The sequence below is a fragment of the Cervus canadensis genome, chromosome 13 (genome assembly GCF_019320065.1).
Source record: "Cervus canadensis isolate Bull #8, Minnesota chromosome 13, ASM1932006v1, whole genome shotgun sequence".
NCBI lineage: Eukaryota > Metazoa > Chordata > Mammalia > Artiodactyla > Cervidae > Cervus > Cervus canadensis.
Window position 1 is genome coordinate 53455240 of NC_057398.1, and position 72089 is coordinate 53527328.

Consider the following 72089-nt stretch of genomic DNA (forward strand, 5'->3'; position numbering starts at 1 on the left):
TCTGGGCCTGTTGGCTCTGGGGGAAGTAAGATACGCTGATACTTGTAAACAGGATCTTGCCACACTATTTTCATTTCTTTAACCCTAGACATTTAGTAAAACCTTTCTTAAAAAGTGGACTTTGTCTCAGCTTTGCTCTGAAGACCATTAAGGGAAAAACACTTGTTTAATGACTGAAATGGAATGGCAGAAGAGAGGCCGGCTTCTGTGGGGGCAGGGATGATGACCAAAGGGGTGGCAGTTTCACCAAGGACTTGAGTGATGAAGGTACAGTGAGGTGGCCTGATAAGGAGGCTGACTCAGAAGCACCCTGGGGACCCTGCAGTACTCAGAATTACCTGTGTAGCCTGGGAAATGTGTGCTGATTTGAATGCACAGGATGATGAAGCTGGGTAAGTAAGTACACTGGCATATGACACCCCTTTCTAAGTTCATTCATTTATTTTATGTTGAGACCAACTATTTGTGTGGTTAACTGAATGTGGAATGGTTCACACTCAGGAATGTATATCAGTCAGTCAGTTCAGTTGCTCAGTCATGTCCAACTCTTTGCGACCCCATGGACTGCAGCACACCAGGCTTCCCTGTCCATCACCAACTCCTGGAGCCTATTCAAATTCACGTCCATTGAGTTGGTGATGCCATCCAACCATCTCATCCTCTGTTGTCCCCTTCTCCTCCTGCCTTCAATCTTTCCCAGAATCAGGGTCTTTTACAATGAGTCGGTTCTTTGCATCAGGTGGCCAAAGTATTGGAGTTTCAGCTTCAGCATCAGTCCTTCCAATGAATATTCAGGACGGATTTCCTTTAGGATGGACTGGTTGGATCTCCTTGCAGTCCAAGGGACTCTCAAGAGTCTTCTCCAACACCACAGTTCAAAAGTATCAATTCTTCAGTGCTCAGCTTTCTTTATAGTCCAACTCTCACATCCATACATGACTACTGGAAAACCTTAGCTTTGACTATATTCACAATAAAGTCCAAGTATTCTAAGTAGAGGAAGTATTCTCTTGGTCTTTGAGCCCAACCAGTAGGCTTTTCATACTGTTCATGTGGTTCTCAAGGTGAGAATACTGAAGTGGTTTGCCATTCCCTTCTCCAGTGGATCACATTTTGTCAGAACACTCCACCATGACCCATCCATCTTTGGTGGGCCTACATGGCATAACTCATGGTTTCATTTGAGTTAAACAAGGCTGTGGTCCATGTGATCAGTTTGATCAGTTTTCTGTGATTGTGGTTTTCATTCTGTTCGCCCTCTGATGGATGAGAATAAGAGGTTTATGGAAGCTTCCTGATGGGAGAGACGGACTGAGGGGGAAATGGTCTTGTTCTGATGGGCGGGGCCCTGCTCAGTAAATCTTTCATTCAATTTTCTGTTGATGGGTTGGGCTGTGTTCCCTCCCTGTTGTTTGACCTGAGGCCAAACTGTTGTGGAGGTAATGAAGATAATGGCAACCCCCTTCAAAAGGTCCCGTACATGCACTGCCTCACTCAGTGTCCCCGATCCTGCAGCAGGCCACCACCGACCCACAACTCTGCCAGAGACTCCTGGACACTTGTGGGCAAGTCTGGGTCAGTCTCTTGTGGGGCCACTGCTTCTTCCTCCTAGGTCCTTGTTTGTACACGGTTTTGTTTGTGCCCTCCAAGAGTCTGTTTCCCCAGTCCTGTGTAAGTTCTGGTGGCTCTATGGGTGGGATTAATGGTGACCTCCTGCAAGAGGGCTTATGCCACACCCAGGTCTGCTGCACCCAGAGCCCCTGCCCCTGTGGCCAGCCACTGCTGACCTGTACCTCCACAGGAGATGCTCAAACACTCGAAGGCAGGTCTGGCTCAGTCTCTGTGGAGTATCCTGGTGTGAACAAGGTTTTGTTTGAGCCCTTCAAGGGTCTCTGGTGGGTATAGGGTTTGATTCTAAACGTGATTTCACCCCTTCTACTGTCTTGCTGGGTCTTCTCCTTTGCCCTTGGACAGGGGGTACATTTTTTGGGTAGGATCCAACATTGTCCTGATAATGGTTGGTCAGCAGTGAGTTGTAATTTTGGAGTTCTTGCAGGAGAAGATGAGCTCACATCCTTCTACTCTGCCGTCTTAGATGTCCATCTATTCAAAGCTATGGTTTTACCAGTTGTCGTGTATGGGTATGAGAGTTGGACTATAAAGAAAGCTGAGCACTGAAGAATTGATGCTTTTGAACTATTGTCTTGGAGAAGACTCTTGAGAGTCTCTTGGACTGCAAGGAGATCCAACACTGTCTTGGTAACAAAGCATGGTGCCCCACCTGGCCATGGCCACCATGAAGCAAAGAGTCAAATTCAGGGACTGGTTGCAGAAATCAGCTCCTCTCAAGAGATGCTATGTCTGTCTCCTTTCAGTTTCAGGTCTGACTCATTATTAATGGCCCTGATTTATACACACTGCAAACATTCCAAGTATTGTGCAAACAGGATCAAAAAAAGGAAAAATGAATTCTTATCATCTGTACTAGTAGGAAATTGCAGCTCCTGGCATTCACTGGATAGCACTAATATTTTCTTTTAAAGTTCAGATTTTTTCCTTTGATTAGAAGCAGGAAATCTCAGCTGAGCCCAGAATGCCTGTGGTGTGTAAGTATGATTCTTTGAGTAGTTTTGATGTGTGAAAGATTATAAACAAAGAAGGGAAGTGAATGTTTCTAGAGTATCTCTAGAATCACAAAGGCCAATTAAATAGCGTCTCAAATTACTGATGGGAAAGCCTGTATCATCTTTCAGTCTGAGACAGAAGAATCAAATATAGTGGTGAATTTATAGAACTGTCACACTTGTGCAGATGTGTACATTCATGGAGCTGATGAGCTTGAACCTCTGCCATCAGGTGTGTATATGCTTGTATTGTGTGTGTTTGTGTGCTTGGTCGTTCAGTCATATCTGACTCTTTGCAACCCCGTGGACTGCTGGACTCCTCTGTCCATGGGGTTTTCCAAGCAAGAATACTGGAGTGGGTTGCCATTTCCTTCTCCTGGGGATCTTCCAGACCCAGGGATGGAACTTGAGTCTCTTGTGTCTCCTCTGTTGGCAAGCAGATTCTTTACCTTCACCACCTGGGAAGCCCTTGCTTGTGTTACAAGTGTGCACCATTCACACACAGTATGTGTTCTTAATTAATTAACTGATGGAGTAAGATAGTTATATTAAAACCATGGCAAGCTGAAGGCAGTAGCACTTTGGATCTGTGTACTTGCCTAGGGGAAGGAACTTATAGCTAATATTTATACATTAAAATAATCAGACACTCTTTTTCTGAATAGAGGACTTTATGGTAGACTTATTTTAAAAGGGGGAGGGGTGGGGAACCATCATGGAAAAGGTTTTAAAAGTATCTGTTTGCAGGTAATTCCTTTTTTTAAAAACCCATGCCTGGTAAAATTCCTATCTTTGCTGATACTGTTTATCAGACCATGTACCCTATGAAAATGTAACTCTCTCCTGGGCTGGTGAAATATATTCTATTAGTAATTTTGATACAGTTATGTAAAATACTTCTGCATACTACAAGTGATTTGAATGCATATAGGACGGGGCAAGGGGAAGTTTTGTTTTCTTGGTTGACACACTGTTGGGGACTGTGGAGTGGAGAGAGATGGGGTAAATTATAATACTGATGAATTGAAGACTGGTCATGTCATATTAAAAGAGTGAAACATCTCATTATTCAGCAGTATTGAGTTATGAACTGTTTCCATATAGCAATCTTCCATATAATTGAAGGTTGCCTCTGTTAATGCTAAAATATTCACTTTCTTACCCTTTCTGGCATAATTTCCATAGTGCATGGCACATCTCCTTGTCTTCTTAAATGTTAGTAGATGTCTGTGACATTTAGAGTACATACTCATTTGAGTAAATGTCATCTGATATCACTTTTCTCCATCGGGTGCCTGTACCCTAGCAGCAGTTGAAGGGGTGTGGACCCAGGCTCCCGTGTGTGTCAGAGGGGTGTTGTCCCCTCCAGTCACAAATGATGGAGCTAGGAATGTGCTCCTGACTCAGTCTAGTCCATTGGGAGAACTTCATTGTGAGAATTTATATTTAGGACACAGGACATTGAAACAGACAGGCAAGCAGGGGTGGGCTGGAATCCTACCAAGGCCAGACATGCCATCTGCAAGCTGAAGAAATGGGTGAATAAAGAGCAGAGGAGCCGGTATGATGGCAGGAGCCTGGGTCCAAACTAAGAGGCCGCCTCCAACCAGGGTTGCACGCTCCCATGACACAGGGCAGAACAACTTCTGCATGAAGCCTGTCCACAGATCTTTCCGCCCCCTCCACCATTTAAAAGAAACCCCCTAATTCCTAGTTCATCTACGGCTTTTCTTCCCCTAAACTCCATGTGCCATTTCTGACTTGCAGTCCATGTGCTCCCTAAGTTGATTTTTACATATGCTATTCCCTTTTCTCTTATCTTCTTTCATGTGTGTAATTCTGTTAATGCTTCAAAAACCAGATCAAAGAACATTTTCTTCAGAAAGATTTCCTTGGATCATTGAGCCAAGAGACCCTCATAGCAGCCCATGTTTCTGCCAATGGCTGTCTGGTTTCTGAGCTACCTACACATATCTTTTCTCTCTGGTAATTGACTATATGGGGGCAGATTTCTTTCTGATTCTCCATTGGATCTTCAAAGTACTTTACACAGAACATAGTACATAGTAGCTGTTCATTGTATTTGTTTAAATAAATGAAAAAAAATGAAGCTCTAATCAGCCACAGGGTTTCAGGATCAACATTTTTGGCTTATATTAAATCTCACTAGAATTTATGTAAAATCATGTGCTCAGACAAGCGTTTCTTCTCCATAGGCACCTGTCTTTAAGAGGCTTCCCTGGTGGCTCAGATGGTGAAGAATCTGCCTGCAATGCAGGAGACCCAGGTTGGATCCTTGGGTTGGGAAGATTCCCCTAGACCAAGGGAATGGAACCCACTCCAGTAATCTTGCCTGGAGAATCCCATGGACAGACAGAACCTGGTGGACTACAGTCCATGGGATCACAAAGAGTGGGACACAACTGAGCGACTGACACTTTCACTTTCATCCATCTTTAAAATAAACTCTATGTGGTTGGCCAACCATGATGGATAAACATTGTCCTTTTAGTTTTAGGTGGGAAGGGCAGTTATTATTTCATTGATAGAGTTATGGTTTGTGATGATGAAAAGATTTTGGAAACGGACACGCTAGTGGTTGTGCAACATTGTGAGTAAACAATACTATTACACTGCACACTTAAAATGGTAAAACAAAAAAGAAAATTTGAAAGAATCTTAACAGTGTCTGATTTTTGAGCTGGAGCTATTTTCCTGTTCCCAGAGTAATCAAACAAGTTACAGAGGAGCCCAGCACACATGCTTAAGAAACTCTTGGTTCTGGGACTGTGGCTGGAGGGGGATCATGGCAATGATGCAGATCTGTGTGTGATGACTTAGCTGGTATTTCCCATTGATCACCCAGGGCTCTGTTGATGAAAGCAACCCGCCCAAGCACCTTTGAAGTGGCAGCATTGCAGAGAGGGTGTGAAGACAGAAGAACTTTGATTCATTTCCCCCTCTTAATTGATTTTAAAAGCAGGAAAGGAGGAAGCAGGGGGGAACAAAGTCCCCAAGCTGCCGAGTTACAGACGTCCTCGCTTTCCAAGTGCATTCAGCGGTAGGCCAAGTGCGTAGTGAATGCGTAAGCAAGAATATTTAATATGCGTGATATAGTCATGTGGTGTTGGTTCACCGATTTCCTCACGTTACTCTGCACATCTCTCTCAAAGGAGTCATCCCGGTGAAATGAGATTTTAATAAAAGGAATCCATATGGTATATTGTTGAACATTCAGGACACTGACTGCCTTTCCCAGTGATGCTGGGCAGAGAACACAGTCCTATTTGAAAATACAATGTTTAGATACAAATGTAATTTGCCAGAGCAAAATCATTTCTGCCCAGGATCAGTTGAACACATGCATTTTATTAAGCTGTCCTTTTGATGGACTTTTTATTTTTTTATTTTTAGGGGAACCTTGTTCATCCACTTGAGTATTTTTTTTCCTCCCAAATGTTGCCTGGAAGCTGTATGTAATTACCTTGTGCTCCAAAGGCAAGTTGTTTTTGAAAATTCAGCAGTAAGTCATTGCTCTGGGTGCAGGACAGCTTACTGCAGCCTCCTCCTTGAGGCTTGCCAATCCCCAGGGATGCAGGAGCAGGTTCACAGGTTTGACATATCAGCTGCTATTGAAACCATTCTTCCTTGTTTGACATCAGAGTGGATTTTCAGAGCAAGGTGGGCCTCAGGGTGACTTCTGATTGATTTCTATTCTCCTTCTTTTCTGACTACAGGCCACAGTATGAAATTCATTGGCTGTAAAGGTGTAAACTGTTGCTAAGTCTCCTTAGAGTAACACGGGAGAGCATATGTTGACCTTTCACTAGCTCAGCAGTCCCTGAAGATATTAGTTGAAGGAATGCTCACATCCAGGTTTTGGAGAGGAGTACAAAGGAGTTGGATACCTCCGTATTCAGCAAAAGTGGGTCTCTATCTAGCCTTCCAGCAGCATCATCAAGTGATGGAAGTGTTCTGAGGTATCATCTCCCACACTTCGGTCCTCCCTACCTCCCTATCCCCACACAAGTTAAGGGAGTCTGTGTGCAAGAGAGAGAGAGAGAGAGAGAAAGGAGAGAGAGATACCCAGGTACAGAGGATAGAGTGGGAAAGATTGAAGACAGAAGAGACTGATGTTTTTTGTGTGTGAGTTCTGAAATCATGAGGTTAGGTCATAGTAAGTTTCTAGAAGTCCTAGGAAATGTGGACTAGTGCAAACAGGAAAGAGCACAGAATCTCAGGCCTGGAGAACTGCAGTTTAGCTTTCCTGTCTCCAATCCATTCTATAACAATCAGCGTTCTCCTTCTCCCCTTCCTGTCTCTGTTTTCATACCTGTCCTTGGGGACAACTGGAGCACGTGTCATTTGTCATTTATGGCCATGCTGGGGAGAATTGGGAAGAGCTCGTCTGCAGAAAAGGAGTAACCTCAGAGGGACCTGAGCCAGAAGACCAGAAGCTGGGAAAGTTAGAAAGGGAACACAAGTGATGCAGAGAGTGGTGTTAAAAACACAGGTGCAGAGAGGAGTCAAGGTGGACTCTGAGGTACAAGCAAAGAGAAGCCCAGAGTGATGCCCAGTGGTGAAGAACATGGCTAATCTTGCCTAGTAGATTCCAGAATAGAATCACAGGTCCTTTTCTGGTTTATCAGTTCTTTTGGACAATCTTGTACTGGAAACACTCCATCACAAAGCCCCGAGGCCTGGCAAGATCTAGGGTCTGACGGAAGATGGAGTGGAGCCACCACACTAACATTCTAGGACCAGTGGAGACCTCCTCAGTCACAATCCAGAATGGAGCTGATGAGGGAGATCAATAGGGCATCTGAACACGAGTCCCAAGAAATCTCACTGAGTGCACCTGAGTGGGATTCCACATAATGGATTCAGGAGTAGGCATTTGCTCTCAGAATTGGGCAAGGGTAATGGTGACCAGTTCAGTCAGTCAGTCAGTTCAGTTGCTCAGTTGTGTCTGACTCTTTGGGACCCCATGAATTGCAGCATGCCAGGCCTCCCTGTCCATCACAAACTCCCGGACCAAGACAAGGCAAGTGATGTTTGGAGGGTGGTGGGAACCGAGGTGATTTAGTAGAGCTGGGTGTTAGAAAACAAGATGGAGGCAGAGATGAAGCCCTAGAAATGGGGCCCCAGAGGAGTTAGAAGGTGTGATGTGGGGAATGACAGCAGGTGAGTCTATTTTAATATTTTAGTTTCAGATTTTGTTTGTTGTGTAAATCTCCTCTTTAGAATGTAAGCACCAAGGAGGCAAGGATTTTTGTGCTGTCAGCAGCTGTATTTTACTCCCTAGCATAATACCTGACATCTACAAATTCCTCTGTGAATATTTTTTGAGTAACTGACTTCAGAAAACCTGAAGGGTGTGTGTGTTGGGGGTGGGGGTGTGGGGAGCGTGTTGGTCGGGGAGTTGTCTGCATCTTTGTATGAAGAACTGTGGTTTCCTCTGAGGAGTAGGTCCTTCCATGGCTGGCAAGCCAAATTGAGTCAGACACCCAGTCTTTTCTGCCGTAGGCTTTGCTCTTCATTAAGTTGATTTCATCAGTTACTTCAAGAGTTGATACATGGTCACTATGGCTTTTGAATTAGTAACTGCTGAATAAAAGTAACATATATTCAGATAAGTATACAAAGGAGAAATCTGAGGTAGCAACAGGATTTCCATTTTTAGTTCACTTCCAGTTTTCTATCAGCGAGTAACATGGTAACTTCATGTCAATAACCAGGAGAAAGAAGCGAGAGACAGACTACAGCTCGGTCAATTTCCAAACTGGGTCATCTTCAGCCACTTAGATCATGAGAAGAAGGCCACATACTCAGTCCAGGTGTGTGTTCATCTCTCCTAAGAGAACTCCTGTTGGTGAAGGGTGAGTAGTGCTCTGGTGTCATAGGGCTCTTGCAATGTGCGGACAGCTCTGAACTAATAAACCCAGGTTTCAAAATTTTAAAACTAAAAAAAATCTCGGAGGACACTTGAGAAGAAGGTGGTGGCAGGAACCCTAGACCTAGGCATTGTCCTGACTCCTTGTCTAATTTGCTACTGGTCCTGGGGGATGTCACCCAATGGTCACATTGGGGAGGTCATCCAGGCCTCCATTTTCTTATCTTTAGGATGGAAATCTCTTTCTTTAGCAAATTTCCCTCACAGCCTCATTGTGAGGCTCTAGGGAGGAAACTCTGGAGGCCTTGTAAGACCATAAAGGATCATCAAGACATGGAAGCAACATAAATGTCCATTGACAGAAGAGTGCATAAAGAAGATGTGGTACCAATGAGGCACCATTACACGCCAGTCAGGATGGCTCCTATCCAAAAGTCTACAAGCAATAAATGCTGGAGAGGGTGTGGAGAAAAGGGAACCCTCTTACTGTTGGAGGGAATGCAAACTAGTACAGCCGCTATGGAGAACAGTGTGGAGATTCCTTAAAAAACTGGAAATAGAACTGCCATATGACCCAGCAATCCCACTTCTGGGCATACACACCAAGGAAACCAGATCTGAAAGAGACACATGCACCCCAGTGTTCATCGCAGCACTGTTTATAATAGCCAGGACATGGAAGCAACCTAGATGCCCATCAGCAGATGTATGGATAAGGAAGCTGTGGTACATATACACAATGGAATATTACTCAGCCATTAAAAAGAATTCATTTGAATCAGTTCTAATGAGATGGATGAAACTGGAGCCCATTATACAGAGTGAAGTAAGCCAGAAAGATAAAGACCAATACAGTATACTAGTACATATATATGGAATTTAGAAAGGTGATAACGATAACCCTATATGCAAAACAGAAAAAGAGACACAGATGTACAGAACAGACTTTTGGGCTCTGTGGGAGAAGGCAAGGGTGGGATGTTTCGAGAGAACAACATCGAAACATGTATATTATCAAGGGTGAAACAGATCACCAGCCCAGGTTGGATGCATGAGACAAGTGCTCAGGGCTGGTGCACTGGGAAGACCCAGAGGGATGGGGTGGGGAGGGAGGTGGGAGGGGGGATCGGGATGGGGAACACATGTAAATCCATGGCTGATTCATGTCAATGTATGGCAAAAACCACTACAATATTATAAAGTAATTAGCCTCCAACTAATAAAAATAAGTGGAAAAAAAATAAAATGTTAGTACTTATCAGAAAAAAAAAGATGTGGTACACATATACAATGGAATATTATGCAGTCATAAAAGGAATAAAATAATGCAGCAGCATGGATGGACCTAGATATTATCATACTCAGTGAAGTAAGCCAGATGAAGACAAATATCACATGATATTGCATATATGGAGAAACCAAAAAAAAATGATACAAATGAACTTGTATACGAAAGAGAAATAGACCTACAGACATAGAAAACAAACTTATGGTTGCCTATGGGGAAAGTGGGAGGAGAGATAAATTAGGAGTTTGAAATTAGCATATACTCACTACTATATATAAAATAGATGACCAATAAGAACCTCATGCATAGCCCAAGGAATTCTACTCAATGTTTTGTAATAACCTATAAGGGAAAATAATCTGAAAAACAGAATATGTATGCATAACTGAATCGCTTTGCTCTGTACCTGAAACTAGCACAACCTTGTAAATCAACTATACTTCAAGAAAAAGATAGGCTGAAGAATTGATGCTTTTGAACTATGGTGTTGGAGAAGACTCTTGAGAGTCCCTTGGACTGCAAGGAGATCCAACCAGTCCATCCTAAAGGAAATCAGTCCCAAATATTCATTGGAAGGACTGATGCTGAAGCTGAAACTCCAGTATTTTGGCCACCTGACACGAAGAACTGACTCATTGGAAAAGACCCTGATGCTGGCAAAGATTGAAGGCAGGGGGAGAAGGGGATGACAGAGGGTGAGATGGTTGGATGGCATCACTGACTCAGTGGACGTGAGTTTGAGTAAGATCCAGGAGTTGGTGATGGACAGGGAGGCCTGGCGCGCTGCAGTCCATGGGGTCGCAAAGAGTCAGACATGACTGAGCGACTGAAATGAGTTGAACGGATGCATCCCAAGTCTTATTAATGACTGGCAAATATTAATATATCTAAATGAATATTTGTCTGGCTTTAGTGTTGGGAGTATGTACAGAGGTGATACAGGTGAAGGAAACCCCTGGCACTGTCACCTGAAATTTGAAGTTGATGGAATCCAACGTGCATTATTAGCATCATTACTTGGTGGAGGAGGGGGAGGGGAGCTGGTTTCCTGGATGGTGGCCTCGGACTGGATATTTTAGGGAGCATCACGGATCCTGAGGGACTTGTTCCTGGGATTAACCACCACTCAGCTCACTGTGAACCCGACAGAACAGGAGGAACTGGGTAAACATGAAATGTCCTCGCCCCCATCAGCCCCACCATAGACTTTGGTCATGAGCAGAATGTTGCATGGCATCAAAGGCACTTAGTTTTCGAAAGCTAAACTTCAGCCTGGAGTTACTCTGCTAGATTCCCCAAGGAGAATTTTTTTCTTTCCTTACTCTGTGCCTCCCAAGGAGTCACAGAGCTCCCAATTGATAGAAATCCACTTAAGAGAAGCCCAAGGTGATAAATTTCTGAAGGACCAACTCACTTCCAGAAATGACCCTCCTCACACCCGCAGTATCGGCAGCTCCCTGCTCCCAGCTGTTCTATTGTCCTTCGGAGCTGGAGTTTTTGGCTCTTCCTATGTCACTCTATTTTTAAAGTTGTTACTATTTTGGATGTGACTGGTGATATTTTCTTAGAAAGTTACCTTTTTTTTTTTTTTTCTTGGCAGTATACATCATTTCTTTCCTTAAATGTCATCTCCTGACAGCCAGGGTCCAGAACTTTTCTTAGTCTAACTTCTCCCTAAGACTTACAGAGAAAATCAACAGGAAAAGGAGATTTGCTGCTCAATTGTTTTCTTTTACCCCTCCCCTCTGGAAGGTGGTTTCTTGCATCTTTTCTAATCTGTGTCCTGCAGCAAATATTTAAATGCTGGATCTTTCCACCTGCTTTCCTATCGTACACAAACACACAAAAGCTAATGGCAAGCTTTAGAGACTAGACGTTTTTTCACAAATGAGGGAATCAAATCTGTGTATGCTGAGTGACTTGTTTAATACAGTTGGTAAGCAAAGTGAGGTATTGAACCTGGGGTGTTTGGATGGAATGGTGGTGGTCGTGTATGTTTAATTGCACCACAAGATATCATGTAGTGAATGAGGAGGTGACATGGCCACCAGTTAAAACTGCAGGTCCTTGGAGACTGCCCAGCTATGACTTTAGGCACGTCATACATTTCTCTCTGCCTCAGTTTCCTCATGTATAAAAGAGGATAATAGCACTTCTAAAATGAGGATAGGGGACTTCCCTGGTGGTCCAGTGGTTAGGAATCCGTCTTCCAATGCAGTGGATGCGGCTCGATCCCTGGTTCAGGAACTAAGATCCCACATGTCGCAGGGCAACTAAGCCCATGCACCACAAGAGAGCCCACACGCTGCAACTAATACTCGATGCAGTCAAATAAATAAATTAAAAAAATAAAACGAGTATGTTAATAGCAGCCATCTCATACTTACATGTAAAATGCCTAAAACAGGGCATAACACATATTGCTGCTGCTGCTGCTAAGTTGCTTCAGTCGCGTCTGACTCTGTGCGACCCCATAGATGGCAGCCCCGCAGGCTCCCCCGACCCTGGGATTCTCCAGGCAAGAACACTGGAGTGGGTTGCCATTTCCTTCTCCAATGCATGAAAGTGAAAAGTGAAAGTGAAGTCGCGCAGTCGTGTCCAACTCTTAGCGACCCCATGGACTGCAGCCTACCAATAACACGTATTAAGCACTTAGTAATTCACTATTAATATTTAATGTTCTATTAATCAATAAACCATTTTAATTTATGTTTGAAATTTGACTTTTATTTTATCTTATTTCATCCCTTTATTTCTATTAGACATTTGATTTTGGCATTTTGAATTATAATGGTCTTATATGGATCAAAAATTCAGATTATCAAAATGTATATTCTTAAAATTTCTGTTTCATTCCTGTTTCCTGTTCTTCCCAGTGTCAACCTACTGTCCTCAAAGCAGCAGCAACTATTACTAATCTATTTTTTGTGTATCTGCCCAGAGATGTCCTTGGCATATATTTATTCCTCTGACACACAATTTTTTTATATGGACAGTAATTTACTCTGTATGTTATTCTTTGTTTCTGAAAGTTATTTCCATATTCATGTAGAGAGAATTTCTCACAATTTTTCTTTTCTTATTTGACAACTGCATTGCATTCTGTTGTATGAATGTACCCTCCTGATGGACAGGTAGAGTATTTCAAGTCTTTTGCTATTACATTTATGATGAAATGAATGACTTTGCACATATGCTATTTTGCATGAGCATATTCACAAGACGAATTGAATAGCTGTCATTCTCCAAGGAGTGTGTTTACTTCCAATTTTAATAGATACCATTAACCAAATTGCCTTCTATAAGGTTATTCTAATTTAAATTCCTGTCAGCAACGTGTAAGAGCATGAGTGCTTGCTTCCCCATAACTTTACCAACACAGGGAAAAATTACATTGCAATTTTAAATTGACTTAGGGAAATTGATATATTTTTTATGGTGAGTTTTCTTAAAAACATTGCTTGAAGTTGCTTGCTTTAGTCTTTATTTCTGTCATTAGAGAACATTTTACAATGCTGTATATTAATATATAGCCGTCGGACATTCCTCAGTCATATTTATTTCTAGAAATTTTATCACTTTTTGTTGATAGTATAAACGGACTTGTCCATTGTCTTCTCTAATTTATCGGTGTTTGCGTACATGAAGGTCATTCATTTCCATACATTAATCTTGTCCTCCATAATCTCACTAAATCCTCTCAGGTATATAATGTCTTTTCAGTTGATTCTCTTGGAACTTTTAGATAATGCTGGTATCTAAAATTAACAAATGCTAATAATTTTACTTTTCTCTCTCCAGGTTTTACACTTCTCTTGTCACTTACACTGGCTAGTTATTACAATGTTTTTTTAAGCAATAGTAGTGAAATGGCACGCTTTTTATTGTTGACATTGTAGGGAATACTTGCAGTGTTTTCCCATTAGGTATGAGCCATTGGGCTTATTTATAAATCTGGATTAGTTAGGGTTCTCCATAGATTTATTATGAAGAATTGGTTTATACAATTATGGAGGCTAACTCTCCCAATCTGCTGTCTGAAAGGTAGAGATCCAGGAAAGCCAGTGGTGGAATACATCTGAGGACTTGAGAACCAGGGGAGACAATGATGTATTAATTAGTCTAAGTCCATACGTGAGGGTTTCCTGGTGGCTTGGTGATAAATAATCTGTTTGCAATGCAGGAGACATGAATTTGATCCTGGGTCAGGAAGATTCCCCTGGAGAAGAAAATGGCTACCCACTCCAGTATTCTTGCCTGGAGAATTCCGTGGACGGAGTCCATACATATGCATTTTTTCCTGATAAATGCACACATACATGTAGTATCTGACTTTTTCTCCCTATTTTCAGTACCTTTTGTCAGTTAAATAATTTGAATAATGTCAAATATTTTTTCAACATCTGAGATGGTCGTTTGCCTTTTTAGATCTGTGATTATGATATATTTCCTTAATGGATTTCCAAATATTAAACTACTGGAACAAGGACAACTGAAATAGTTTTACTTTCTGGAGTAAGTCCCACTTGGTTATGGTGTATGATAATGTGCCACTGATATTTTTGTTGCTAATATTTTACTTAAGATTTTGCACCTTAATTAATACATATCACTCATATTGGTTATCTTTTTGCTGTACTGTTGGTTTTGTTATCAATGTTATGTTCAATTCTTAAACTGAATCAGGTTTCAAATTTTCCATGTAAGTTTATTTACATGGAACTAGCAAAAACATGAAGAAGGCAGTGGCAACCCACTCCAGTCCTCTTGCCTGGAAAATCCCATGGATGGAGGAGCCTGGTAGGCTGCAGCCCATGGGGTCTCGAAGAGTCAGACACAACTGAGCGACTTCACTTTCACTTTTCACTTTCATGCATTGCAGAAGGAAATGGCAACCCACTCCAGTGTTCTTGCCTGGAGAAACCAGGGATGGCAGAGATTGGTGGGCTGCCGTCTATGGGGTCACACAGAGTCAGGCATGACTGAAGCAAATTAGCAGCAGCAGCAGCAGCAAAAACATCTTTTGTGACTCTTATTTTCTTCAGTTCCTGTAATTATTTCCCACATACTAGTGTTATTTATTTTTTATGACCTCTCCAAATTTTTTTCTGATTAGGCAATCTAGTAATTTATCTAGTTTTTGCTTTTTGTTTGTTTCTCCCTAACATCCAGCTTTTGGATCTGTTTGTTGTGCTATAGCTTTTTTTTCTTCCAACTTACTAATTTCTGCTTTTATCTTTATTAATTCATTTCTTCTATTTCCCTTCAGGGTATTTGGTTTGTTCTTTTTCTAATTTCTTGAGTTGCATACTTAGTACTTTTAATTTGTTGTTACTTTCTGATATATCTATTCAAAGTTATCAATTTATAAGAATTAAAGGGTTTAAAAGTACACTTTGAAAGCATAACATGGTGTATAGACCAACATGGGTCTGTCCCCTGCCCTTTCTCATTAGCATCTTCTGCAGTGCCTTTCACAGTAGCAGGCATATACTGTGTTCTCAATAACTATTTGACTCAACAAATGCGAAGTAAATAGATGCATGGCAGAGGAAAGTGCCCTTTTCCTTGTCCTTCTACTCTGCAGTACAAGTTTCGTTGCATCATATTTATTAGTATACCCATGAGGTTTTGCTTCGGAAGAAGCATACACTGCTTTAGCCAAAATGATTCCCTTGCCAGCCAAGAGTCCTGAGGATTGGCTGCTCTATTTTTCAACAGACACATATTTTGATTAACTATTTGTGTTGGCATCAATGCTTTCACAGTTCTTGCCTAAGAGCACCAGGTTTCAGTCCATTTGCAGATCTGCACGATAATGACAGCTTGTATTTTTACAGGACCTATTTTAGAAGAATTTTGAATTTAGAAGAATCTGGTGTTTCTTATAGTATGGCTTTCACCCTGTTACCATCCCAGAGGCAACAGGAAGAACAATACTGACACAAGGAGAAACTGGAATTCAAAGTCTCTTGCCAAAGGTTTTTATGTCCTGTCGGTGATGAAGAGGACCAAGCTGTGTGTGGTCTATAATCCTTTCCACATGAATATGGTCATTTTAAATAATACATTTTATTTATGTTATATATTTTATATATTATTTATTATTATACATATGTAGGTATATTTTATGTGCACATATATTAATTGTGGTTAATATATAAAATCAGCTTTGGGTCATAATTTACACACAAGTCACAATTTTCAATGAGAGAGATTTAACAAATTTATACATAATTATATTTATAGTTATGTAAGCACCATGAGAATCCATTTTTATCATCCCCCAAACATTCCCAACATCTTAAAGAGATCTTTTGTGCCCCCTTGGAGTCAAAACAGTTCACTATATTCTTGGCAACTACTGAAGTACCTTCTTCCTGTGACTACAGTTTTACCTTTTTTAGAATTTCATAGAAATGGAATCGCAAGCTTTTGCATCTGCCTTCTTTCACTCAGCATAATTCTTTAAAGATTCATCCATGCTGTTGTGTCATCAGTAGTTTGTTACACTCTAATGCTAAGAACTATTTTATTATATGGATGTACCAGTTTGTATAAACATTCACCGGTTGATGGATGTTTGGATTCTTCACAGTTTTGGGTATTTAAAATAAAGCTACCATGTACATTCATGTAAGAATCTCTTTGTGAACATATGTTTTCGTTACTCTTGGATAGCCTAGGAATAGAATTGTGAGTCATGGTGCATGCATACTGAACTTTAAAAGAAACAAATCATTTCCCAAAGTGGCTGTACCATTTTTGCATTCCTGCCAGCAAAGAGTGTTCCAGTTCTTCCACATCCTCAGCAACACTTGGTTTTAGCTTTTCTAATGGGAATGGAGTGGTTTCTTATTGTGGATTTAATTTACATTTCCTTAATTTATAATGATGATGTGAATTATTTTTACATACTTTGCCATTTGTGTATCTTTGGTGAAGTGTCTATTCAAACCTTTTGTCAATTTTTAAATTGTTTGTCGTTTTATTACTAAATTTTAAGTATTCTTTATATATTCTGGATACCATATTTTGATTAAATGCATGTTTTGCAAATATTTTTCTCAGTCTGTAACTTGACTTTTTGTTTTATTAACAATAGTTTTCAAAAGCAAAAGTGTTTGAATTTGATCCCTAGGTGGGGAAGATTCCCTGAAGGAGGGCACAGCAACCCACTTCAGTATTCTGGCAAGGAGAATCCAAGGGACAGAGGAGCCTGGTGGGCTACAGTCCATAGGGTCACAAAGAGTTGGGTGCAACTGAAGTGACTTAGCACACACGCAATGTTTTATAGTGCATGTTTTATATATCTTATTTAATATATCTTTGACTAATCCAAGTGCACAAAGATTTCTCCTCTATTTTCTTCTAGAAGTTTTATAGTTTCAACTTTGTTTTTGTTTATGATCCATTTTGAGTTAATTTTTATATATTATTGAGGGAAAGACCAAAGTTTTTTCATTTTTTGAAAATATGTGGATAATTCAATTGTTCCAGCATCATTTGTTATAAAATTATCCATTTCCAATTTTTTTTTTTGAAAATCAATGATGATATATGTTGGATTCTTTGTGACTATCTATATAGATGATTATGTTATCTACAATACAGGCAAATTTTCTTCTTCATTTTCCAGCTGTGTACTCTTATTTGTCTCCCCTTATTAAACCGGTTGGGACCTCCAGTACAAAATTGAATAGAAATGATAAGGGTAAACATTTTTCCTTTATTCCCAAATTTAAGGGAAACATTCATCACTAAGAGAGATCTGTTGCCACAGAAGGACTTGAAGGATGTTTAGGGCAAGATGTTTCTGAGGAAGTCCAAACTTGCCTTTACTGAGAAAGAACACAGGACAAAAATCTAATTGCCATTTATGAGAAGAAATTCTCTGGCATTTTCATGTTCTTCTTACTACCAGATTTATGAAAATCTTGTCTTTCTTATTTTCCTAAGCTGATTCTCATCCAGAAGCTAGTTTATTATCCCAAGGTCACCTGTAATATAGTAATGGAATGAAGAACAGATACCAGACCTAGAGTTTCAGGCTCTTAAGTCTTGGGATTGGGTTGGGTCATCATGACAGCCTGTGAGTCCATGTGGGAGAGCCTCCTTTCTAGGGAGGTCCAGTCCTGCTCCCTGAGAGAACTTTCAGTGCATTTATCCTGCTTCATCCTTCCCCTTCCCCTGAGGTCCTTCTCTTGATACTGGTACTTCTCCCTGCTACTGTGGTGAGAGGTGGGGCTTCAAGGCTAAAACAGCTTTCCCCAGCCATGCTCTGGCCTTGGGTTTCAATTAAGAAAACTCAGAAACAGGTCCTGGGGCTGAAATCTTTGTCCTAGAGGGTTTTCTTTCTGGTTGGTTGGTGTTTGTTTTGAAAAGTTGTCAATCATAGCTTCCTCACACATGAAACATAGGCTGCCCCCACACCTTCTGGGGCCATTTGGGTGACAAATAATTCCACAGAGGGTGCTGATATGGAGGTCTGCATACTGAAGCAGAAAAAAAAGCACACAATCTAAATTATGTACCCCATTCCCAGAGGCTTGGATGTTATTTGGGACAATCTCTAAGGCTGACTAATAGGCCATTTGCATGTGCAGAAGAAATACCTTCTAACTCAACAGGGAAGAAAGGGATCTTGATGGTTTTCAGGCACATTTGGTTCTTTGTTAGTAGGAGCTCTCCCAACCTGGCAGAGGGATGGTTCATTAGGAAGGCAGAGGTCAGGAGCTGGTTTACTGGAACAGCAAATGCAAAGTGACAGATTTATTGCTCATCAGGAATCCTGAGGGTAGTATCTTGGTATTTAGCTTTTCCTTATATGGGTGAACTGAGACTGAGATTGCAAGTTATCACCATACTCCCAACCTTGCACCACCCTTTTTGGGATCTTGTTCAGTGCATAATAATGGTGTATTGGCTTGAGGTGGGGGGAGTTCTGTTCCCTGGGCCTCCAATGCTTGAAGACTTATGATCATCCAACTTCTTCTCTGTTGGCAAGGCCAAGAGGGATAAGAGAAAGCTAATGAAAACATCACAGTTCTGTTTCAATTAGTAAGTCAGCCTGGTCAACAAGAAAGATGCCTACAGATTTTAATTAGTCTCGGGGGAGGAGAACAGAATGTTCTAAGATGTCCTTGCTCACCCTCATATTGCATTATCTGGGCCACAGGGTAGATGCAAACTTTCCCCCAGGGCTCAGGATGTCTGCCTAGAAATAAAATTCAAATTCACTGTTAACCTTTTTACTACCATGTTGTTTCAAAACAGAAAATGTTCAATGGGATTAGCTTTAGAGATGCAAAGTCTGTCCAGTTTCTAAATACAGGTCAGTCTTATTCCTAGAACACTAACCTCAGAGGACACAAATGTTGGGGGAGGGGAAATTCCATCCAGGAAGAGTGGTCAGCAATAGCTAAGATGAAATCTAGGTCTGAGTTCCAATGCTGCTCTCACAAATAATTCTAGAAAACAATTCCTTCACTTCTCTATGCCTTGGATTCTCCACCCATATAATGGGGCTGATTGTGTCCCCATTTTGCTTGGGAATCCTCAAACCCATGGCACAAGTCCTGACTAACATGTTTCAGGATATGCAAAGATCTCACTACTAAATGATGCTGTCATGTTCCATGAGCTTTTCTCCTCCTTATATTTTCAACTTGTGAACTCACATCTGTTAGGGTAAGTTAAGTTTTTCTGTGACAGACACCTAACCTCCAAATCCCCAAGACTTATTTCTTACTTTCTTAACAGTCTGCTACAGGTCACCCTGCTTTCTTTGGTGGCCACCTTTCAACAGTGGTGAGAATCTGAGTTGCTTCCATCTTGCAGCTTTGCTATCTCAGTGGCCTTTGCTTCCAGCCACAGAGGCAGGAGAGAGCAGGTGTGGTGCTTCCATTCCCCCTTGACTGCCTCGGACAGCAAACACTATGTATCACTTTACTCACACTTATGCCCATGAGTGTCATATGACCCCATCTTAAGTGCAAGGGAGACTGGGAAATATGCAGGAGCTTGTGGAATATTTGGGGAGCACTAGTGTTTTTGTCACATCCCCATGAATGTCATTTGTTCTGTTAATGGGCAACCAACTTGCGAGTTGCTATGAACTAGAGATATAAAGATGCAGAAGACCCAGGTCCAACCTGAGGAATTCATAATTGGGAGATGGGTGTAGGGGAAGATGGAAAGAAGTCAACTATTGGGCTATCCACAATTTCTTGGAGGGATGAAATATGTAGGAGAGGCAGGAGTGATAAACTTTATGACAAGTAAGGCTCCATTGGACATGAAAGAGGTCCTTTGGTTCTTGAAGGAGGATCAGGTCTTTCCCAGGGGGTGTTGGGCTGAGTGGATCTCATGGTAGAGAAAAAGGAGCTTCAAGTCAGACTCCCTTTCTTTTTAAGCCGTAGTCAACAGGGGACGCTCTTGGCTCTATTTCTTAGGTCCCAACTAGTATTCAAAATATGCTTGCAATTTGCCCTAAATTTCAAAGAAGCATAGAACAATCTGTGGTCCTATTTTGGTTTGTTTTTCTGGAAAAAAACAAAGAAGACAGAGAACAGAAAATAGAATCCATATTAACTTAAAGAGGATATTCTGCAATATTGAATAGGGTTGAGGCTTGCACTTATAAAAATGAGTTAGTATAGGCTGAAGCCTCCATTTCACAGCTCCCCAGTTGAATGATTAAAATGAAAAGTCTTAAAGGGGGCAAGAAAATGGAATAAAATCTTTGAAGCTAGAACTGAGGCAAAGTGAAGTCGCTCAGTCATGTCCGACTCTATGCGATGCCACGGACTGTAAACTATCAGGCTCCTACGTCCATGGGATTTTCCAGCAAGAGTACTGGAGTGGGTTGCCATTTCCTTCTCCAGAGGGTCTTCCCGACCCAGGGATCGAACCCGGGTCTCCCACATTGTAAGCAGACGCTTTACCATCTGAACCACCTGTGAAGAACTGAGGCAGGGCCTCCCTAAATTACTCCCTGCCAGGCTCACTCAATAACATTGCAGGTGTCAGGAGTGGGCCTGTGTGCTGTGGTATTCAACTATTTTGCATAAAAGCTTTGATAGCTGCCTCTGCCAGAGAGTCCCTCCCTCTCACTGATTATTTACAACCACATCACCCTGGAAGACTAGCATCATGACTTAAGAAATCAGGATCCAAGCCTAAAATCACCATTTCCAGAAAACAACAGGATATTACAGCAGAACCCTCTGGATGGTACTGTTTTCAGAGGCTCAGACAGCCACTTTTGATGTGGGTGCTTTCAGAAAAGTCATTGGTCAGAATACCTTGTATCTGTACTTGTTTTTCAGTCACTAAGTCATGTCAGAATCTTTGCAACATCATGGACTGCAGCACGCCAGGTTCCTCTGTCCTCCATTATCTCCTGGAGTTTGCTCAGATTCATATCCCTTGAGTCACAGATGCTATCTAACCATCATATGCTCTGTCATCCTATCTCATATTGCCTTCAATCTTTCCCAGCATCAGGGTCTTTTCCAATGAGTCGACTGTTTGCAACATGTGGCCAAAGTATTGGAGTTTCAACTTCAGCATCAGTTCTTTCAATGAATATTCACAGTTGATTTCCTTTAGGATTAACTCCTAAAGGTTTTATCTCCTTGCTGTCCAACAGACTCTCAAGAGTATTCTCTATCACCACAATTTGAAAGCATCAATTCTTCAGCATATTTGTATAGTATGTAATTATTTGCAAAGCACCTTTACATATCCATTGAGTCAGTTAAAAAATAAAGACCAGTGTCCAGGAGGGTGTGCGAAATGAACACTTTACATTATTACGAGAAAACATAAATTTCTGCAGCCTTTTTGGAGGCAGTTTGATAGTGTCTGCCTTTTATTTCTTTAGATTTTTTGGCTGCACTGTGTGGCATGTGGGATCTAGTTCCCTGTTGTTGTTCAGTCGCCCAATCGTGTCTGATTCTTTGTGACCCCATGGACTGCAGCACACCAGGCCTCCTTGTCCCTCACCATCTCCCAAAGTTTGCCCAAGTTTGTGTCCATTGCATCAGTGATGCCATCCAGCCATCTCATCTTCTGACGCCTTCTTCTTCTGCCTGCTGTTTCTCCCAGCATCAGGGACTTTTCCAGTGAATCAAGTGTTCATATCAGATGACCAAAATTCTGGAGCTTCAGCTTCAACGTCAGTCTTTTCAACAAGTGTTCAGGGTTGATTTCCCTTAAGATCGACTGGTTTGTTCTCCTTGATGTCCAAGGGACTTTTAGGAGTCTTCTCCAGCACCACAGTCCAAAGGCATCAACTCTTTGGCATTATGCCTTCTTTACGATCCAGCTCTCACAACTGTACGTGACCACTGGGAAGACCATCGCCTTGACTATACGAAACTTTGTCGGCAGAGTAATGTCTCTGCTTTTCAACACACTTGTCTAGGTTTGTTATCACTTTCCTGCCAAGAAGCAATCATCTGATTTCATGGCTGCAGTCACTATCTCCAGTGATTTTGGAGCCCAAGAAGAGGAAATCTGTCACTACTTCCACCTTTTCCCCTTCTATTTCCCATGAAGTAATGGGGCCAGATGCCATGATCTTAGTTTTTTTTAATATTGAGTTTAAAGCTGGCCCTTTCACTCTCCTCCTTCACCCTCATCAAGAGGCTCTTTAGTTCCTCTTTGCTTTCTGCCATTAGAGTGGTATCATCTGCAAATATGAGGTTGGTGTTTCTCCCACCTATCTTGATTCCAGCTTGTATCTCATCCAGCCTGGCATTTCTCATGATGTGCTCAGCACTCAGTAAACAGGTTAAACAGACAGAGTGACAGCGGACAGTCCTGTTGTACTCCTTTCTCAGTCTTGAACCGACAAGTTGTTCCAAACAGTATTCTAACCATTGTTTCTTGATCTGCAACAGGTTTCTCAGAAGACAGGCAAGATGGTCTGGTATTCCCATCCTTGAGAACTTTCCACAGTTTGTTATATCCACACAGTCAAAGGTTTCAGTGTAGTAGATGAAACAGAAGTAGATGTTTTTCTGGAATTCCCTTGGTTTCTCTATGATCCAGCGAATGTTGGCAATTTAATCTCTGATTCCTCTTCTTTTTCTAAATATAGCTTGGACATCTGGAAGTTCTTGGTTCGCATAATGCTGAAACCTAGCATGCAAAATTTTAAGCGTGACCTTACTAGCATGGGAGATGAGTGCAATTGTCTGATGGTTAGCACATTCTTTAGTCCTACCCTTCTTGGGAATTGGGATGAGGATTGACTTTTCTGGTCCTGTGGCCACTGCTGGATCTTCCAGATTTGCTGACATATTGAATGCAACACCTTGGTGGCATCACTGAATTTCACCGCATCCAGTTTTATTAAGAGTAGTGCTTCCTAAGTCCCATTTGACTTTGCACTACAGAATGTCTGACTCTGGGTGACTGACCACACCATCGTAGTAATCGGTTCATTAAGATCTTTTATTGTACAGTTCTTCTGTGTATTCTTTCTATCTCTCCTGGATCTCTTTAGTGTCTACCAGGTTTCTACCAATTCTGTCATTTACTGTGCCCATCTTTGGGCAAAATGTTCCCTTGATATCTCCAGTTTTCCTGAAGACATCTCTAGTCTTTCCCCATCTGTTGTTTTCTTCCAGTTTTATGCACTGTTCACTGAAGAAGGCCTTCTTGTCTCTCCATGCTGTTCTTTGGAAATTTGCATTTAGTTGGATATACCTTTCCCTTTCTCCCTTGCTTTTTGCTTCTCTTCTTTCTTCAGCTATTTGTAAAGCCTTCTCAGATAACCACTTTGCCTTCTCACTTTTCTCTGGGATGGTTTTGTTCACTGCCTCCTGGACAGTATTATGGACCTCTGTCCATAGTTCTTCAGGCACACTGTTAACTAGATCTAATCTCTTGAATCTATTCATTACCTGTACTGCATATTCATAGGGGATTTGATTTAAGTCGTACCTGGCTGGCCTAGTGGTTTTCCCTGCTCTCTTTAGTTTTAGCCTGAATTTTGCTATAAGAAGTTGATGATCTGAGCCACAGTCAGCTCCAGGTCTTGTTTTTGCTGACTGCATATAACTTCTCCATCTTCAGCTACAAAGGATGAAATCAATTTGATTTTGGTATTGACCATTTGGTGATGTCCTTGTGAAAGTCATCTCTTGTGTTGTTGAAAAAGAGTATTTGCTATGACCAGTGCATTCTCTTTGCAGTTCTCTGATCTGGGATCAAACCTGTGCCCCCAGCACTGAAAGTTTAGAATCTTCACCACTGGACCACCAGGGAAGTCCCCAGCAGTGTCAGTTTTTTAAACCTAGAAGTCACACTTCTAAGAATTTATCCTTCAATGGTGTTTGCTCAAAAGCTAAACATGCAAGTGAGTTTATTGCAGTGTTCTTTGAAACAGTAAAAAGCAAGGGAAAACTTACTGTCTACTGGGGAATGTCCAAATAACCCATGATATACAGGAACAATAAAACTCAGATTTTATTAAACATGAGATAAACCTGATGTCCTGATACGGTAGGATGGCTATGATAAAGTTATCGGTGAAAGTCCAAGTGCACTAGTGTGCATGCATGTATTATATATGCGTGTGTATGTGCGTGTTATGTGTGCCTCTGTGTAATCTGTATAAGCGTAGACATTACATCTAACATATCACAGGTCACCTCTTGGGAGTGGGTTTGAGATGAAGAGAAACATTAAAGTAGGTACTGTACCTATTTCCTTACTAAAAAAAAAAAGCAAAACTGACCTCTTTTCCTGCTTTATAAGTGTGTGTTTATCAGAGGGAAAGCAAACACCAATGAACACACTCGGGGTCACCCTACCCCTATCTGGTACCCAACTAAACAAGATCCTAAGCCAGTTGCTGTAGGCTCCTAATTCCTTACAAAACAGCTTTATCTGGACCTTGACTATGGTGGATATCTTTCTATAACTTTGCACATATGCTAGTCATTTGTGAAAACTGCTTCTTTCTAAGCATAAATGCATAGATTGCTATCTGTGTCTTTACATACTTATGGTATATGTAATTTTAAAACATTTGGTGAGCTATCTTTTCAGAATAGTAGTTCCCAAACAAGCTTGCACATTGGAATCATGTGGAGAGCTTCAAAAACTGTTTGTGGGTTCTACTTCTCCAAAATTTGGTTTCATCAGTCTAGCTAGGCAGAGCAGCAAGTTTTTTTTTTTTTTTTAATTCCCAAGAAATTCTAATACATAACCAAGGTTGAGGGCCTCTGTTCTAAAATTTAGACTAACTTATGAAACTTTTTTGCAAGTAAATGCTTTTTATTTTTTAAATGATACTTTTGTCTTGAAATCTTTCTTAATTACCTTTTGGGGGGCAAATTATTTACAGAAGTCATATATTATTTTATAACTACAGGAAAAGAGGGAATTCCCAGGCTGTCTAGTGGTTAAGACTCTGTGCTTCCTATGCAGGGGTCACAGGTTCAATCCCTGGTTGGAGAACTATGATCCCACATGCTGTGCAGCACAGACAAAGTCAAAAGATAAAAAGAAAAAGAATAAAGAAAAATGTTATCTATGTAAAATATAATCATATTGTTAACTTGATTTTGAAAAGTAGATTTTTTCAGCACTATGAAATAGGTGACAATGAATTCATCATCTCTATTTATCAGTGAAGAACTTGGAGCTGATGGATTTTCACAAGCTCTACAACTCCTAAATGGCAGAGCTAGATTCAAACCTGGTCATCTCACCTTAAGTCCTAGAATCTTTGTGGTTATCTCACTGCCAGCACCACAGGGCTAGGATCTGGCCACGAATGCAATTTCTTGCTAACCAGTTGTAGGAAGTTGGGAAAAGCAAAAAAAAAAAAAGAAAAAAATCCAGTGGAAATAGCTCTTGGTTAAGATTGACAAAATTCAGGCTTCAAACCTTGCTCATCTACTCTCAGCTGTGTGACTGTCTCCTGACCTCTCTGGTTGCCAGCCTTTGTCAGCTTCCTGATTCATATCTGCTTGAACTCCCCACTGTTCTGCTCGATATAGGGCAGCCACTAGCCATGTATGTCTATTATGACTGAATTTTTAGTTTGATTTAAATTTAAATTGTGTGGGTGCACACCCCACGGACTGTACCCTGCTAGGCTTCTCTGTCCAGGAAATTTTCCAGACAAGAATATTGGAATGGGTTGCCATTTCCTCCTCTAGCGGATCTTCCCGGCCTGGGGATGAAACCTGAGTCTCTTGTGTCTCCTGCAGTAGCAGGTGGATTCTTTACTACTGTGCCACCTTTAGATTAAAACTTACATAGCTACATATAGCTAGTGGATCTATCTTGGCAATGCAGGTCAGAGTGATTTTACAGGACACCCCACCCACCCTGAGATTTGTTTCATAACAGGAAACATGTATTTGATGACACTTTGCTTATAAATAGTTTAAGAAGTAAGTCTGATGGAGAAAGACAAATATCATATGATATCACTTAGATGTGGAATCTTAATAAACAGATACATTTATAAAATGGAAAAAGACTTAAAGACAGAGGAAACAAACCTTTGGTTACCAGAGGGGAGGGTGGAGCAGGGAGGGATAAATTAGGAGTTCGGGATTAACAGATACATACTATTGTATATGAAAGAGGTAAACAAGGACCTCCTATTTAACACAGGGAACTATATTCAATACCTTGTAATAATCTATAATGGAAAAGATCTGAAAAAATATATATCCATACATGTACATATAACTGAATCACTTTGCTGTACATTCAAAGCTAACATTTTGTAAATCAACTATACTTCACTTAAAAGTAAATTGCTCGAGCACCATTACATACAGCATGAAGTAAAACACGTTCAGCACGGCATTTCCAAGCCAGCTGCTCTATCTCTGCAGTTACAGTCCAGCGGTACCAACATAATCATCACGCTCCGAAAGACCATCATTTTTCTCATTCTCTTCCGTCTGCGCCCAAAGCCCGCCAGCATTCTCTTTTTGGGGATTCTGCCCATCCTTCAAGGCACAGCTGAATACACCTCAATTAAGAATTCCTCCCACCCCGACACTTCCACTGCTCACTCCTCAGCTCCCCAGTGAAATGAATCACTTCCGCTAGCGCTTCCAGCATCCATCTTATTACACGATGGTTAGTGATTCAGGTCTGATAGGGAGAGAGACAGAGACAGTTCAGTGAAGCTGGGTCGGTGCTCTGATGGAGAGAGGCCAGGATGCCCTGGAGAAGGGACGATGGTAGCCATGCTGGAGAGACTGGATCCTCTGAGGACAGATGTGAAGACAGGGTACATGAACAAGAGCATTTATTAGGGGCAATGCCTGAGAGAGAAAACAGGATGGGGAGCTGGAAGTGGCTGAAAGGACTGTCAGACCACACCACAGACATGCCACGGATTTCAGAGCAGCATCTGGCTGTGAGCCAAATGTGCCCCGTCGTCAAAGGATTCGAGGTGCATTTACACTAACCATAGAATGTGACACATGAAGTAAAATACCTGTGATTGAGCACTGTACAAATCACGGTTGTTTTTATCGTAAACCTCCAGAAACGATTATAATGGTAACATCGGGAGAATATCTCAGAGTTAACAAGGAGACCAACAGATGGAAATTAACCAATTACACTACAGATGTTGTTTTGGAAATTGAATAAGAGACGGCATGCAAAATGAAGGCTCTAGTTTTGCTATCAAAATCTCCTAAGTGAATTTAGACCTTGGATTTGGTAACTGGTGAGGCTATGAAACTCCTTTCCCCCTGGGTCTTCAACAGTGTAAACAACCACGCAGTAAGAGTTGAGTAAGTATCTGCCACGTACTTATCCGTGTGCTAGATGCTGTGGGAAATTAGGACCGTAAGAGGAGGCTTGTGCTGTGTAGGAGCACATTGAGGAGGTGAGCCCATACTCATCCGTGACATAAAGATCAAGGAACAAGACTGGATATAATGTTGAGAGACAAAGCATCACCTGCTCAGACAGAGGAAATGGAGCCTGTCCTTAACCAGGAAACCAGGCAGGACGTGCCATAAGACTGTGTTATGTCACTCTCATTAGGGATAAATATTTGAAAGACCTTAGAAATGACAAAAACCAAATAAAGATGGGAGTGAAATCAGTGAGATGGAATGCATGCAAATCTGCAATGAAGATGTTGTCATTAGTGGCTGAGTAGGATCTTCCTTGGGGTTCTGAACATTGAGCCCCGGCAATCACCCAAGCTTCTGGAATAAAGTCATGTTTCATTCTGAGATTCTGAGCCACTGACCTGAGCTTTACTCACCCTGTCCTTCAAGCTTCCCAGGTGAGGGGCAGTTTCTCTGCTCTTGCGGCCAAAGATGGGTCTAATCCACACTCCCACCCCCAGCCCTGGCCTCAGGTTCCCTTTGCAGAGAGAGGGAGGCTCCGGCTGAGTCATCCCAGTGATAAATGCTGTAGTCACTCTAGGGAGGTGTCCCCAGCTGCCCCTGCTGGAGGACAACCAAGTGAGTAACCCGGTCCGCGTCACGTGGTCCTGGAATGAGGCTGGCTCCGGACCATGCCAGGTCCGTGCAATGAGCGAGGCTGCTTACAACACACACGCTGACCCTGACAGCTCCCTTGAAGAAACAGGAGGCTTATCTGGGGGTCTCTCAGACTTAACAATTGAAACCGCAGATGAAAGGCTCGTGAGCCAGTGGACAGGCAACCAAAGCTGATGCAAGTGAGTTCTTAGAGAAGAAAGTTCTTGGAGAAATGTTGCCTGGCAGCCTCTGGGAGGAGATTTCTGGGAATTATCTTCTGCTTTCTTGCACATTCTGTCACCCTCCCCAACACAGCCCTTATGGCTGTTACAAAAGCATCAGCAGCTTGCTTGCCCAGGGGAGAGAAGAGAGAGAAATAATTTCCAAGGTTCAGGATGATGGAAAGGCTAAAAGGCCACCATCAGAATCAGAGTCTGGAAACCACATGACCTAAACTCCTCTCCTTGGTGTTGGCCACAGTGACTGGAGTTTTGGGGAGCCGATACCACAGATCGAACCCAGACTTTGTGTAGTCTCACCCCAAGGAAATTTTATCCCAAGATCTTTGTATCACTATGGGTGGAGTTTGAATATTTGCTCTGGGCTTTAGCAAGTCCTTCAACTTGATCATCCATGTCATTTCTTTGGGTCTCAACCATGTACTCTAGTCCCCTAAATTCTCATATTCTCTTTCCCTCTCTTTCTTCTCGTCCTCCTTCACATCTTCCTGTCTCTTTCTGTCTCTCCCTTCCCCTCTCCTTCTCTCTCTTTCCCTTTCCCAGGTTGACGTCTGTCCCCTTTAAGCACTTTGTTTTATTACAGTCATGAGTTTCAGTGGCTAACTTGTCCTTTCTCTCTCTGCACCCTCTCCAGTGTCTGTTCAGAGGTCTGGGGTGCCTGCAGCAGCAACCCATCAGCAGATTGCAGAAGATACAGAGGCTCCCTGCCCCTGGGGCCTGTCATGCAGCAGCCCATAGGTTGTCATTGCCAATCGGAAACCATGCTGTTTTCTGGTGTCAGCGTAAAGGTCAGTGCTCCCCAGACTTAAAGTAGGGAGAACAGCATCAGTGGCTTCTGAATCTGAGGATGGTGACAAGTTGGAAAAACTTGGGGGGGTGTGTGTGTGTGTACACATGTGTGAGTGACTGTTTGACTTTCTAAACTCCTTTCTTCTTCAACCAATGCTTTTTTCAGGATTGTTGTGGACAATATGCTCTCATCTATTCTGAATAATACCCAGGGACATCAGACAATGTGAAGACTCTGCTCAGTTTATAGACAGGCAAACGGAACCCGAGACAATTCATTGAGAGTCTCCCAGATGCTTGGTGGTAAAATAGGGTTTAGAGATTAGTTCTGATCCTCCACCACTAGGGCCCCTTCTTCTAGAACAGGTAAGATGTGCCAAGGTTTACACAAGTAAATTGGTACAGATAGAGGGCTTTGGGTTAGGAGCTAGGGAACCTAGATTCCAGATGCAGCTCAGCCTTCACCAGCTCTGGCATCAAACAAATCAACTCTTCCTTCTCTGAGCTTCAGCTTCGAAAATTGTCAAGTCATGAGTTTAGATGATTATGGAAGTGTCTCAAAACCATGCTGTTCCAAAAGTCTGGATTCCTACAACTAAGGGAATGGTTTCAGAATGAACAAGATTCTGGTTCTTTCCATCTGGCTCAGCTATGGGGTGGACTCGCAGCACTCAGCCCCGATAGTCAGCGCCCCTGGTGAACCACAGGGATCTTGTCCAGGTTGATCTCTCTGCAGATACAATAGAAAGCAGCCTAATTGTGTGCTGCTTGAGTATGGTCAAGTATCTCACAGTACCTCTCCACCTGGATTATATAGGGAGATCTTCCGGAGTAAAGACCTCTTTGCCATTGAACTTCAAAAAAAAAAGACTATCTAGGATGTTCATTTACTAGAGTTCCTCTACCTCAAGTTCTCAGGTGGCATAGTGGTAAAGAATCCACCTGCCAATGCAGGAGACACAAGAGCTATGGGTTTAATCCCTGGGTCAGGAAGATCGCTTAGAGGAGGAAGTGGCAACCCACTCCAATATTCTTCCCTGAGAATTCCATGGACTGGCAGGCTCTAGTCCATGGAGTCTCAGAGTCAGACATGCCTGAAGACTGAGCAGACACATACCTGAAGTTTGCCTATCTGGGCAGGTCACCTATGGCCACTGATTAGAACATTGGCACAAATGAATTAAACAAATCAGCCCTTTGTCACCTACTTAAGTGAATAATTGTTCAAGAGAAAATGGGACTCAGTGAGGTAGAAAGGCAAATGGCTAAAATAAAGACAGTGTCTAGGGAGATTCAGACAAGCTCATGATGGCAGTGAGGGTGACTAAAAGCAGTGTGGGCCAGTGGGGAGTAAAGGAGGCATTGCTGATAATGAACATTATCTCTATGGCCAGGATGTTTCAGAGCTTGGGGTGTTTCAAAGAGAAGGAGTACTAGAAGTCTTGTGCCTGAAGCAGAAGCCTGGAGATTACTTAGCTAGTGTTCTGGTCCCAGACAATAAATTACCTCTGTCATCTAGAAAATAAAACTATATACTTTCCCACTTATTTAGTTCCCACTATGTACCAGGTAGTGTTTCTAAACCTCACAACAAGCCTGAAAAATAGGTATAATGGTCTCTATTTTATGTGGGAACCTGTGGCATAGAAGGGTTATTTGCCTGAGGCCACCTAGAGGGGCTCAGGTTACTCTGACCCCGTGACTGGCGTCTTCTGCCATAAGGCCCATCCATGCCAGTTTCACAGACTTCTAAGGAAGAGTGCTAAATAATGTGTTCCCTGGACTCTGCTGATAGTTCATAGAACTGATACCAAGAAAGATCCTAGTGTTGAATCGAAAGCTCCCCTACATCCAGACTGAGTCTCCTTTCCTTCATTGAGGATACAACTTTTTTGCTATGCTTCCCCTTCGTAAAGATAACATTCTTGGTCTTGATTTTGGGGAAATAAACATTTGGTTTTAATGGATGGTAATTGTGCTCCTGGTGCTGTGATTCAAACTGTGGGTTCTTGGGTGGATTTGGAAAGGATGGTCAAAGCCCTGCCGACCATGAAAGCCTATATATATATATATATATATATTACACAGACACACACATATGTATGTATGTTTTGTTTGCTGTTGTTTTGTCATTAAGTCCTGTCTGATTCCTTTGTAACCCCATGGACTGTAGCCCGCCAGGCTCCTCTGTCCATGGGATTTCCCAATACTGGAGTGGGTTGCTATTCCCTTCTCCAGGGGATCTTCCCAAACAAGGGAATTGAACCTGTGTCTCCTTCATTGGCAGGCAGATTCTTTACCACCGAGTCACCTGGGAACCCCATATATATATATGTATGTATGTTTATGTGCATATATAACTGAATATATAACTGATATAACTGAATCACTTTGCTATACAGCAGAAATTAACATTATAAATCAACTATATTTCAATAAAATGCAAAAAAGATTTTTTAACCTAATAATCCAAAATAATTCAAGTTTAAAAGACTTTCCTCAGCAAAATATCTTCTACTTGTTATGTATCTGTTTTGGGACAGTCTGTTTTGGTCCAGACTGTGAAGGTTACATATAAAATCTCCAGGCTCTACTGTATTGTGTTTTTGAGACCTTCTTCTCAGGTATTTTATGGTTGACAGGAAAAATATTAGAACTTCCTATAGCTCTGACACTGGAAGGTTAAATCCAGACCATTATTTCACATGCCCAGAACGTGATACATCCATCAAGAGTTCCATGTTCCCCACAAGCTATGTTCCCTGGGCACCTTTTCCTCCTGTCTCAGGGGACAGGTGATACCAGTTGTTTTTATCTTCTCCTCACTCTCTTTTCATTTCCTTTAATTTGAGCTTTTTAAAAATTTAACTTTTTCCAAATTTTTTTTTGCAGCTTAACAGACAATTATTACATTTTACATACACACAGCATATAGTACTGTCTATAAAAGTTGAGAACTTTCCAGTTAAGATATTTCTTGTTTAAAGTAGGCCTCCAACTCTATAGTAGAATATAGGTTTAATTTATGATCTCTCTTGTTAAATATTGCAGTTATAGGTTAGTTGGGCTCCCTTGGTGGCTCAGTGGTAAAGAATCTGCTTGCAGTGCAGGAGACTTGGATTTGATCTCTGAGTCAGGAAGATCCCCTGGAGAAGGAAACGGCAACCCCTTGCTGGAACCTGGTGGGCTACAGTCCATGGAGTTGCATGACTTGGACACAACTTAGCAACTAAACACCACCATAGATTAGTACTTTATAAAGGCAAATACAGAAAGATGGGTAGGTAGATTTTTTTATTTTGATGACAAACTGAAGAATTCTTATTTCCAACTTTAACAAAATGTGAGGCTATAATCATGCCTTCATCCATGCTGAAGTTAAAGATGGTCTGTCATTAAGCTTCACTTTTAACTTCAAATGTGGCTTAAACCCAACCGTATCATATTGAATGGAAATGACAAACCCTATAGTGATAAGGCAGAGAATGTCAGACTAGATAAAAAGGCATGTCCCAACTTCATGCTGTTTAAAAGAAATGGAATTTTTTATTTTTTAAATTTGTCCCACTCTCCCTTTCTCCCTTTGGTATCCATAAGTTTGTTTTCTGTGTCTTTGAATCTATTTGTTTCATAAGTCAGTTCATTTGTATATGTTTTTTAGGATTCCACATAGAAGTGATATCATATGACATTTGACTTTCTCTGTATGACTTACTTCACTTAGTAAGATAATCTCTAGGTCCATCCATGTTGCTGCAAATGATATTATTTCATTCTTTTTTAAGGCTGAGTAATATTCAGTTGTATATATGTACCACATCTTCTTTATCCATTCTTCTGTTGATGGTCATTTAGGTTGCTTCCATATCTTGCCTAAGAAAAACTCTTTCTCCTGTGTCCTCCTATACGAGGAGCCCATAGACTGCCTCTCACTCTAGAGATTTATAACATTGTGCTAGATATGGCTATTGCCTGAAAAAGGTTATCATGTAGGAAACATCCCATCCTGGAAAATGGGCCAGATACCAGCACCCAAAACTCTGAAACCTAAAAACCAAAGACAACGCTTTGGAATTTCCCTGCCTCCTCTCTCCCTCCATCCCAGATTCTTTTTAAGTGGTAAGATCTCTCTAAAATGGATTTCAAAATTTTTTTGAATGATTGCTTGCAAGATTTGAAATCTACTCAATTAAACGAATACAAAATATAAAGCTAAAAGAAATGTTTCTTTTCTGTTCAGTCAGTATGAGGGGGAGATAAGGCAATGTACTTAAGAGTTAGTATTGTAAACTTGGCCCTATTTCGAAGGCCCCAACTAAAATGTATTCAAAATATGCTTGCAATTTTCCCCCAAAATTCAAGTAAGAATAGAACAATCCGTGGTCCTATTTTGGTTTGTTTTCCTGGGAAAAAGAGACAGAGAACAGATGATAGAATCCATATTAACTTAAAGAGGATATTCTGCAAATATATCTCACTGGTGTTGTCACTCACCCCACCCCATTCCAAGACGTATTCCAACACATTTGAATCTCCACCTTCCTAAACCAATACTGCATGGAGCTTTTTATTTTCATAAACATAGTTTTTACTTTAGTCAACTCATAACCTTTCCTAGATGAGGAAAGGATAATTTTTTTTTCTATCTAAAGCCCAGACTTTCAAGAAGTAAAATTACAAAAGTTCCCTTTATCCATTGTAACCTGGTCAACAAATAATCAGTATTCAGTGGAACAGGCCACAGTCGGCTTTCTTGCAATAAAACTGCCTAGATAATCATCATTCAATTACTTATGGAACACTTACTTTGCATCCAGCATGAGCTGGAGACAACATAACAAAGTAGATGGATGAACTATGAATCCCACAGATCTGGGTTTGGTTTCCAGCTGTGCAATTTACTAGCAGTCTTACATTGGCCAAGGTTACTTAGATTTTATGAACTTAAGTTTCTTCCTTTGTAAAATAGTTATATTAATAACTATTTCATGACTTGTAAGGATTCAGTTAAATAAATGAATATATGTAAAGCTCTTTGCCCAATGCCTGGCACATAGAAAGTGTTCAATAATTGTCAGCTATTGCTATAATAAGAATGAAATGAGGTTCAAGGAATGAGAAAATGCCTTCCAACCTTTAAGATACCTTTCATATTTTCAGGAGTCAAAACTAACAGCGTGATAAACATTGAAAGGTAGTATTGAAACAAATGCTAAATTATTTGATTCGGTCTGTATAGGTTATGGAATTTGTCAATGGCATTTGTGTATCTATGCATACCAATGCTTAGTTACAATACGGCATCTTTTGTGGATATTAAATGTGAAATTAAATGAATTACATTTCTTATAAATTAAGTTAAATTTGTTAAATTTATTACAAATTAATTAAAAATACTCCATGTACTTTTCATTTTGATTCAAGTATTTCCAACTATTTAGACATCTAACAAAAGGAAAGAGGGCTGTTCTTTCCTGTGTAATTTGAGGATACATGTTGGTTTCATATTGAGGGCATTTCCAAGTTGATGAACCAAAGGTATCTTCTTTGTACAGTTCTCTTGTAGGCCTGAAATTATTGCTATGCTGTTGGTCACAGCTCCCAAGAATGGGTCACAGATAAGAGGCAAAACTGTAAGCCAGGCCACAACCCATAATTGAACACACATTCCTAAATTTAGACTTTCTTTCCTAAGTGAGTTTTTGTTGGGTGAGGGTTCAGGGAACATATCCATCAAATGTTGTTCCAAGCACAATGTCACTCTCCCCATAATTTCAGAGTAAACAAACTTCAATGAATGGCAGGTATAAAATATTGTAGACAAGGTCAAGGCTATTAAGAGTCTCTTATAGAACCTTCGAGTACTCGCCAGGGAAAGAAGTCATGGCGGGCCCCTGCTTGACAGGGAGGTCACTGCCTTGAGGCCTGGGACCCAAGTGCAGGATAAAACATAGTGACTGCGGAATGGTCAGGCTTTGACATTGGACTTTTCCTCAAGGACTGCAGCTGCCCTCTATCGCCACACCCTATCAGCAGGCTCTGGATGAAAACATAGACATTCAACATTGTCTCCAGGAAGAAATTTAGAATCAAGGATTCTTGGGGTTATGGGAGGCCTTAAAAGACTATCTGATTCAAGGAGCTTCCTGAAGCTTGAGTCCCTTCTGATCCATCTTCCCAAATAGTTGATCAGCTATTGTGTTACAACAGCTGCTAACGGGGAACCGGTCCTTTTATAGATGCAGATTTCTCTCTTAGGACTATTCTAACAAGTATTGATCTCCATCTAGATTGGAAAGTCCTTGAGGAGTGATTGTGCCTGATTTAAAAAAAAAATTTTTGTTTATTTTAATTGGAGGTTAATTACTTTACAATATTGTAGTAGTTTTTGCTGTACATTGACATGAATCAGCCATAGGTGTACATATGTTCCCCATCCTGAACACCCCCTCCCACCTCCCTCCCTACCCCTTCCCTCAGGGTCATGCCCGTGTACCAGCCCTGAGCACCCTGTCTCACGCATTGAACCTGGACTGGCGATCTATTTCACATATGGTAATATACATGTTTCAATGCTATTCTCTCACATCATCCCACCTTCACTTTCTCCCACAGAGTCCAAAAGTCTATTCTTTACATCTCTGTCTCTTTTGCTGCCTCATGTATAGGGTCATCATTACCATCTTTCTAAATTCCATATATATGCATTAATATACTGCAATGGTGTTTTTCTTTCTGACTTACTTCACTCTGTATAATTTTTGGAGGCTCAAAAATCACTGCAGATGGTGATTGCAGCCATGAAGTTAAAAGACGCTTACTCCTTGGAAGGAAAGTTATGACCAACTTAGACAGCATATTAAAAAGCAGAGACATTACTTTGTCAGCAAAGGTCCATCTAGTCAAGGCTATGGTTTTTCCAGTAGTCATGTATGGATGTGAGAGTTGAACTATAAAGAAAGCTGAGCCCCGAAGAATCGATGCTTTTGAACTGTGATATTGGAAAAGACTCTTGAGAGTTCCTTAGATTGCAAGGAGATCCAACCAGTCCATCCTAAAAGAGATCAGTCCTGAATATTCATTGGAAGGACTGATATTGTAGTTGAAACTCCAATACTTTGGCCACCTGATGCTAAGAGCTGACTCATTGGAAAAGACCCTGATGGTGGGAAAGATTGAGGGCAGGAGGAGAAGGGGACAACAGAGGATGAGATGGTTGGATGGCATCACTGACTCAATGGACATGGGTTTAGGTGGACTCTGGGAGCTGGTGATGGACAGGGAGGCCTGGCTTGCTGTGGTTCATGGGGTTGCAAAGAGTCAGAAATGACTGAGCGACTGAACTAAACTGAACTCTGTATAATAGGCTTCAGTTTCATCCAGCTCATTAGAACTGGTTCAAATGCATTCTTTTAATAGCTGAGTAACATTCCATTGTGTATATGTACCACAGCTTTCTTATTCATTCATCTGCTGATGGACATCTAGGTTGCTTCCATGTCCTAGCTATTGTAAACAATGCTGCGATGAACATTGGGGTACACGTGTCTCTTTCACTGCCTGATTTTACCTTTGTAAACACAGCGCCTAGTACAGAATCTAGCACATAGCAAGTGCTTGTTGAATAATAATAATACTATTAATAATTATTATGTTGTTATGTTATTAAGTGCTCAGTATATGCAAGATCTTATATTAGTCATTTTCTCTGCTTTGCCTCATTTAATCCTCAAAACAGCCTTCTGTGATAAGCATTCTTTTTAGCTCTATTTTTGCAGAATAAAAAAATATGACTCAGAGAGTCTAAGTAAATTGCCTAAGGTTGCACCACTAGTTGTTGACAAAGTAAGGATTTGATACAAATATGTGGCTCCGAGCTTGAGTTCATGTCATTGCTATTTTGGATCAACAAATAAACTAATGAGAAAAAAATCAGTAGACCTGTAACTTTTGCCATTGATCTTAAATATCCATTTGTTGCTGGTCAAATCCCTTTTTCATATGACATGAGCCATGTTTAAAAACAGCTCCGAGTTGTCTTTACATCTTGTTCTTCCTCTGTCTTTGTATTTTTCATGCTCTATATAACTGTATGTTCCTCATATGGGTAGCTTCAAGTCCCTTTGTCCTCTGAATATCTCCTAAGAATCCACCTAATGAAATTTTTTATTAATTTATTTTTTATTGGAGGATAATTGCTCTATAGAATTTTGCTGTTTTCTGTCAAATCTCAACATGAATCAGCCATGGGTGCACATATATCCCCTCCCCTTTGAACCTCCCTCCCATCTCCTTCCCCATCCCACCCCTCTAGGTTGATACTGAGCCCCTGTTTGAGTTTCCTGAGCCAGACAGCAAATTCCTGTTGGCTATCTGTTTTACATGTGGTAATGTAAGTTTCCATGTTACTCTTTCCTTACATCTCACCCTCCCCTGCCGGTTCTAATGAGGTGGATGAACCTAGAACCTATTATACAGAGTGAAGTGAGTCAGAAAGAGAAAGATAAATACCATATTCTAACACATTTATACGGAATCTAGAAAAATGGTACTGAAGAATTTACTTACAGGGCAACAATGGAGAAACAGACATAGAGAATAGACATGAATTTTTTTAAAAAAATTATTTCTTAGTTATTAACATTCACCTTTTACCTGGTCAAATTCTGAAACTGCTGTACTTCCTCCCATTTGGTGGGGCTCCTCCTGATGGACTCTTTTGGTGAGCCAAGCTTCTTTCAAGGCATGTCCTGAGTGGGGTGGGGTAGTGTTTGCATTGCAAAGCCATCTTCCAACTTCTCACTGACTACTTAATAACCCACATGCCCCATCATACAACCTGGAGACTCTGGGTAATACAGTTCTGCCCCACTACCCATCAGCAGGTAGACCTGCCTTCTCTGTAGTTGCTGCAGTGAGGAATCTTAGTGCATTCTTCCTCACCTCAAGGCCTTGGACCCATCAGCATGGATCCTCATGGATTACGAGTCTAATAGAAGTGAAGTATCTAAATTATCCTTCATGCTATCTAGGTTATATCTATATACGTATCTGTATCTTCATCTGTATGAAGATGAACAGCCCCTGCTAAGATCTGATGAAAACACCCTAACTCCGGCACAGGACTTAGAAAGGAGATGCAACCCATCAGTGACAGATCAAGAGCCAGATAAAGGACTCCAGATTTCTGATCTCCAGTCGAGGGTTCTTGCAAGTGGCAGGATGCAGCTTTCTAGTCCAGATGTCTCAAAAGTTACTTCCTACTTCCAGTCCTGAAGGTTTCTCAGTTGCTGTGATTTAACATGAAGGAGCTCTGAGAGCAAAGTTATAAATAATACTCATGTTAGCCCTGGGAGGAAGGAGATAAGGTGGTCCACCAAACTGCCATTCTTCATGAGACCCCAAGTAGACCATCACTTCTCAGTAGCTCCTGGTTTCTCAGGTTGGTATCTTATTCAACTCTCTCTTGGTTTTTTTTTTTTTTTAATTTTTGTTAAAGAGAGCTTGGGAATAGACTATTTTATTTATTTATTTTTGGCTGTCTCCAAGGCACATGAGTTCTTGGTTCCCCAACCAGGTATTGAACCTGCACCCCCTGCCTCAGAAGCATGGAGTCTTAATCAGTGTACCACTAGGGAAAGCCCCTCTATCTCTTCTTTTTGCATAGGTGCTGGACTAGAGGTAATTGGGGTGGTGGAAACAACTGTGCTCTTGTATCTGAATTAGTACATTGTCATCTTGCCATCCCTCTCCCCCTAAATCTCTTATGAGGTGAAAAAGATTCATGTTTTGAGAAAACACAACTCTATTATGTCTCCACAAAAGAAGCAAATAGCCTAGTGAAAATTAACTAGGATGGAAAACACCTTAATTGTTTATAATAACATTCCCCTATAAAAACCTCATCCATACAATGGGCTCAGTCGCTTCAGTCGACTCTTTGCAACCCCACGGACTGTAGTCCACTAGGCTCCTCTGTCCATAGGATTTTCCAGGCAAAGATATTGGAGTGGGTTGCCATTTCCTCCTCCAGGATCCGTATAGTAGGCACTGAAAACTTAGGTGCAGATCAAGGTCAGGCAAGTGAGTCAGTGAGTGAAACAGACCAGGAATAAAATGAATGCAGAAGGGTGAAGACTGTGCCACATTATAAGACTCGAGCCCCATCGCAGGGGGAAGCTGTCCACTCCAGCTAAGTGTGGTTGCCAGACCGTCTGACTTGTCGAAAGAAGCCAGACATCTAGGTTTTATGTAAGTTATTAAACATCTGCAACTAGTTTAATTAAAACAAAACAAAAAAAGACATGATGTGGGACATGTGTGTCTCATTCTGCAACCTCTTCAGCACAAAGAGAGGAGGACTTCATATTAGCATATGAAGCATAAGCTAAAATTGCATCATAGAGAAGAACTGGAGCCAAGACAGTCGAAGTACATTGCCCAATGGCACAATGAGCTCATGGCAGAGCTGGATTTCATCTAAACCCAGAGCTAAGCTCTTCTTGTTGGGTCATATTGCTTTCCATACCGAGAAAGACATTGAAACAAGAGGGTGTCAACAAACCAAATGGAGTTTTGACCCATGGATTCTATGACAGCAAGTCCACAAGTGACCACCTCGCCGAAATTCCTTGTTCTCTCTGGATCTCAATGTCCCCATTTGCTGAGTGAAGCACCAAGGACTGGAGGACAGCTAAAATTTCTGCATCTAGACTGCAAGCCATGAGCTGAACCTTTGCCTGCTTTGTAAGGGGTGGCATCCCGTGGCATATAGAAGACCCTCACTAAGCACTTCTCGTCTGAGTGAAAAATCTTTAAAAATGCATGATGAAGTACCTCTGGTGTCTAAAAGAAAGGTTACTCCATTCATTCATCCAGTTCACAAAGAGGTATTGAGCACCTACCATGGATGTATTAATGTTTTATTCACTCCATGAAACTACATAAATGAATCACTCCTACATCGTTGCTATTCACTTGCTTGGTTCTGTCAAACTCTTTCTGACCCCATGGACTACAGCACACCAGGCTTTCCTGTCTTTCACTATCTTCTGGAGTTAGCTCAAACTCAAGTCCATTGAGTCGGTGATGCCATCCAACCATCTTATCCTGTCACCCCCTTCTCCTCCTGCCCTCAGTCTTTCCTAGCATCAGGGTCTTTTCCAATGAGTCAATTCTTCACATCAAGTGGCCAAAGTATTAGAGCTTCAGCTTCAACTCCTATATAATGAGACTAATAATGATAAGAACCAAGCTTTCCAATGCTTTTATGCACATAATACTGTTCTGAGCATGTTGTATGTAGCAATTTATTTAATCCTAACATCTTATAGGAATGCATATATGATTCTTATCCTCACTTTACAGATGAAAAAGCTGCAGTGAAGAGAAGTTAGGAAATCTGCCTGCTGCTGCTACTGCTGCTGCTAAGTCACGTCAGTCGTGTTCGACTCTGTGTGACCCCATAGACGGCAGCCCTCCAGGCTCCCCCATCCCTGGGATTCTCCAGGCAAGAACACTGGAGTGGGTTGCCATTTCCTTCTCCAATGCATGAAAGTGAAAAGTGAAAGTGAAGTCACTCAGTCGAGTCCGACTCTTAGCGACCCCATGGACTGTAGCCTACCCGGTTCCTCCGTCCATGGGATTTCCCAGGCAAGAGTACTGGAGTGGGATGCCCTTGCCTTCTCCGAGGAAATCTACCTAAGGTCACACAATTAGTTTGGCAGTGCCAGATTTTAACCCAGATTCTTTGGCTCTCTGGCCCTCACCCTTAACCATAGTACTACACACACGTTGAAGAAAAACAGCATTTATCAAATCTTACTTCTTTCTAGATACTGACTTAGCTAGATACTTCTGCCACACATTAACTGTTTACTCCTTACAAAAATCCCGTAGGTTGATACTTTTATCACCATCTTTTTTATCAAAAACTGTCAGCAACGTTCTCAACACCACCCAGCTAGCGAATTCCAACAGGAGCTAGAAATGACAAGGGCTGCAGGAGAGAAGTGAGATGCTGAAGGAGTTCTTGGAGGGGGAGATAATGTGTCCAAATGAGGGGTTCATAGCCCATTCTCCACCCTCATTGTCATCACCTTTGGCTCTCTGTTGCTTTGACCTGTGGGTAGAGTCATTGCTGAGGACTTAATCTTCCCTTGGCTGCCCAGAGGGCATTAGTGGCCAGTTTTGGAAGCTCAAGCTCTTTCTTTGTGCTCCTAGTAGATTATCTAGGTCAGACTCAAAATCGTTCATCAATGGTTCTTTGCAGAATTATCTGATATTTCATTTACAATGCAACAGTGCTTTAGTTCCTAATGCAAAATTAGCTTTTTTCTGAAGACACACTTCTGGAGAGCTGAAGGTCTGCATCTTCCTTATGGGGGAGGAGGTATTCAGGGAAGATGAGCAGAGAGGAAGAGACCTCAGAGCAGGGAAGAGCAGGGAAGACATCCAGTCCACCACTGTTTGGCAGGTGAATGCATAGCCCCAGAGCAGGACCTGGGTTGTGTGGTCTTCCAGGCAGACAGTAACCCACAGTGGCAGGGTTGTCTCTCACGATTAAGCTCTTGAGTGCGCCCCGAAGCTGTGGCCTGGGATGGGGGGGTGCCCTCAGTTAATAAATGAAGCAGAAAGCATTGCTTTCTGCGCTCTTTTGACAATGTGATTTGGTTGATTTTCCAGGAATAAATAAATCCAAAGGGCTACCCAAATCCATACCCAAGCTGTTATCTCAGTCCTAGAGAAAACTAAATGCAGAAGGCATTGTGTCTAAACATTGACCAGATGTGTGAAAAACTTATTTTAATAAAAAGGCACGGTGACTCACTGAAAAATAATGCCTGGGTCCTGCTGTTTTAAATTACCTTTTGATGGTTTAAAGAATCCATGTGTTGTTCTAGTGGGAAGACCACATTGGAATGTTGGACTCTGAGTTCATAGTGTCATTTTTAGACAGAGCACTTCTCTGCTTAAAGACCACCACTCAGGGGCTTAGGGATTGAGAGTGAATTTTCACAGGACACCCTATGTCCCCAGTTCTGGTCTTTTATTGCAGTCTCCTGCATGTCTTATGCTTTCTGTTTACTTCCCCTGCCAGGACACTGGTCATCCCTGTATCCCCACTTCCAGGTTAGCCTACAAGTCTTCCTGCTTCCCATCTCATCGTCACTTCAATAATGTTGTTCAGTCACTAAGTTGTTTCTGACTCTTTGCGACCCTGTGGATTGCAGTATGCCACACTTCCCTGCCTTTCACTATCTCTTGGTGTTTGCTCAAACTCATGTTCACACAAATGTTGTCACACAAATCCTTCCTTCCTGCCTTCCCACTTTGCATATATCTTTTCATTCTCTCTTCCTTTCACTCCCCACCCCCTTTCTTACTGATAGATGCCTAAACCCCGTGCCATGTTGGATAATCCACTGAAGTGATAAAAAATGAGGAAGACTGAGTCTCTGCACCCAAAGGCTTACAGAGGACTGGGAGAAGAAGGACATATGAAGCGATGAATGCTTATATCCTGTACAAATTCATATGTTGAATCCTAACCACCAAGGTGATGGTTTCTGGAGATGGGGGCCTTTGGAAGGTGGTTGGGTCATGAGAGCGGAACTCAAATGAAAGGTATTAGTGCCCTTGTAATAGAGACCCCAGAAAGATCATTCATCCCTTCCATTATGTGAGGTTATAGCAGAAGACAGACATCTATGAGGCAGGAAATTGATCCTCACTAGATACCAGATCTGCTGATGTCTTGATCTTGAACTTCTCAACCTCCAGAATGATAAGAAATAAATGTTTGTTTTTTTTAAGCCATCTAGTCTATGGTATTTTTGTTATAGCAGCACAAATGGACAGGACAGCATGCAAATCATTAAGTGCAGTACAAACATTGCAAAATCTTTATAGAAATGTATAGAAGATTCAAATGGAAAAACCCAAAGAAGATAGTGGCCAACTATACTTAGAGTAGGTGGCCATGGAAGGCTTTATAAAGGAGAAGGGATTTGAGTTAAGTCGTTAAAAGACAGGTGTTTCTGAGAGAGAAGACAGAATACATTCCATGCAGATGAGGGCCTCAGACTTGAAGTGACCTGTCCTTTAAAAGTACTTGAGTATAAGGTGGTGAGAGACAGGACTAGAGTTAGGGCAGGCTAGATCATATAGGGTGGTATATGCCACAAGAAGATCTATATACTTAGGCATCAGGGAGCCAGGGAAAGATTTGAAAAGGGAAGAAATAGATTTGGATTTTCTTTTTGAAAGACCAGTGTGATTGTAGGGTGGAGGATAATCGAAAGAAACAAGACTGACAGCAGAGTTAAAGTTGTTAGGAGCCCAATGGACTATGGGAGAAAAGGTTAAGTCCTGGATTAGGAAAGTAGCAATGAATTTGGAAGGAACAGTTAGATAGGAAAAGTAAAGAAAAATAGAACCAATAGAACCCGAGCAGTGACTAGAATGGATGCATAGAAGAAAGAGAACTGAGATCAACTCCAAGTTAATGAATGACACCAATATCCACACGGCCACGGGAGGTAAGAAAAACAGAGGAGCAGATCGAAGGAAGTAGAATCAGGGATAGATTATATCTGAGGGCCACAGGAAACACTGAGGCAGACACATTCAGTGGTCAATCATTAATACAGACAAGATGTTTGGGTAAGCTCTGATCTGCAGCTACAGACTGAGAGACGTGATCCAACGGCTGCATTTAAATGTTGAGAATGTGTGAGACCCCTGTGAAGAGTACAAAGAAGTAAAAAAAAAAAGGCCAAAGCCAACTTAAGCGATGTCAGCATCAAGAACATTAAGATGTTAGCTTAAGAGCTAAGTCAAGAAAGAGTAATCTGCAAAAAAGACTGGGAGGAAACTAAAAATGAACTCTCTCAGGTAAGTGAATGAGTGTTTTAATAATGACAGAATGGTCAGAGATATTACAAAACTGAGAAACCACAAGAAATGAAGGCAGATTTTTCATACCCTCTGCATCTATCACTTTCAATCAGGGTCTTTTATGATTGATGTCAATTTCATTATCCCAAAGTGTTCCCCACTTCTTTTTTTATTTTTCTTTTATTATTAGTTGGAGGCTAATTACTTCACAACATTTCAGTGGGTTTTGTCATACATTGATATGAATCAGCCATAGATTTACACGTATTCCCCATCCCGATCCCCCCTCCCCCCACTTCTTGATATGGGTTTCTTCAAAGGGACCAACTTCCTGCAGTCTTACCTTCCCCACTTCTGATCAAGCTCCAATTTTCATTCGAAGGTTGCTCAATGATTAACTCCTCCTTGAAATTACCCACGACTGTGATTTCTGCCTCTCAGAACATTGTCTGTGGTAGTTCACTCTCCCAACAGGCAGGACAGTTTTTGATATAAAGTTTTTTAAGCTTTGTACCTCCAGCGACCAGGCCAAGAAACTCCCATTGTCAGTTAATGTCTGGCCAACACATCCCAGTACATGACATGCTTCTACACATGCTTCCTCCTTAAGTCCTCACAGTACCTCCATTAGGTCAGAACTGACATCATTTCACTTGACATTTCAGGAGACCAAGTACAGATGAGGCACATATCATTCAATGTGTGTGTGTACGTGTGCTCAGTCAGGCTTGCCTCTTTGTGATCCCATTGACTGTGGCCCACCAGGCTCCTCTGTTCATGGGATTTTTCAGGCAGGAATACTGGAGCTTGTTGCCATTTCCTCCTCCAGGGAAATTTTCTTGATCCAGGGATTGAAGCCAAGTCTCCTTGTCTCCTGCATTGGCAGAAGGATTCTTTACCATGAAGCAAGTGAGGAACACTGTATCATTCAATAGTCTTAATAAATAATAATCTTAATATATACTAATGATGATAAAAAAGCTATTTCTTCTTTGTAGCACATGCTAAAACTTTTCAACTGAGAAGATATATATTCATTTTCTATTGCTGCTATCACAAGTTGGTACAAAGTTGCTGGCTTACAACAAATTTATTAACTTAAAATTCTTAGATTAGAAACCCAAAGTGGGTGTCCCAATTGACATCAAGGTGTAGATAGGACTACCCTTCTTTCTGGAGACTCTGGTGGAGGATCTGTTTTTTAAATCTTTTTCCTTTTCAAGTTTCTGGAGGCCACTCCTTGGCTCTTGGCTCCCTTCTTCCATCTTCAAAGCCAGTGATGTCACATCTTTCTGACTCTTCTTCCATAGTCTCAGCTCTCCCTGATCACACATGGGGAAGATTCTCTACTTTCAAGAACCGATGTGACTTTGTTTTATTGGAGTATAATTGCTTTATAATGTTGTGTTAGTTCCTGCTGTATAGCGAAGTGAATCAACTGTTTGTGTACATACATCTCCTCCTTCTTGGGTCTCCCTCTCACCCGCGCATCCCACCCCTCAGCACGGAGCACCAAACTGAACTCCCTGTCACACGGCAGCTTTCTGCTAGCTATGTGTCTACACAGATACATGTCAGTCCCAGTCTCCCAATTCATCCCGCCCTCCCCTTCTCCCTGGGTCCACAAGTCTGTTCTTTATGTCTGTGTCTCTATTCCTGCCCTGCAAATAGGTTCATTTCTAACATCTTTTTAGATTCTCCATACCGGCTTCCCTGGTGGCTCAGAGGATCAAGAATCTGCCTGCAATGTGGGAGACCTGGGTTCAATCCCTGGGTTGAAAAGATCCGCTGGAGAAGGGAATGGCAACCCACTCCAGGATTCTTTCCTGAATTCCATAGACAGAGGCTATAGTCCATGGGGTCAAAAAGAGTTGGACATGACTGAGTGGCTTGCACTTTCATATAAGTTAATACACAAAATTAGTTTTTCTCTTTCTGACTTACTTCACTCTCTATGACAGATGTTGGCTTAAATAAAGATTCCTTTGCCTTTTTTTTAAATTAAAAAACAACAACAACAAGGTGATTAGATTAGCTTTACCTGGGTAATGCAGTATTCGTTCCCCATCTCAACTTCTTAACTTGATCGCATCTGCAAAGTCCCCTTTTCCACATCAGGTAACAAATTCAAAGGTGCCAGGGATTAGGATAATGGCCATCTTCTGGAGACCATTATTCTGTCTACCACAGAAGACTTTTCCTGATCTTTATTTAGTTCTTAGAACATGGAGAAGGTGGAAAACAAAATGATGTCACTTTCTCCAGTATCTAAGGAACTTTATATTTGGGAGTGGAATATTTTTTATATTTTATAGAGAAGTTTATAAACTACCATGAAAGTGGGCGCCAGTGAAGACATTATGCTCTCAAATCTATATACCAGTCAGGGTATGTGGCATAAGGGCCAAATATTTTCACGACTTTTAGCTTGCCCAGCAAAACTATTTTTAAGGGTCACACATAAATCTCAAACACAGCAGGTCCCAGATAGAATGCATCATGCCCTGGTCCTTTTTTCTTCCTGAATTCCTAAATCCCAGCTAATGGTATCATCATTCATTCCATCCTCTAAACACTATAAATTAATCTTAGTTCCTGTTTTTCCTTCATTTCAACACAGCCAATGGATCAATAAATTTTATTGTTTCTACCTTAGGTCTGTGTCTAGAATTTGGTCTTTCCTCTTGTCAACTTAAAAGATATTCACAACCTAAAAGTTGAGAGTTATGTTTTATTTGGTGGGAATTTTTAGGGCTTCAAGCCCAGGAGGCAGCGTCTCAAGTAGCAAACTTCTCTGAGGAGGAAAATGTGGGGAGTCAGGTTACATAGAAGTTTTACAACAAAAGGTAAGTAATCTGAATGTCTTAAGATTGCTGTTAAAGAAAACCATTTAGCACTTTTCTTTATATGGGGAGATTCAAGAGTCTGGGCTTATTGAAATCGTTCCTTTGATATGTACCTCAGCTCTCTGGGGCTAGTATCCTGTGGGGAATAGTCACTATCCTGTGGGGCCAGCCACTAGGGAGTGGCTATTGTCTGATGGCTGCTAGATCCTTTCAGTTCATTTCAGTTGCTCAGTCTTGCGACCCCATGGACTGCAACATGCCAGGCTTCCCTGTCTATCACCATCTCCCAGAGTTTGCTCAAACTCGTGTCTATTGAGTCGGTGATGCCTTCCAACCATCTCTTCCTCTGTCGCCCCCTTCTCTGCCGGCCTTCAATCTTTCCCAGCATCAAGTTGTTGTTTTGTTTTTTTTTCCCCAGTGAGTCAGTTCTTCACATCTGGTGGCCAAAGTATTGGAGTTTTAGCTTCAGTATCAGTCCTTCCAAAGAATATTCAGAACTGATTTCCTTTAGGATTGACTAGTTTGATCTCCTCACAGTCCAAGGGACTCTTAAGAGTCTTCTCCAACATCACAGTTCAAAAGCATCAGTTCTTCGGCACTCAACTTTCTTTATGATCCAACTTTCACATCCATACATGACTATTTTAAAAACCATAGCTTTGACTAGATGGAGATGGAAAATATTATTTTCTTCCTGAGTTCCTTTAGGGCTCACCAGCTTATCATACGCCGTGGTTGCAATCAGTGATGAGTGTGACATCCTTTGTTTACTGATATGGTAGGTAATATTCCATTTATCACAACCAATGGGCCAAAAAACTCTTATTGTTTCTACCTTATGTCTGTGTCTAGAATTTGATGTTCTCTCCTTGCCAGTTTTTTAAAAATTATTATTATTACAGCTTCTCCATCTTACATATGTATTATTTCAATAGATTTCCTGACATTTCTCTTTACCAGCTTCCCTCCTTTTTAGCTCAGTCTTCACTGTTGAAAATTGTGTTGCCAAAATTAACTCTCAAAAAAACCCCAAATCTGATTATATCTTCCTACTTTGGGAGATCCTCCCTGATGTCCTCACCACCTACACAAAATGTCTAAGGAAACCATGAAAAAGGTGTTTCAAAGCAAATGGGAAATAGCTCCTCTCTCCTCTTCTTTCAACCCCTGTATCTGTCATAAGGACTATGTGGCCATATCCCCTGCAGATTTTTATATCTTTGTGGGAAGACAAGCTGTCTCATAATGGTAAGTCTAATACTTGTACAAATATGTCATTTTCTCCTAGCTCATAGCAAATGTCTAGAGAGGTGATAACTCTCCCGTAGCACTTACGTATGAGCACATGCTAAAAAAAGGGGGAGGGGGGTAGCATCCTGGGGCTTGTTTATCCTGGCTCTAGAATTGACTGCTTAGGAAGTACGCAAAGCCAATAATGACTAATGTCCTCAAATATTACTTATTACTCATATAGCATAATCACAATAAATACTGAGAGACCCAAACACTATATGTTTTGCTATTTGAATCACAGTTTAATGTCTACCCCAGTATGGCCTCTCCAAAGAAGAGCTATTAACTTGCTGAGTTAAACTATATTTAAAGAGCAGTCAGTTGTAGGGATTCTTTGCTCTCAATTTGCAGCTATGTTCCGATTAAACCCATGTTGTATTCAAGCAAGTTAAATTGCAGTGACTGTTGAGTTAGGAAAAAATGTTAAATGACTGTCTGGAGCCCATTTAGACTGTGGCTTATACTGATGCTGATTAGAGAGCGATGTGGAGATGGTTGGAATTATAGAGCATAAATCAATACACTTTCTATGAGAAGGCACTGATGTATATGTTTAGACAACAAACACCACTTATTGAAGACTCACTGTTTGCCGGGAAATCTCCCAAAATATATACAGTATAGTTTATGACCCTAAGAACCGAGATCACAGGGACAGATGTTGCTGTGAGACACACCAGTGGAATGCTGAAGTGACAGTCTAGGTAATTCTGGTTGTCATTTTGATCAGTTGCCTAAGAGTAGACAAGGTTGCTTGATAACTGGTCTAATTTCCTTATCCATCACAAAAGGAATAATAACACCTGCCTGTCTCCATCTCTATAGGACAGTTACATAATGGCTAATGTCTACTGGATGCTAAATGTGTGCCCACAGTATTTGAAATGCTGTGTACATATTAACTCATCCAGTTTTTACAACACCCTGAAAAATAGACATTATAATCCACATTTTATAGATTGAGAAACTGAGACATAGAGACTTTATTTGCTCAGTCACAGGGCATTCCCACTGATGGAGATTACTTTATAAACTGCCCATTTCCAGGAATTAGAAAGTTCTTTCTATGTTGAATCCAAGTCTGCCTATAACTCTTTCCCAGTTGGTCATAGTTCTGTCCTCTGGGTCTAAATAAAATAAATATAACTGTTCTTCCTCATTTCAGAGCTTCAGTATTTGAGGATCACGGCTATGTCTCTCTTTCCAATCTTCTTTACTCTTAGCAATCTCAGTTCCTGAAATCATTTAAAAATCTACCAGTTTTGGAGAGGTCCTTGTTTTGCTGTTATCCTACAGTGGGCATGATGCCCTCGTTGCACAGTCAGGGACTGTTCCTGCATAGTATCAAGCAGACTACTCCCTGATCCTGAATGGACAAAAAAGCTCATTTTTGTTAACAGTGTTTCTTTGCCTCATCTTACACTATTCCTGTAGTAGCAAAACCAATAAAGAGAGCCTATTATCTTCAATAATAAAATAAGGTAAACTGTATTATGGTTTATTACCTGCCAGTAACGGTTCTATGATTTATGTTTTAATTTACTTAATCATCACAGCAAACCTGTGGGTTGGACGCTATTTATTCCTGTTCTCATGAAAAACAGAGGCATGGAGTAATTAAGACTTGATATGATATTATACAGCATATGACTGTACAATGACTAGCTTTTCATAAGGAATAATAATAGGAAATACAACAAATGCTTATAGGAGTATATATATACATATATTTATGAAACTTTGTGTGTGTGTGTGTGTGTGCTCAGTTGTGTCTGACTCTTTGGGACACCATGGACTGCCAGATTCCTCTATCCATGGAATTTTCCAGGCAAGAATATTGGAGTGGGTTGCAATTTCCTTCTCCAGGGGATCTTCCTGACTCAGGGGTAGAACCCATGTCTCTTGTATTGGCAGATGGATTCTTTACCACTGCACCACCTTGGAAGTCATGAAACTTGTAGAGTATGCCTTTTAATCAGTGCTTTTGCTACATACTTTGCCCATTTTCCCTGGAGAAGGGAAAGGCTACCCACTCCAGTATTCTGGCCTGGAGAATTCCATGGACTGTATAGTTCATGGGATCACAAAGAATCGGACACAACTGAGTGACTTTCACTCTCACTTGCCCTTTTTGGTCTAAGTGACATCTTGTCTTATGAATATCTCACATGATTCTCAGATTTTAAGTTGAGTATAGCAAGAGTGATGTACCTCCTTGAACTAAGATGAGACCAACCTTCTAGGGGCCTCTAGTCAGTTTCCACTGACATTCCAGCAGCATGGCTGATAAGGACCTGACCCACAGTGATGAGCCACAGGTCAGCAAGAGAATGAGCACTGGAGACAAAATGTCAACTCAGGAAAGGTATTGTTATATGGGTGTGAAAAGTTTGCCTGTATCACTAGGTCCCCTCAAGTATGCTTCATGATGTCAAGGGTGGCATTTTGTTGCTGCAATACATTTTTATTTTTATATCCTGGAAATGTTAGATAGATGATAGATAGATAGATACAAATATATCTATACCACTACAGGCTTCCCAGGTGGTGCTAGTGGTAAAGAACATGCTTGCCAATGCAGGAGATGCTAAGAGATGTGGATATTCAAGCCCTGTGTTGGAAAGATGCCCTGAAGGAGGGCATGGCAACCCATTCCAGTATTTTTGCCTGGAGAATCCCATGGGCAGAGAAACCTGGCAGGCAACAGTCCAGAGGGTTGTAAAGAGTCAGACGTGACTGAAGTGACTTAGCATGCACACACACATCCCTCTATATCTATCTATCCCACTATCTCTATATCCATATCTATCTATCATATGGATATAGAAAAGCAATGAAAAGCCTAGACAGCATATTAAAAAGCAGAGACATTTCTTTGCCTGCATAGTCAAAGCTATGGTTTTTCCAGTGGTCATGTATGGGTGTGAGAGCTGGACAATAAAAAATGCTGATTGCTGAAGAACTGATGCCTTCGAACTGTGGGTGCTAGAGAAGATTCTTGAGAGTCTCTTGTACAGCAAAGATATCAAACCAGTCAATCCTAAAGGAAATCAACCCTGAATATTCATTGGAAGGACTGATGCTGAAGCTGAAACTCCAATATTTTGGTCACCTGATGTGAAGAGACTACTCATTGGAAAAGATTCTGATGCTGGGAAAGATTGGATGCAGTAGGAGGAGGGGTGACAGAGGAAGAGATGGTTGGATGGCATCACCCACTCAATGGACATGAATTTGAGAAAACTCTGGGATATGGTGATGGACAGGGAAGCCTGGCATGTTGCAGTCCATGGGGTCACAAAGAGTCAGACATAACTGAACAACTGAACAACAACAAATCTATCATTTATCTATCTCTGTCTCTAAGGATAGCTATCTATCTATCTACCTATCCATCCATCCATCTGTCTTCATCTGGTCTTTGTAGTTTTAGTACATATTTCACTTAAGATGATGGGCTTTTAAAGTGGAAACATCCCTGTAGGTTGGCACTCTTCTGTACCCACAGCCTGATAGCACTTGGGGGGGGGGGAAGGAGACCAGAATTCTAAAGAAAAATTCCTGGAATAAAAAATGAGCAGGGAGAAGTCTATGCGTGATTCCAAAATAAAGTTAGTTGTGGGAGCGGTACAGAGAGGGAGGAAGGAGGATGAGATAAGCTTGGATAACACTCAAATTCAAGTGAAGGATCAAGCCCAGGCCATAGGAACACAAAATGTCAACCCCCTCAACACACAGCAACACTTCAATGCCTAAGACATGGTCATATAGATGGTTTTTCAGGCAGTCTCTTGAAGATGATGAGAAAACTCACACTGTTAATACAATAGTGAACTTGGGATGCCAGCCCATTATACCTATTGATCTTAAGTGAAAGTCTGCTATTTAATCTTGTTATTGTTGTTCAGTCGCTAAATGGTGTCTGACTCTTTGCAACCCCATGAACTGCAGCACACCAGGCTTCCCCATCCTTCATTATCTCCCAGAGTTTGCTCAAACTCAAGTCTATTGAGTCAGTGATGCCTTCCAACTATCTCATCTTCTGCCACCCTCTTCTAATCCTGCCCTCAACCTTTCTCAGAATTAGGGTCTTTTCCAATGTGTCAGCTCTTTGCATCAGTTGGCCAAAGTATAGGAACTATTTAAACTAGTGGGAAAGAATTTTTCAAAGAGTTTCTGAGTAATTGCCTACTAGGCATAACACTTTTCAGGGAGAGGGTGGGTCAGGGTGGAAGAGCAGTGATGTTTCCCAATGATCCTGCCCCAGCTCAGCCTTGGCCTCTGGTGACACCCATCTCTTCCTTCTCCTTCATCTCTGACTCCCATTGTCCCCTTCCCTATCACCTAAGGGAAGAGGCTCCTCTTCAGGATGTAGCATCACGGCCATTTCCTTGGTTAGCTGAATGAAGGAGAGCTACTTTTCCTGTTGAGCTCTTCAGTTCAACTGCTTACTCTGGAATGGTGCCATTGGCGTTGGTTAACCTCAAGAGCCATGGCAATGAACTTCCAGGCAAAAGGAGCATATCCTGATTTGCCTGGCGGTATCTCACTTTTTAATGCTTTTAGCACTCAGCAGAGCCTCACTGTGGAAGAGGGAATTGCATCTGCTTCCCTTCATGGCCCCCCAAGGCACAGCAATCACTCCATCTCAGAGACCAAGCTGGCCAGCTAACGGGGGAAGTGAGAACAAGCTGGATCCACTCCCTGAATCATCTGCCAGCTGTCTGGACAAACTCAGAGGCAGACCGGACCTGCTTTCATGACCAACTGCAGTCTTAGAAGAAAAGAAATCTCGCTGGGTGAGTTGAGTCAGTTCCAGGTGGGGTTTTCAGGCAGCTGCATCTGGAGGCTCCATCCTCTGGAGTGCTCGTGGAACACAAGAAGTCTGGAAGTTGTTAGGAGAACATAAGCCCAGAAGATCCTGATGTCATCCTTGAAAGGTGACCTGATTCCAGAGCATAAAGCTGACCTTCACACAACTCTTTCAAACAACATGCTTATGGTTGACCGCAGATTTCCAATGGATGCACTAATCTCTGCACCATTGCCACATTTGGAATAGTCTTTGTGGTGCCTAAAGGCATGAAAGAGATACTGATGAGCTCAACTCCAAGCATTCTCAACTATTTATTATAGCCTCTAGCTAACCTTTAACATCTTATTTCTATTTGCTGCTGCTGTGCTGCTCAGCTGTGCCTGACTCTTTGCAACCCGATGGACTGTAGCCCGCCAGGCTCCTCTGCACATGGGATTTTCCAGGCAAGAACACTGGAGTGGGTTGCCATTTCCTACTCCAGGGGATCTTCCTGAGCCAGGGATTGAAACTGCATCTGCTGCATTGGCAGGCAAATTCTTTACCACTGTGCCACCTGGGAAACCCTTGTTCTAGTTGCACCAGGGTTAAAAGGATAGCTCCTTTTCTGCATGCCTGACTCAAAATTGATGATACTATAGGCACCCAAAGGGGTCCCTGGCACGTGGTCAGCCTCATATGGGGTTAGGAGCTGCAGAACACATGGTCACACTTGAGTATAGATTGCTGTATATTCTGTCCATCAGGTGGCTCTTCCTTTCAGTAGGACCACCAGAGGTCCAGCACTATACATGGGAGGTCCACTGGCCCATCTGCCCCTAACATTCCCTTGTGATATGGACCATTCCAGGGCTGTGGCACATATAGAAGCTTGGTAGCCACCTCTACAAAATCAGCAATTATCCTGTATTGGTAGGCAGATTCTTTACCACTAGCACCACCTGGGAAGCCCTAAATACCATAGGGTAGTTGCCAAAATAACGTTAAAGCAGTACCAGCAAGTCTGCTTCAAAGCGGAAGAGCCACCCACTTTCTTTTCTTTCTCTTCTTTCTCCTCTTCCTTCCTCCCTTCTTTCCACCTTCCCTCCCTCCTTCCTTCTGTTGTTTAATAAAGATTTTAAAATTGTATCTTAGATTTTTTGGTTTATTTTAGTAAACTTTGGAGTTGATTCTTTTTTGCCTGCCGGTTTTGCAACTGCTGATTGCAAACACTCTTTTAAGTTTTAATCTAGTTGTAAGAGTCTACAAGTACATGAATGTGACTGCAGATACAAACTCGAGTCCAAAAATCTCTGATTGTTTTATTCCCTTGGCTTGGTTGATAGTTTTTCCCCATGCCTCTTTACGGAGAGTCAGGCATAAAGAAATGTTGTGCTATAATTACTGTTCCATTTTCACAGGCTGAACATTTGTGGATGAGGTGACCAGATGTCTGTGCTTTCTCATTTGTAAAAGCATGTTCCTCATGTTCTCCCAAGACCATGATTTATCCACAGAAGTGTTCATTGAAGCAGCAGAGCAGAGAATATTGGAAATCAATAAATTCAAAACATCAAGAATTTATTAAGAATGTTATGGCACATCCCTCAATGCACTACTATGCTGCTTTAAAATTACATTTGCAAAGATTTTGGCATTAAAAACTCTTTGCATACTAAATACTTGAAAGTAGTGAAAGGGTTAGTTCCTCACTATTATCTGACTCTTTGTGACCCCATAGACAGTGGTCTGCCAAGCTCCTCTGTCCATGGGATTCTCCAGGCAAGAATACTGGAGTGGGTTGCCATTCCCTTCTCCAGGGGATCTTCTCAACCCATGGATCAAAGTTGGGTCTCCCGCGTTGCAGGCAGACTCTTTACCATTTGAACCACCAGGGACTTTTGGTGTACTATTAGCTGAAAAAATTGTGCACAGCATTTTATGTAGAATATCTCAGCTACTTAAAATATGCATAGAAATATAACAGAAACAGGTTCACTAAAATATTAACAATGGTTTTCTCTGGGTGGATAATTTTTAAAATATTTTAATACAATTTCTCTAGATTAAAAAAATCTATGATGATTATATTAACAATTTTATATTAACATGTTGAGTGCTATTCAACAAGCTTTACATGGATATTATGAGAATAAAATGATACAATAAAGGAAAGCAGCTGAAGAAAATGTGGGTGAGCACTGTTGTTTTTATGGTGATTACTCAACTTTAAGAGAAGCAGCAATAAAATTTTAATTTAAAAATTATCCAAGAACAGATCATACCACCTCCATAGACAGGTGATGATTATATGCCAAATTAACACATCGACCTCCAGTACTGCTTTCAACGATGATGTCAGCCTTAAGAATACTTCTGTGGAAAACACCAAGGTGTATCTCACGTTAGGTGAAGTTTGCTGCGTCTCAAGCCCTTGGCATTCATCAAATTATTTCACGTCATCCAACATCATTCCTTGGTGGGAGTAGAGGTGTTTGGGTTCATAAATGTGCCCTGTGGCTGGGTTTACCCTCCTTGGCAGATCCAGCCCTGACTCTGGTCCCCATTTCACCAGCACCTTGGGCAGTGGGGAGTTCTGCAGGTGGGCGAGCTCTGAATCTTCCACCTTCCCTCGCTCTAATGTGCGCCTGCGCCGAGCATGACCACTCTGGGAGATGACATTTGCTGCGGCCAGATGCTTAGCTCCACTCTTGCTTCCTCTTCTTTCATGCCTCTCAAGGGGCATAATCCCCATCTCTAAATATACACTGTGTCATCTGAAAATACATACCCACTTCTGCCAGGGTTTTATTTTTCTCCCAGATGATATTACCAGGGTTTCTATTAATAAAGAGAAGGCCAAGTAGCCAAACACGGCTCTCTGTTCCTTTACTGGGGGGAGCCAGGGCTCAAGATGTTCGAACATGAGCCACCCCTTTCTTCTCTCTGGGAAACACCACAGTAGGCGGCACTAGCCATCTGGGACCACACATGCTTGCTTCTTACCATTACATTGTGATCAGCCTTGACTACCAGCATGGCACCTGTAGAATTCATGAATTCTCATGAATGAAGCATTCATGAGAGATGGACTGAACAAATGGGGTGAGATCAGTGAGAGCCCTATAACCTGGCCAGGTTGCTGCTCTCCAGCATAGCTGGTGCCTACAGATTCTGATCCCTACCATCTACTGCAGTACTAGCCTTTCCTAATATCACAAAGATGCCACCCCTGGAGTCACCTAACAGTTCATATGCTGCTTTGTCCTCATTCTGGCCTTGCCCCAGGGAACACTCAGGGAAGAACTCTGTCTTCGTTCTCAATGATCTCTGCCTATACCATCAAATAACCTGTCAATAAACCCTGCTTACTCCAAACCTAATAATAACTTCATTGAATTGAGAGCTCACTACTGGCCAGGCACCTCAAACACATAGGACTTGTATGCACAGCTCTTCTGGGAGGTGGCTGTTGTCCTATTTAACAGATGTGGAGACCAAGGCTCAGAGAGGCTAAATAACTAGCTCCAGTCACGTGTCTCAACATGGAAGAGTCTGGATTCAAACAGCTACCCACTAGATTATTCTCCTGAACCATTTCACTTTTCCTCAAATTCCAGTGTACGGTTTGCGAGTACTTTCAAGATAATTCAATAACTTCCATCTGCCAAGGGCAGAGGAGTGGGATCAAGAAAGGACTACACTTCTTTGTCCCAGGCTCACTGTAAGTGACCTTAGTGAGCAGGACACTGATTTGCAGTCATACCTTCTGAAACTGAGAAGGAATAAAATGACACTTGAGCTGCCTGGTAGAGATTATCCTTTTTGGGGACTTGGGACGTTGACCAGGGGACTCGAGGCTGTGCAATATCACCTTATCCCAGAGTTTACAAAGGCTGAAGGAATTTGGTGCCAATATTAACAGCTCAGGAGTCTCTTGCCAGAAAGGATGACAGATGTCCCTCCTGAGATAACAGATGACCTAGGCATGTAAGTTTCTGGATGGAAAGCACCTCAGTACAAGATCTAACAGCTGATGGAGACTGCACAAGGAATGGTAGACCTGATTGTCACCTCAAGGTTTGGATGGCAGCTTGGCAGTGCACCTGGATTGCTCAAAATGAATTCTGACTTGTTCTGGAATGATCTTTAGCCTACATACAGTGTGTGGGGAAAGAGTGAACGTGTGACCTTGAGGTCATCAGCATTTCTTTGAGCTTCCTCTTTAACTTTCTGCCTAGTGTCCTAACTGGAGCTGCCCTTCTGATTCAAATGGGAATGCTCAGGTGGGGGATAAAGCTAAGTGCGGCAGGCCAGGGGTGGGAAGGGCACCGGGGCTTAGGTTCCCACAAGCCCCCATCCAGGACCACCTAGCGAGGGCAGTGCTTTCCGGGAGCCAATGCCACAGCCCTGCAGACCGTCCTGTGGACCAGCAGTCAAGGGTACTGACCAGCAGCCCCAACCCTGTTTTCAATAAAAGGATTTTTACTACATTTTCCTTTTTTATTCCTCTATCTTTGTGTGTATATAATATCCTTTCTGGTATATAGTGTCAGAATAGAACTCAAACAGCATATTGTGAATTAACAGCTAAATATTAAAGTAAAGATAAAGAGAATGAAAAACATATATTTTCCACACGCTGGAAAAGGTCACAATCTTGTAGAGGGCATATATGTATTTTTAGAGACGTATAAGAAAGACAAAATATAAGATGCTATGTGGTTTCAAAGGACAAAGAAGTAACATTCTCTCAGAAGATTGATTCTTACATATGAGAATCCAATATGTGGTAAAAAGAGGTGCCACAGTCCATTGGAGAAACGTGGGCTTATCCACAGTCTATTTATAGGGGTATGAAAACTATTAGCATGTGTGTGTCTTCTTCAGACATACAAAAAATAAATTAGAGCTGGGGAAAAATGAGTTAAGTATTTAAGAAGAAAACCACAGAAGATAATAATAGAAAACTATTATCTAAAACCTCAAGAGGTAAAAACTTTCTAAGAATGGAAGTAATAGAAGAAGACTCTAAGGAATCTGGTAAATCACAGATTTGAGTCCTTTAAAATTTAAATATTTTCTCATCTTTTACTATTGTGATTATGTAACTATTATTCATTTAATACCATTGTATCATGATTGGTCAACAGAAAATAATAGAATTCTATATCACTAAAGCTACCATTTAATAGAAAAAAATTAAGTGTTTTCTATGATTGAAATCTTCACTAAAGGGATTTCCCTAGTGGTCCAGTGACTAGGATTCTACACTTCCAATGCAGGGGGCCTGAGTTTGATACCTGGTCAGAGAACTAGATCCCTCATGCTGCAACTAAAGATCTTGTATATCACAATGTGGATCTAAGATCCTGCATGCTGCAACTAAGACCTGGTGCAGCCAAATAAATAAATATTTAAAAACTTCACTAAAATACAGTCTAAATGAAAAGACTTTTTTTTCAACTTATTCTGAAAGAAAAAAAAAAAAAACTTCTGCAAACTTGACTAGCAAAAATTCATTAGTATCTTTGTCTACATATCTCAGAGCAATTTCCCAATCAAATTCAGTGGTGGAATCACCCCACTTCACAGATAAGAAAGATGACAGCAGCAAGAAACTCACCAAAGGGGCAAGAAAAATTCATGGCAGAGTTGGACTCAGGTTCATGGACTTTTTCTACTTGTTGTACTTTTAATCAGTCATAGAACCACACATGCATTTCTTCCAACAAGGACAGGGGAGGTGCCTGTCCATAACAAGGAGGATGACCAACCATAGCCTAGGTGGAGTCAGGTCTGAGACAAACTCAGAATTTTTTTTTTTAATTGGACTTTCAGAGAGGTGACTATTTATTTCAAGGAAAGTAAAATCAATTATCAAGGAAAACCAAAAGAATAAACAAGTGTAGGCAAATAATCAAACCAAAACAAAAAACTGTATACGTTGTTATTCTTTATGTGTAACCATTCTGAAGTATAATGTTGAAGAGACAGAATAAATGGTTGATTAAAATAAGAATGTGTTAATAATCCTGAAAGCAAGAGTGTTATTTTAATTGTCAACATGTACTAGCATTTAGTTCGTGATAATAAATAAGAAAGTAGTTATAAAGATCTTCTGAGGTGTTTTGGAGAGAGACACAGAACATTCAGAGGTAGACACAGAACATTCAGAGGTGTACACACACACACACATGCACTGTTTCTATTTCAGGATGCTAAACACTTGGCTTAGGCTGTTTATTTTTCAGTCCTTGGGCTACATATGTACACACTTAGGTCATAACAACCTGTGATGTGTGCATTCTCCAGGTAGAAAGATGTCAGGGTGACAAGGTGAGTGTTATGACTCAAAGTCTGATAGAAAATGACTGTCACAGAAGATTGAAAGAAAAATTTCCATAACCCCAAATGCAGCATTCAAAAGCAATATTTTAATCAGATAATTTCATATTTTTTACTGAGTCACTTTTTTTTTTAACAAGGAAAAGATATATATCTGTTCCAGTACATCAAGGACAAAAATAAAATGAGACCCATGGGAAATGATTTCTTCACAATCCAGCTATTTAATTGATCTATTTGGAAGCCTTGTACCATGTTGCTGCATGCTAATTACAAGTCATCTGAAAAAAGAATCAGCTTGGATCACAATTGATTTAATGCCGTAGAGCTGGCCTGCCCAGCTTTGGAAGAATGCATGCATGAAAGCCTTGGTTTTATAAGGTCCACGGAGACGGCATTCATTTGGATGAGAAAGAACAAACCTAGAACTCCAGGGATGACACAGACCTTGGCAGTCTTTCAGAAGTGACATGCCAAGTCTTCATTTACTTCTTCCTTACACCCCTACAGGGTGGGGTAACAGACTGGTGGAGCACCCTCTGCCCCCAAGCCCTCCCCGTTGGAGTGCTCTCAACCCGTTTCCATGTTCAAAATATGCCCTTCTGGAAAGATGGATGAACAATCTGCCATGTAACATCAGCTCAGTCAGTTCAGTCACTCAGTCGTATCCGACTCTTTGTAACCCCATGGACTGCAGCACGCCAGGCTTCCCTGTCCATCACCAACTTCCAGAACTTGCTCAAGCTCATATCCATCGAGTTGGTGATGCTATCCAACCATCTCATCCTGTTGTCCCCTTCTCCTCCTGCCTTCAGTCTTTCCCAGGGACGTAACATACAAGCTCCAGATACCTGACAATACCTCATCACCACTTCATCTTGCAGGGCCACTGGGGTTTGTTTTCTTTCTATTTTGTTTTGGTTCCTTTGAAGAGTATCTCAAATTCAATATTCTTCAGGAGGAGGAGTTAGATGTGCTACATTGAAAGAGGGCATATTGAGGCGTGTAAGGTCACTGTAAGAACACCTAGTGAAAAACAAGAGTGATGCTAAGGCCAGACACCTGGATTGTGAGCATAGTAAGATGATCAGAAAGGGAAAAAATGGAGAAAGAAGGACAGGACCAGTCTGGGACAGGCAACACGGACCTTACTTTCCTTGGCTGTGTTCAACATAAGGGACCAATTCCTGATCAATCAGGGGTACTACTACTTTCTCTGTTTGACTATCGTGCAGTTTGCGAAGGGAGAGTCACTCACCATCTATACTTATTAACTGTAAAATGAATGCATCAAGAGGATAATGTTGCTTCCTCAGATGTTTAACTGCTGAACTTGGTAGCATCAGCAGGACTTATTAAGTAAGCCGTGTGGTCCATGACATTCTAATCCTCACAATCCCCTTCTATATCTGCTGTTATCTTCCAAGCAATCTTCTTTGGTAATATTCAATACTTATACATTGATCCCTTGGAGTAGGAAACATCAACCCACTCTGGTATTCTTGCCTAGAAAATTCCATGGACATAGGAGCCTGGGGGACTACAGTCCATGGGGTTGCAAGGAGTGGGACATGACAGCATGCACACATGCATACATTGATGCTAAATGTTTAGTAAGCAATTTTAGAAGTGGACACTGTATTCACACCATTTGATAAGTTCTGCAACAGGACATTTCTATGGCATCATTGAGATTAATGAATGGTGGCAACTGTGACCCTGTATATAACTAGGGAATTTAGTACAATTGTATGTTTTTCTTCCAAACTATGTGTGTTGCTTTTCACTTTAAAATTGACTTTAAATTTCTAGCTACTGAGAGTTTTCCTGAGAGACTAGGGTTATGCAGACAACATGCAAAACATGTCTGTAATAAAAGATAGATGATAGGCTAATTATTTTGTCTCTTCACCACATTTGGGTTATTTTTATGTGAGTGCACTGATTCTGTGAGGGAGGAGGGGATTAAACTACACATTTATTTTTTTTGACAACGAAACAAAAAAAAACTGTGTTTTAACTGAGCACCTACTATGTGTCTAGAATTGTTAAAAGTTCTGGAATTACTCTCTGAGTAAGAGAGGAATTTTTCCCCAAAGATCTTACAAAGGAGCAGCTGGCAGACAGTGATGCAGAGAAACAAAAGAAGTGGAAGAGAGCAATGGAAGACAGCTGTGTCTCCTGGAAAACTTCCTAAAGCAGACAGGGTGTGATTTGATCTGAAAGGACTGGTGGAATTTTCACAGGGAAGATGGGTGTTGGGGCTTCTCAGGGGGAATATAGACAATGCACAGAGGTCCAGAGGGCGGAGGAGAAAATGAAACAGCAGGTGGTTTTCCTTGGCTGGAAAACTATCCCAGTGAAGAGATGTTGGAAAGGGTGGAATGACCTGGTGTGGAAGAGTTCCATGGTCTCTCTTGGTTAGAAATAAGGAATTGCTGTAGCTTTCTGTGTGCTGCCTTGATAGCTCCGTTGGCAAAGAATTTGCCTGTGGGAGGCCTGGGTTCAATCCCTGGGTTGAGAAGATCCCCTGGGGAAGGGAATCACTACCCAGTCCAGCACTCTGGCCTGGAGAATTCCATGGACTGTGTCGTCCATGGTGTCACAAAGAGTTGGACACGACTGAAAACTTTCACTTCACTGTGATTTAGGACAATTTGAATGAAACAGACAATGGAAGGGGAAATGTGGTAGAGGGCTGGAATGTCTAATTTCAAATGGTTGGAATCATTTTGAAGTTTGGATGGATTTATTCCAACTCATGGAAAAGCAGAGTGAAGTAAAGAAATGCATTAAAAATTAAGAGACCTGAATTGTAATTCTGGCTTCATTACTAAATAGTTTTATGTCAGAATGAGTCACTTCACATCACTGATCCTTGATTTTCTCATCCGTGTGGGGATGAGTGTGTGTGTGTGTGTGTGTGTGTGTGTGTGTGTGTTGATTACAAAGGTGGGTTCCTTGAGTGCTAAGGTGAGCTGTATGATTCCATATGATGAGTATATCCATCATTTCCTTCTCTGGTATTTCATTGCAAAATTTCCAGGTGATTTAAATCACATAGTTATTTCTGCTTTATTCTAAAAGAAGCTATCTCTCTTGAGATGTCTAGGTAGCAAGTACCCCTCAGCTATCCTCTCATTCTACTCTTAAATTTGTCACTTAAATATTTAACCCAAGGGACTTCCCTGGTGGTCCAATGGTTAAAAATCTGCCTTCCAAGGCAGGGGATTCAGGTTTGATCCCTGGTGGGGGAACTAAGATCCCTCATTCTGCAGGGCAACTAAGCCCACCTGCTGCAATAAAGACTCAGTGCAGCCAAAACTAAAATATAAATAAATAAATATTTGATGGGAAAAGAAAAAGGCAGACTTATCGCCACTGTTTATAAATTTTAGGGCCTAATGGACTGGACCACAAATCAGCCACTCTCTGTGCTGGTCAAGTGTTCTCAAGGACAGCGAATAGTTGAGTCAAGTGGAGAGGCGATGACTTGAGAGACTAGTCCAGGGTAGAAGAGACAGTTAACTTGTTCCCTCCCCCAGGCCTTACGTGGATCAATTTCTCTTTGCCATTTGGCTTAATCCTGCCTGTCCTGCTAAAGGCAAGGTACATTTTTCAAAAGAATACTACATGAACACTTTTGGCTCCTGTTTCAAAATGGAGAGCTATTGCCCAGATGAAAATCATGCAGGATCAAGATACATGAATAAATGCATTATATTGGGAGTCACTTCTATAAAGTGATGCTTTATATGCTTAAATATAATGAGAATGTTTAGAAATAAATGAGAATTCTGTCCATCAACCAAATGACTACATAATTGGAAATAACTGCAGTAGAATGCATATTTTTAAGCTTTTTCTCCAGATGTTTGCATATGGTTTTTACATTTGATGATTTGATTTTTATTTTATGTTTAATTTATAAATATGCATTTCTCACCAACACATCTAGTCTATTAAGAAAAGCAATCCTTTCCAGTCTGGGGGAAGTTGGAAAAAAGACAGAACCCATCAAATGCAGTGGTTCTCAACATTTTATATTCTACCGTCTTAACCAAGAAGCTGTCAGGTCCATTCTGTGACCATGGTTTTCACATACAGATGCTTTTAATTTGTCTTTCAATATGAGGCTGACTCTGACACTTGGCAGATTTATCATTTCTCCATTCTCCCCTGCCACTCATTCTCAAGTTTTAGATTTTCTCATTTAACAGTTGTAGTAGTGTTTTACACTTTCTATAAATCTTCATGAAGTTTCTAAACCCAGTGCCTTACATGTTGAGGACTGCTACCTACCATTACCCTTTGAGGAACTGAGTGACTTATTTTAAAGCTCCGTGTTAATTAATCTTCTGCCTGGGGGTAATGAGGAGGTATGGCGCTACTTTTTAAACTTACAATGCTCAAAGTCTGATTTGTCTCCCTGGAGAACAGAGTTGGGACAAGCAATGTCTCCTCTTCAACCCTGTGTCTTACCCATAAATTCTGACTTCGTCTGACCCAGAGATATGAGCAATAGGTACCTGAGGGTTCAGTCTTACCCTCCTCCTACCTCTGTGCCTGTGGCATCACAAAGAAGACAGAAGCTCTGGGTGGGCATCTTTACCCCTTCCCTGACCTCTTCTCTACTCTCTTCAGCCACTAGGAAGCTCATCTACCTCTGAGCTCCTCTTACTCTGACTGCTGTTCCCAGGCTACTGGATCACTCTTTGCCTGGTGCTGCTTCCTGAATGGTAGGTGTTCTGTTGACTGTTAGGTCATCAAATTCCTTGAACATAGAGAGCATCTCCATATTGCATTAGAGGTATTTTAGTATATATTTTAGCATTTTTTTACAGTGGTAGGCACAGATAGATGTTCTCCCAGATACCTGAGTGTAGAATAATTAAACAATTAAAAAAAGATCAGAATGGACTTAATAGACACACCACCCAATTTGCTATCTCTGAAATATTCCTAATATAGCCAAGACAGAAAGTCATCAGGGCTATAGTCAAGTTGCTGAGAAGGAGATTGAAAAGAGGCTCTCAGTGTGTATGTGTATATGTGTTTAGTCTCAGGGTTGTCTTCATGAGTTATACGCTTAGCAAAGTGACTATTCTGTGATTAAAGACAGATTAGGTTTATATTTAAGGGATGCAGATCTTTTGTGTGTCTTCCATTAAAGAGAAAGTCCGGAAACCCTAAAGCATCTCCCAAGGCAAGAGCCTCCCCGTGATTATCCACCAACTATTGTATGACTTTGAGGGTTTGCTGTCCATGTTCTCATCTGAAACATTCAAAAGTGGATGTAATGACCTCCATGTGCCAAATATGGATCCTGAGCACCAGCTCATTGCTTCTGTTGCATCCACCATTCTTCAGAAACAGTTAAATGCCCATACTGGGTTGGTCCATCAAGTTCTCCTTGGAAGTTCAAGGACAAAGGGGAGTGACATGGTAGAAGCTGCTGAAGTGTTCGAGACTACCCTCCTCTCACTAAAAGTAGCAGGCTACCGTGCCTTCAGGCCACATTTGGGGGACATCTACTCTTTCCACATCATAAACAAAACTTTCAAATTAAGCTGTCCTTCCCCGCATTTTCCCCTCAAAAAAACCACAGCAATGCTTGGAGAACTCACATGGGGTGGCTTTAGTGTCCTGCATAAAAGAGGAGAACCAGCTATCCTCCTGAAGCACAAGGATCTGGGGTGGGACCTTGGGTTTTCATGTGTCCACTTTTTTGCGCATATCAACTTAACTAATATTTAATGACCATCCTCCAGTGTCTAAGATTGTCCTTGGCAAGTCTAGAGGTATACAAGAAGCAGACCTACCTTCCAGAAACCAACAACATGCTGCAGGTATATACAAAGCAATGTAGAAATGTATGTTATGTGGGGGGTCTAAAGAGTATTCCACCCTCCAGTGACCCGGCATAGTGTTTGATGGTCTCCAGTGGGGAATAGCTATGGGACTTTGAGACCAAGGACCAGGCTTGTGAAACTGGGTTTAGATCTTTCAAAAGAAAAAAAAAGAAGTGGATACCAACTTACCCCCAAATAATCACTAGGTGAGTCAACAACTCAATTTAATACCTTCTTCATTTAGAAGCCTATTTTTAGTTTTCAGCAAGACAGGCACAATTTTGTTTGGGACCCTGGTTGATGCCATATAAGTGTAACTCATTCCACCCTAGCAAACTAGTCCCAATATCTTGGAGACAGATGGCCACACTTTGGGAAGCCTTTTACCTGAAGTAACACTAGTGGGTTACTATTATGTTTTTCTTTTTCCAGGCCATCCATAATTTGATAGCAGGAACACTCTAGCACAAGTCATCAAAGCCCTGGGTTGTCACAGACAGGCATGGAGCAGAAAGCAGCCTGGGTAGCAGCAGGGAGGGACTTTCCATGGTGTGATAGAAACTCTCAGTGTCCTTCCCTATCTCTCCTGCCCTTCCCACCTCAGAGTACAAGGATCAATTTCTTTCCTCCAAAGCTTATGATTCTCTGCTTGATTCTCATAGCTTTCTGTGGTCACCAGAGGCTGGTTTGCAGCAAGTCAGAAATGCCAAGGAATTAATGTCTCCCTCACAAGAGCTCTTGACCCACACTGGGGGACTTAGCGTATCAATACACCACCTCCCCCACTTCTCTGGTGGTATCCTCTGAAACATGTGTTCCATCAAGTTCTCCAGCAGGATTAAACCTCAGTTGCCCAAAGTGATCACTTACTTCATAACTCTTTTTGGGGCTGGCTTCTCTTCTCTGTCTCATATCCCAACTCCCCCACCAGTGTTTCCTGCAATTTTTTCTCAAATAAACAACTTGAACTCTAATCTTTGTCTCAACATCTTCTGCAGGTGAGGAAGAACCCAAACTAAGACCTTCAAGACATTGTGAGATACCTGGAATCAGGCAGGCACAAGATGGGATAAAAATTTGAAGTTATTGGATGATCTGTGGATTAGAGACTCAGAACTGTGAATGACTGTTGTCACCACTGAGATGTTTACCTTCACAGTTGCTGACCCCTCCTAGAGGAAGACAAGACATAAAGAAACAAGGGTTTCAGAAAATGGAAACAAGTGATTGTAGATGTAGGAGAAGGAATGGAATAAGGCAGGAAAAAACAGTTATCTCACCAGTATGCCTATTGTATGCTTGACTGGATGGGCTGGGGAGACAAAGGGAGGTAGATTCTTAACACAGCAGCTCAGCGCAGCAGCTCTAAGAGGTTGTCTGAGACTTGAACTTAGTAAGGAATTCTCTATGGGATTGTCTCTGTTACAGGTGTGACATTTTTTGTACACAAGCCAAAGCTGTTCACAAGACAGGGTTGGCCTTTTCTTTTTATCTATAAAGACATGAGCACCCAGAGCTTCTCCCACAGATGCTGGATCCCCTGGGCTTCGAGTGTTCCTCCTCCAGGTGCAAGGAAGTGGGTCCTCAGAGTCATGAAGCCCCTCGATCAAAGTCTATGGGTACTTGATTTTACCAAGTCTTCCTCTCTCAGTATCCTCTGCTGGATTTTCAGTTCTGCTCTTAACTTGGATATTTCCAACATGAGCTATGCTATAAAAATAAACTGGTGATGACAACAATAAGAAATGATGTTGTTCAGTTGCTAAGTTATATCTAACTCTATATGAACCCACAAACTTTTGCACTCAAGGCTTCCCTGTCCTTCACTATCTCGTGGAGTTTGTGCAAACTCATGTCCATTGAGTTGGTGATGCCATCCAACCATCTCATTTTCTGTCACCCTCTTCTCCTCCTGCCCTCAATCTTTCCCAGCATCAGGGTCTTTTCCAATAGTAACAGCAAATTGCCCAATTATTCTGCTTAAAATCCCCCAGAATCCAATTTGAAGAAAATTGTTATTAACCCTGGATTCAGTAACTTCCCCAACATCATACACCTTGGTATCCTCATTGGCTGTGGGTAATTTTTCCTTCAATTATTTACTCTTTTATTCCTGTATGTCTTTGCTGCACTTCCTAAGGCAGTGAAGTGTAATAACTGTGTTTGGGCAAACTCCCAGGTCTGCTGGCTCTCGGTCCTGCAGAGTCTACATGTTCCTTCCCAATCTTGAACTTTTGTAAGAATATGTAGGTAGGAAGTCTGAAATCCAATCTTCTCTCTGGAGCCCCATTCTGGAGAGCTGTACCTCATGTTGGAGGCCAAGTTACTGCCCTCACTGTCTGGCTGCTGCTGTTGCTTTTGTTAGGTTGTGGTTAATTAGAGTTGAATGTGATTCACAGATGAGTAGGTATGGAGGATGGAATCAGTAAAAAAGGGAGAGGGAAGTCAAGCTGATCACTGACTCAATGGACATGAGTTTGAGCAAGCTCCAGGAGTTGGTGATGGACAGGGAAGCCAGGTGTGCTGCAGTCCATGGAGTCGCAAAGAGTAGGATGCGACTGAACGGATACATATATATATATATATATATGTACACACACACACACACACGGGCTATTTCTCAGCCATAAAAAGGAATGAAATAATGCCAACATGGGTGGACCTCAAGATTATCATACTAAGTGAATATATATACAAAACTGAATCATTTTGCTATACATGTTAAACATTGTAAATCAACTATAGTTCAATAAAAACATTTTTAGAAGTATTGTTAACATCATCATTACCCTTGAAGATATCAGAACCCTGGGCTTGTCTAGTTATTTTGTCGTGACAGCCTAGGATCAGTAACACTGTATACAATCTCATTTATTCTCATTCTGTTTCAAGAGAGGCAAAGAGCAGTCTAATTAGGATACTTTATAAGTGTATTGCCTATAGTGTAAACCAGTGACACATAACCAAGTCAGTGATAATGCCATCATTATCAAAAAAGAAAAATTAAGATTTTTCACTGCTATGATTTAGACTGTCAGGGAGGACTGTCAGGTCCATTGAGTTGGGTCTTTTAGTTGGGAAAGACTGTTATTTTGTACAGCAGTGATAATTACTTACAATTTTTAATAGGAATTTAAAAATATTTTTACTATAAAAACCGATCCGTTATTTTTAAAAATATGTTATACTTGGATCACAGTTATTAGTAATTATAAATAACTGAGAACATAATTGAGCTTCTATAAGAATACATGAATTTCACTGACCTGGAATTGTGTAGTAATAACCCATAATGATAATATAATACCTTATGACTACAGAATTTCTCTAAGCACTTTTGCATACACTTCAAATACAAATACACTGTATTATTCCAGTTTTACAAGTGACAATAGTAATGTATAGAGTGATAAATCCAACCTGCTGGTAACAGACAAAACCAATTTTTATCCTGACCCCTCCCTTTTCTCTGCTCAGTCACCCACTCTAGTACCTGACCTTGACCAACCTCCAGAATCCTTCACAGTAGTAGAAAATGGAAATCCTGTTCTTAGCAATCATCCCTTCCTAGGGCCAAAAATGAGTTCATATTTCAATTTTAAAGTTGCTCCAAATGTCTACCATTTATGCCTGGTCTCCTTGTCTCCAGACTAACAAACTTGATGACTGTTAGTAACACTATTTCTCAGATTTGCAATATTCTTTGAAATGATAAGGAAGAAAATATTAGGGATATAGGTATCAAACACCTAAAATCAGTTCTCAAACTAAGGTTTTTGTTCACCAGGTGGTTTTCAGCCAAAGTATGATCACACCTGCCAGTGATTTCTAGCACGTCATATTTTTCAAGGGCAAGAAAAACATGTTTCCACACTCCGTCCAATAGTCACAGAGGTAGGCTTATGGAACTTGAGAAATTGAATTACACACTTGTGGTAGATGAGGTTAAAATAGTCATTTTTTTTTTTTTTTTAAATCTGGCTCAAAATTCACACCTGTTTAGAACATATAGAAGGTTAACTGTCTGCATGGACCACATACCTTAAACTTTCTCTATTCTCGGTGGTTGTTGTTTAATCACTAAGTCGTATCCAACACTTTTGCAACCCCATGGACTGTAGCCCACCAGGCTCCTCTGTCCATGGGATTTCCCAGGCAAGAATACTGGAGTGGGTTGTCATTTCCTGCTTGAGGGTATCTTCCTGATGCGGGGATTGAATCCACATCTTCTGAATTGATAGGCAGATTCTTTACTACTGAGCCACCTGGGAAGCCTTGGTACATTGTCTTTAATGCACATTATAGCCCTTTGGTCTGGGTGAGCAACTTTTGTTTTAGAGTCACTTAACTCTCAGTAATCTGAAAGACTAGAATTTTGTCTTTAAATTCTCTTTCATTTTCCTTTATGCCAGGAAGAGAAACAGAGATAAACAGTTTCTGCAGTTAGAATATGTGGGTTAACATCCCAACTTGACCATTCACTAGCAGAGGGGATATGAGGTTGTTGTGTAGCCTTTCTGAGTTCAGGAAACTTGTGTGGAAAATACAGATAACAACATCTCTACCTCCCAGGCTGGTTGGGAAGATTAAAGGAGAAAGTAGATGTAAAGCTCTCAGCTCAGTGTCCAGATAGATATTTTGTAAGGGTTTCTTGGTGGGTGTAAGTTTTCTCATGTGCCCAGACTTTTGAGGATAATTGCTTAATAAATATTCATTCCACACATGTGCCCTGGACTTCGGCATCTGCAGACATGGTTCCTTAGTCATTTATGGCTTTTCTCTTAACCCAGGAAACACTGCTTTGAATCATCTCAGGATTAGAGCCATCTTCCCTCTGAGATTCAGCTGTTCTATAAATGGATCACCTATCTGTTGGCTTCCAAACATCTTCTCAGGAGGATGTGATCAGGCCAATGAAGTGAGAAAGCAGCCACTGCTTCTCAAATGACAACCCACATGAGACTCCATCTTTTAATTACTAGGTAGTTTGCAGGTATAATTGCCCAGTAATTGCCTGAACCCATGTAGCAACAAGGTGTGTTTACAAGTCATCAGCCATGCAGTAAATGATCTGTTGATTCACAGTGCTCCCAGCCTGTGATCACTTAGGTTTTGAAGATTCAAATGCCAGCTGCCTTGATAGGGGGATGAAAGTGCCTGACTCCTTTATCTTTAGTGTCTCCTTGAAATTTGTTTCTTCCTCAGTCCTTTTTGCAGGTCATTCTGATAATGGGATAAAGTCATTTATTTGTCCCTGTGCTCTGTAAACCTCAAGTAAACTTTACTTCAGCAAGTGTGTGAAACAGTCCACTAACATCCTGAGGTTTATTCATCCATTCCTCGGTAGTGTATTAATCAGAATAGACTGCAGCTAAACAGCTGAAGTGTTGAGTAGGTCATGTCTGCTGTGTCTCTGTGACTTTAGCATGACTATGTGCTTGAAGGAGATTTACTGGGATGTCTCATTACGGCTAGACATGAGGAAGTCATTAAGTCAAGATTAATCAGATTGAAACATGTTAGAAGTTTTCACTTCTTTTGCAGTTAAGCATGACTGTGAGACTGTTTGTGATGGTGATTGTTTCTCGCATATGAGAGTCATTGACTCTGGGGGAATTAGAAGGTTGGTGTGCAGCTGAGTATCAGCAGCATATGGTCTTTGTGATCAAGTGAAGATTTGGGGGAAAATTAGTTGCATAATGTAGTGGAAAGTTCAGAGACAGATTTTGAATCTAGGCTATGCCATTTGCAACTTGCATGGCAACTTCCTTCCATGCATGAGACCACAATTTCTCCAGAAGATGATGGGTTTGGAAAAAAATCAGTAACTTGCACAGAATAGTATCTGTGAAGCTCCAGGGTTCACATCCTGTAGGTCTGGTTCTTCTCTATGTTCTTCAACAGGCCAGCTCTGCTCATCTATTTGGCATACTGTGCTCTCAAGTTTAGATGATAATAATTATTATATTTTGATATGTATGTGAAAGTCGCTCAAAAAGTTCAACTCTTTGTGACCCCATGGACTACATCCATGCAATTATCCAGGCCAGAAAACTGGAGTGGGTAGCCGTTCCCTTATCCAGGGGATCTTCTCAACCCGGGGACCAAACCTAGGTCTCCCACACTGCAGGCAGCTTCTTTACCAGCTGAACCACAAGGGAAGCCCAAGAATACTGGAGTCTATAGCCTGTCCCTTCTCCAGTGGATCTTCCAAACTCAGGAATTGAACTGGATTCTTTACCAGCTGAGCTATCAGGGAAGACCATATTTTGATAAAGTGTTTCTAAATTATGACAGAATAGTGCCAGACTAGATGATCACACTGTCACTCAGGGTTGTTCTTACTTTCTTTGGAGATTAAGTTTATATTCCAGGATGCGGATGTTTGTGAGGCACAGATAAAGGAGGAGGGGGGAGAGGAAGAGAGAGAGAGAGAGGAACTAAGGCTGGGGAAGGACTCTTACTTGGCTCCCTGTGAGCACCTGGAGAGAAGGCGATTTCATCCTGGCCTGGGTGCAGCCCCATCAAGGTCTGTTTGGCCATACTGCATATGGTCTGGCGACAGGAGGTCTCAAAGTTTAGCTTGCTGGTGCCCCACCTTGGTTCTTTTGTGGGAAGGTAAGGACCTGGAAAGAGTCCCCTGGGAATAAGCCCAGACTCACACTTATGCATCCATGCAGCAGCGTAACAACTGGGTTCTCTAGGAAGCGAAGAGGCTGGAGGTACCACAGGC

At 41.4% G+C, this 72089-nt stretch overlaps 1 long non-coding RNA gene across 1 annotated transcript; it reads left to right on the top strand.

Annotated features, from left to right (window-relative positions):
• Positions 1 to 28370: 28370 nt before the first annotated feature.
• Positions 28371 to 40817, top strand: LOC122451952. The gene is made up of 3 exons (XR_006272550.1): positions 28371 to 28499; positions 29173 to 29326; positions 40695 to 40817. It is a non-coding gene; the product is annotated as an uncharacterized LOC122451952 (long non-coding RNA).
• The last annotated feature ends 31272 nt before the right edge of the window (positions 40818 to 72089 follow it).